This window comes from Varroa destructor, unplaced genomic scaffold, assembly GCF_002443255.2.
Source record: "Varroa destructor unplaced genomic scaffold, Vdes_3.0 BEIS01000618.1, whole genome shotgun sequence".
Classification (NCBI taxonomy): Eukaryota; Metazoa; Arthropoda; class Arachnida; order Mesostigmata; family Varroidae; genus Varroa; species Varroa destructor.
In genome coordinates this window covers 1-62141 of record NW_019212071.1, presented here as the reverse complement: position 1 = coordinate 62141, position 62141 = coordinate 1, and the positions used below count along the sequence as shown (strand labels likewise).

The 62141-nt window shown below is 42.2% G+C and overlaps 4 long non-coding RNA genes across 10 annotated transcripts; 1 reads left to right on the top strand and 3 right to left on the bottom strand.

Moving 5' to 3' along the window:
- Positions 1 to 12733: 12733 nt before the first annotated feature.
- Positions 12734 to 24605, bottom strand: LOC111255128 (uncharacterized). Of its 7 annotated transcripts, none has more exons than XR_015318198.1 (4): positions 24237 to 24602; positions 23644 to 23818; positions 19426 to 23115; positions 17999 to 18557 (listed from the first exon to the last, which is right to left on the bottom strand). It is a non-coding gene; the product is annotated as an uncharacterized LOC111255128 (long non-coding RNA). The 7 variants fall into 7 exon arrangements; XR_002675356.2 differs by having other exon boundaries at positions 17999 to 19560; positions 20040 to 23115; XR_015318195.1 differs by having other exon boundaries at positions 17999 to 20615; positions 21071 to 23115.
- Positions 21412 to 51257, top strand: LOC147754120 (uncharacterized). Its single transcript, XR_015318199.1, has 3 exons — positions 21412 to 21426; positions 25323 to 25841; positions 50768 to 51257. It is a non-coding gene; the product is annotated as an uncharacterized LOC147754120 (long non-coding RNA).
- Positions 29398 to 31967, bottom strand: LOC147754121 (uncharacterized). Its single transcript, XR_015318200.1, has 3 exons — positions 31698 to 31967; positions 31116 to 31351; positions 29398 to 30922 (listed from the first exon to the last, which is right to left on the bottom strand). It is a non-coding gene; the product is annotated as an uncharacterized LOC147754121 (long non-coding RNA).
- LOC147754119 (uncharacterized) lies at positions 49582 to 51981 on the bottom strand. The gene is made up of 2 exons (XR_015318201.1): positions 51648 to 51981; positions 49582 to 51279 (listed from the first exon to the last, which is right to left on the bottom strand). It is a non-coding gene; the product is annotated as an uncharacterized LOC147754119 (long non-coding RNA).
- Between the last annotated feature and the right edge of the window lie 10160 nt (positions 51982 to 62141).

The following is a 62141-nucleotide window of genomic DNA, read 5'->3' as shown; positions in this document are numbered from 1 at the left end:
AACCGCAATATAGCTTCCAATTAAAGTAAGTGCCGGCACGAAAGAAAGCTTTTCAACTGCAAAAGCGTGGGCATACTGGGTCTGGCTTTGGAGGTATATGAAGCCACTGATGAGTGTCCACGCGACGTGCGGGAGCGTCTATCGCTCAGTTATTCGCCGTCGGTTTTTTCCTTCACGGTAGACACAAGTGAGGCACCGGAGTCCTCACCGTAGATACAAGTTGACACGAGTGAGGTGCTATCAACGCCAGCTGACGAATGGCATATGCTTCGCGTGTTTGAGTTTCAGACGGGTGAGCGTTTCCGCGTGTGGAACCGTTGAGGCGGCAATAGATGGCCAGGGCATTCTGCTTAGCAAAACCAATTTGTTTTCTTCCTTACATGTGGACGATAGGAAAAGTGACGATGTGTGCACTATAGGATTGAAAGGCTATTCCGACAATAAAAGCAAGCATATCTCTGGTGGCTGTACATGAGTAGTACGAACCCGATGACGATGATTAATGGAAAGTAAATTAATGACAGTATACTGGTCAACCGCAACCAAGCGGATATCTATATACTGTGAAAAAAAAAAAAAGAAAACAGTTAAATTATTTAAGTAATTCTTACAGCGCGTTCGAACCCATGTTGGGATCATCGTAAGCATACTCAGGTCAACTAGCCTGTTTCAAAAATGACTGTATCTGGCGAAAAAATGATTGCAGGCCGGTGATTGATTGCAAAATGATTTTGAAGAGGTACAGAAGGCCGCGCTACGAAGGATTGGTACACAGACAGCCGGAAACGTTAACTGCTGAGTTAGGTACTCATTTCGAAGTGGCAATTGATTGTTTTGCACCTGATCAACTGTCCATTTTTGGCGGATATCCGGATAGGTCTAACAGGACGATGCCTCTTTGAGGGGTAGAAAACGTCAGGAGCTGCTTAAGCAACTAAGATAACATAACCACGTTTTGTCAGCGAGCAAAATCTGATTGTGGCACGTCTCCGTACCCACGTGTGGAGATCGATTTGTCTAATGCTTTGGTTTATGGAAACGGGCAATGTAGTGCAGACATCTTAAATCTTCTACCACTGCATCTTTACAAAGACGATTACGGAATAAAATTTCTGTTCGCCGATGTACATTCAGTTCCCTGTTATATCATATATTAAAGCAAATAGGTGCCTTTAGCAAATAGGACTATGCTTTATAGTTGTTAAATAAATTAATTTAATATATAGCAAAAGTCTGCTACCTGGAACCAGCTTGCGGTTTTCGTAGCTGGATTTGTTTAGATTCGGACAGTCACACAATCTACATAAAAAAATTGAGACTGACTTTAACAAATCACCTAATAAAAGTTTGCTAATAATAATGGAACGCCTCTTTGGTCTTTCCAATTGAATGCTGGTGAACGTGATCAGTGAAGCTGAACGAGCATGTATTACTTTCATCCGTCTTCTCCAACTAAATAACATAGCAATTATTAGCATTGCTAGATAATGCACAAGTTAATTAGCCTTTTACACGAGATTCTTTAGATTCATATATAAATCAGGGTGACGGATAAAGGTTCCCAGATAACCAAGCCTGAGTTATCGACTGTCGGTAAGGTTGAAATCCTAGGTCGCAGAAGCTGCTCAGCCACGCAATTTTCCGGCTTTGCCGACCCCTAGACTGCAATAGCTTTAGTGGGTACACAGCACCCCACGAGCAACAGGCTTAGAAAAAGCTTATTCAAAAGAAATACTGCATGTGCACATCGCCCTCTGAAATCGAGCGCAGTCGAAGCACTCAAAGACTGGCGATCCAGTGTTCCTACGCAGTGCGCGTGGACTCTGACTAGCGGGCTAATCTGAAGTCCGAAGCATAGAATGTCGTTTCAACACTAGTCGTCGAGCAGCTGGGAGAAGAGGGAACACTTAGTCTCCCAGCATCATTCCGCGTCGTTTTCCTTCCTGACCAGAGGCAATAAGCGATAGGTGACTCACACCATCCTCACACTGGCCTCCTACCCCCTATGCGCTAAGGGGTAGAGCTAGGGAAGGAGAGAGCGCAACGTCCTGAGTCACGCACCTGTTGACTATTATTGCTGCTGCTACTTTTTTGCCGATTCGCGGTGATGGTAGTTGCAGTAGTGGCTGTCGTGGTGATTTTGATGTTCGCTCAGGGTTGTGATCGTTCTATCTCGCCCTCTTCTTCGTGCTCCGTAAGTTGATTCGCAAGCGTGTTCAGCGGTGTTAAACTGCCCGGGGCATAAAACTCAGGAGCGGATGGTATGAGAACAGGTTGCAGCTGATGTCTGTAGGTAATGTATGACAAGGTGACGATGTCTTCTACATACTTCACTGATCGAACCGCCAGAACTATGGACAATCAACAAAAAAGGAATATATGCTGCACGGATAAAGAGAACTTTCGCCTTCCGTTGCTAACTGCGATGGCTCTCTAACAAGGAAAACTTCAGGATTCATCCTCCTAATTGTTCGTTAGTTGTTTATGATTCTTTGAGTACAGCACGGTTCATGTTGCCAGCCACTGTTCTAAGCACAAGAGAGCAGTAACCTCATATGAATATCGCTTGTAAAGGATTTGACAATAGTTTTGCCGACAACTTCATAAGTGTCGATACTGCACTGGAACATTTAGAATTATATTCCGTACTTTCCCCAGGTAGCATATCCTAACTGCTTGGCTGAATTGTATTGCACCAATATAACAAAACCGGTTAGAGTTAGGGAAACCATAGGCCAACAATGAATGATCTGTAAAACCCCGAAAATGTACACATAACTCTTTAGTTGCTAATCTCTTTTTCTATCTCATTTTTCTTCCGCTGAGCGTTTTTTTAGAAGCAGATTTCAACAACGATGTAACAACATAATAATGCACTAAGATGATCATCGGAGGTTATAATGACGCCGTTGTTAATGTTGCATATTCATTATACATTGATTGTTTCACATAGAAAAGCAGTTTCTCGTCCAAAAAAAAACGCAATATAAAATGTGTCAGCGACACAATGGGTGGTATTAAACATATCAAATTATTACTTAAGTTGATGTGTAGAAGCGTTTGTTTAGATACAGTTTACCGTAACATTTATAGTGGGCACTCTACAACGAATTCCCAATGAGCCTCTACGATTTTAATAGACAAATAGAAAGCTGCTGTTGTTGTTCCTTCTGCCGCCATTACTCTTTAACTGCCTTCCTCTTATTGCCCTCCATTTAATGCAGGCTCTACCTTGCATTCGTTAAGCCCCTCTGCTCGTTATTAACTAGCTAGAATCACGTCGAGTTACCCCTATACGAAACAGCTATGCATTAAATCACCCCACTAAGACACGTGTGCAATTCCTATGGGGAATCCGATGTCTTGATCGTCTCTCGATTTCGATAGCAAGGAACGCTGTATCTCACATTTATTGGTTTTTCATCGATGACAAAAAAGCGAGGGATCGCGTGTCCTAGACAGACACTTCTCTAATCTTAAAGGTTACTGTGACCTAAAACATAAAATATGCACATTTATTACATTTATTTCAAAATTTCTAATAAATTTACTTCGACTCCCTTTTGAGAGAAATCCACATGACTCCGAATCGAAAACATGTAGGCCTTAAGCTAGGCTAGGGTTTTTAGTTGTATTGGAGAGGCATTTGTCGCGCAATTCATTCACTTTAAGACGTCACTTCTATAGTTTACAGCCTGATGCAACATAGATGACGCGAAGAGCAAAGTCTATCTTATGACATTTGTCTAAGATTCTAGATAGTAAAGCATTGTGTAATAAACAATTGATATAGTTGCTATAGGAAATCCTCAGAGATCAACCTTGTTGTTTCACGGAAGGCGTCCGAATAACTGGATGCTGATGGCAAAAGTCACGAAAGCCACACCTCAGAATCTAGACGGACATAAGCTGTATTTACGTACTTGTCGAATTCACGTTCCTATTTATCGTCCGCCTTGGGAGCGAATGGCGAAATGAAGAGTCTTAAGCGGATCTTTTTGTATGCAGGCCGTAGAGGATCATGCTAATGTCATAAATAATAACCTGATAAGCCCTCTACAACACGATCGACTGCATTATCCAACATACTCAAACTTACAAATCTGGCATTTCTCGTACAAATTTATAGCACCGCAGGACATCATGCGAAATGTTTAGGTAGTCTATCGGTAGCGTCAGGCAAGCATCCGCTCCGGAGACGCTATTTCCTACATTCAGTGATTACTACTCTAGCATAATGATTTGCATGGCCTTATCCTAGAGAGACCTCCTCTTCCTAAAGTTAAATTTGTCTCTCTCTATTTTCCAAGCGAAAACCAAATACATGTACTAAACGGCAGAAGTTTCAACAATTGTATAGTTCACTGATTGGATGTAAAGATTTTGTGTGACTGTCATGCCCTATTAACATCGGGTACATTAATAACACTTTTTATGATTAACTATGCTGTTGAACAATGTAATGAATATTCAACTGGGACCTATATATCGCGCTGTGTTGTGCGGTGGATCTATAACCTGAACGTAAACTTTACTCGTGACTAGATAGAGTTTTTGTCCAGCTTGTTGTAGACTTTGATCTGCATACTCAGTCAATGATCAATCTTTACTTTCTTTTGGTTGTCCAGAAAAGGGTAATAATCATCGTATGCTTCGTGTGCTTCGTACACGTGGAAACGAGTTGCGCAAATAATTAACTATACCTCATCCGTTGCATGGTCGGGCAATCCGACACTGGGTATAGTTGGCGACCGACCGAATTATGTAGACGAAATCTCTTTGATGTTGCTAGGGGAACGTTATTTTCTAGTCAAAAGCCTATTTAAACAATCGCCGTGCGTGCGTGCGTGCGTGCGTGCGTCAGCTTACTTCTGCCCAGAATGTTCACCATTGGTCAATGACAACAAATAATCAGAAAATGATAAGAGCACATATTGGGCTTCTCGCGTTTATTCAGCAAAAATCTTGTCACAACGGTCAGTCCCTTCCAAACTGTCTGTCTGTCTGTCTGTCTGTCTGTCTGCTTAGAGCCAATTTAGAGCATCATAGCTTAGAACAAGAATGTAATGCAAGCAAAATGTTTTTTAAGTTTACAAATCATCCGATACAATGTACTCAAATTATAATTTTATTATTCGACCGGTCACTGCTTTGTATTGCGGTTAGCATGAGGTACCCGTGTTACATTTGTCGCCTAATAACACCGTAAAATGTCCTTTAAATTACTCAGGCCTAAATGAAAATGTCTATCATTCGTCCTTATGGGCAGCAGATAAGGCGCTGGGAGATTATTTCTGCTGTGCTAACAGTTTTTTTCATAGTTGCCCGTTCAAAACGGAAAACGCGTCGTTCCATTAATTCGTGTCAACAGCCGACAGTGGGTTCGCTCGGCTGGGAACGTGACTGTAATGCATGCAAATAAGATATGTCTACAAACCTTTATGGCCAGTCGGTCACTGAGGGCCACGTAACTTCAAAGTCCAAACAAATTCAACTGGCTTGCTGAACGCGATAGCAGACGACACGGACATGTTCCGAGCAAACGTGATCGAATAAATGGATCGTGAAGTCGAAGTAGATCCACAGGGTGTTTTCGATAATATAACATTCAAACGCGTCCTTGGTTTTGTTCAGCGTGGCCAACTCGTAGGCAGTGATACAACGTTCGGACGTGAAACCAGCGCGTTATACCCATCAATACATACTAAACTTTATGTTTCCGGTCAAATGCGCGTGTAATAAATGGCTGATCAACTTAAATAATGACTCGGTGTATAAAGTTGAACAAAATAACTTTCCTGGAAAGCCCAAGTATACTACAACTTACAGGTCATTTTAATACCACACTGTTGTTGTGTGTGGTATATATGAGCGAAGCTGTGATTCATTAAAAGGCACAATAATAACATTGAACACATCGGAACATCTATTTAGTTTCCAATGTGGCACGAATTTTGCCCAGCTCTATAGCACACAGTTGGCTCTACTCATACCCGCACGTCGATATATTTATATCCTACCACTTTACAATCCCAAATAACGACAACTACCCACCTATGTAACCAGCGTGAATTCGGTAACGTCCCTATAGAATCATCGTTATCCGCTGATAACGATGATTCTATAGGGACATTGCAATGTATCGCTTGTGTAGATTGACGAACGCTGACTGGGGACCGGGGCCACACCTTTTATCGTTTCATTGTAGAGCAGATACAGTATTTGTACAAAAAAAAAAAAACCAAGCTTCATCTCGATATCTGATTTCTATTAACGCCGCAAGTGATAATAGATTGTATCAGCTCTATGATGCCATTCACAAATGCTGATAAACGATTGCATTTTTCAGCCAAATTCGATTCAGAGCTATAGCCGCCTTCCCATGGTGCATTTGCGTTATGTGCATAATGGTAATTATATATATATAATAAAAAAAAATGTTGTTGATTTATGATAAAAGCAAAAATATAGACAAGAAATGGTTGAAACTATTTTCTTTGGTGAAAAAGACCATTTTCTGGGGGATTCGCGGTGTTCAGTTCAGGCTAGCGGATTTCAATGTTTACATCGGTGTCATTTTAAAGTCTCGGAGAAAGATTTAGAATTAGAGAGCCATGGGGAACGAAGGCACATCTAAATGACGGTGATTACTTTGGTCGGATAAAAACTAACGGCAACGAGAGTTGCACGGCACTTCCTTCTACAGTGATCCGTTTTGTACTTCATTCCCCGTTTCGACATTGTGTTTTTCCGGTGAGTCACCGCAGAGCACAATATATTAACATGATAATGCCAACGACGTCTGTGTTATACGAGGGCGGTAGTATTTCGTAGTATCGATATAATCGAAAGAGCACAGAGAAAGAAGAAAAAACACAATTGGAAAAAACAGATCGGAGACAACTTCCTTTTCCATCTAGGAACCAGACGGATTTTGTAGCACGTTCTACGTTGATACTTGAACGCTCCGACAACAGTATTACAAACATAGTAATTCCTTTTGTGCAATTATCGTAAGCGGAAGTACCTTAACGTCTTCGTCTGTTGATGACCTACAATTACCTTGGAATGAGCCTAAACCTCCTACCTAACATGCTAACAGATGCATTGCACCACCGCAGTTCGAAAAGCACAATTAAGAAATTGTATATAATTAGGTAGTGTGGTATTATTTACGCGCGAGTGCTCTCAAATAGTGTGATATTTTATAAACATAAAGCTATTAAGACTTTTCTTTTTTATTAAGATGACTCACATCTGTCAAAAATATGATCTGTCATTGTATGCGTGCGGTCTGTCGCCCGGTGTGTGAACACAGCGTGATAATGGTGTAAACGTTTTGGAACAAAGCTTTTGGGGTTTGTACATAGTAGTTAGGAGTGAATTTTATTATAAATGACTGTAAATATTCGAAATTGTAAAGTCAACTTATTTCAACATAAAAATTTACATGACAGTCCCTTTTGTAATTTCGAAAATCAGACCGTCACTAATGATGCGTGGTGTACATTATGATGGTATGAATTTCACTGTTAGTTCAAGCCACTATTATTACCACGATGACTATTTGTGATCTTTGGCCGCAGAAGCGTTGTCTATCATGTCACGTATAGTAACTAGTCTAGTCTTTTTACCATCAGCGTAACTAGTTGGACGATGAAAGGAAACAAGATCTTTTAACTTTCTCAATTCTTCCTTCCCATTGTTGTTATTCTCGTGCTCCTCTAAAATGATCGAGGATGCCTCTCGCAATGGCAGAGCTCAAAAAACAGCTAAGATCACTATCGAAATCATCAAGGCTGCATGGGGCTATTGGCAAGCATCATCTGTTACCCGCTTTGTTACCATTGGTCAGGTATTACTATAGTCGCCCGCTACGAATAGTTGATTTCTTGCCTCACCATCGCCCAGCCAGTCAACAGCGGCATCCGTCTTGTAATACATCCCTAAAAATTTCCGGAAAAGACCGAGCGACGTCACGTTCACCAATCAAATTGGAACATTTTACATTGTACTGCGGTTAGGATAGCGGCTTTTAAAGAAAGTGAAAGATAAGGCAAGGGATAGAACGAGAGAGAGAGAGACACAAAAGAATTATTTTTGTTTTTCTTTTTGCAGACGCTTTTACATTCGCTGCGGCCACTGCTGTTACCTACAGTACCGTCTATGACGTTATTTACGTCGATGACCACACTACACCTCTAGGCTTCGCTTGTTGACCGTTAAAGAAAAACTATCCGTTTTGGGCTATTTTCGTCTTCCGGGTGTCAAACGATTGACACGATAGACGAATCCGATCCACGGATTCGAAGTCGACTGCTTATACGGATCTGCTCAAGTGAAAAAAAAAAAAAAGAAGTGATAATAGTTTGCCAAACGTGAAGTCGCTTGTGATGTTGAAGTTATTTCATCCGGCTGAAGGTATAGACGTGGGCTTAGAGACGCAGTTTTTTTTTTTGTGAGTTTTATATGAAAATTCGTATACGGTAGCATTATGATACTAAGCCAGCAGCCACCAGCGCGTGCGCATGATATGGAATAGAATATTAAATAAATAAGGATATGTCAAAAAAAAAACGTCATAATAAAGATGTCTACAGGGGAAAAAGTCAATTTTGCATACGGAAACGGCCCAATTTCTCACATATGTACGTGTTATTGTTAAAAAAAAAAAAAAGAACATTCATCGTAACGAGATACAATGCGTTCGGTCATTTGGAGGACCGTGATACGAAATTATTTCCGAATGTATGCCATAGGTTTTCCGTGCATACCTTATCAGCAATTTTGCTAGCCGATTAGGGCTCGACTTTGCTTGCCCACTACTGGGATTTTATATCGGCAGTAGAGGAACTGTCGGGCTAGCATTGCTTACATTTTTCTTCTTATAGATTCTAGAGCCAACTTTGAGAGTGAACTACAATGAAGTACATATATTATACATGCAAGATGCTAGGAAACTGATGCAATACATATGGGTGCCCAGGCCACTTCCAAACTAGTCTCAGCTTTTTTTTTTTGCTGCCCATAAGCCCCATGTGGGCTTATTACCCGTGACAAGTGATGACGTGACGATTATCAATACGTTACTGATAGTTAGCATAATAACATGCCGACTACTTATACTTTTTGTGCGAGTTTTAAAAATAAAAAAGAGTGGCTAAGTTTCAGCTAAAGACCCAATTTTTCTATGTCCTGTTAGAACGAGTGAACAGCCCTGATGAAATCGTATAAGTGTTCGCTGAAAGTTATAGAGACACCGAATATGGAGGTAAATTAAAACTTTCTAGGTATAAGTGATTTAAGTCTCCGCTGCTATTGGGCGGGTGCAGACGTTAAGCAGCAACTGCCTTTTCCCATCGGTGGGTTCAACGCGTCATGCGGATTAAATATGTGTAGAAGCAAAGGGTTCTAAGGTGCTTATTTTCAGTTAAGACGTAGGTACTGTGAAACATGGTCTGCCTAAACGAACCTTCCAAACCGAAGAATATAATAGGCGAAAGCCGAATTCGAAGTATTTGGGGTCAATATAGATTTACCAAGAAATGGGGTTGCGGAATAGGGTGTTGTTCATAGCGTAGTGCCCAAAGCGTTATTATTTTTTGTCAGTTATGTGGAAATGGCCCATCTCAATAAATCTTTGAGAAAAGATATGGCGAAATAAAGCTGTGAGTCGTATTAAACTTCGAAGTAATTCTTGTTTTTGGCGTATCTATATAAATACTAGAGATAAAGTGATCGTGAATTACCCAGATTCGTCACCAAGTATGACGGCCCATTCATTGCAGTAACGTAAAAATAGCACTGCTAAGAAACTAGCTAGCTTTGATCTGATATAAAGCAATAAGTTTATTAGTATAATGACACAATAGCACTTTGCATGGAAACTTACACGGAAGGTATAAGCAACGATTGAGCGTAGTTACCGCCTTAAGGAATCAGGAGGGAGGATGGAAACAAATACTCATAGCTGTATAATACACAAGTATATAAATGTATGTGCATGGATTGCTCGGGCGAAGGTGTTTCTTTATCATGTTTACTGAGTAACGGGATGCTGTAAATGTTATAAACACAAATGCGATAGACGCGAGAAATAACATAAATAATGAAACACATTATTCGCGGCTTGCGGGACTTTCTATGTCATTAAAGAATATCTATTTAATCAATAGACGCGGCACCATTGTTACAAGGAATATATTGCAGAATTACCTGCGCTTAAATACAGACATCTTGGTTCATTTTGTGGCGGTCGTTGACCTGCAGATCCGAAATGGCCCATAAGCGAGTCCCGTTTTCCCATGACTCTTGCAGTATCAATGCGGAATATACACAAGATCCACACAAATATATTACAGAATTTGTAGGGCATCGATTGTTTCAACTAGGCAAACATGTGAGTAAATGTATGTATTCATTGCTTTGTAGCTCCTTCAAAGCCTTCTGTCTGTCTGTCAACTTGTATTTAGTAAGTTGAACTTCGTTTCCCAAAGTTTGGAGCCCGACAAATAACTTAACAGTTTATATTCTTGGTGCGTAATAGGTGTGAATACGTGTCAAATGTAATAATTCATTTTATTGCTAAATGGAAATTTCTCCTGAAATACATATTGATACCGACTACATGGGAACTTTATATGATTGAAACTTTTTGGGGCTATCCAGCTCAGTCTACAGATTGCGCAGTGTCTTTCATCCAAAAGATCAGCGCGACTTCTCTGCGCAACATTACCACGCACGCACAGTATATGGATGTAGAAGCACGTGCGCTTTATACATATAGCGCTAGTGGTATCATTCATGAATGGGGCAACGGTCGACAGTGGGTGACGGCAAGTGGGCATCTGCACATCCTATGTACACATAGCCCAACATCTTCTGGCTGGCTAGAAGATAACCTGGGCGCACAGATACGTCTAGCTAACGAGGTGAAGGCGAGTGCTGGTTAACGTTAACACAAAAAGAAGACACGCTTTGCAAAACTCGATCCGGTGTGTATAACTGACCTACATAAAGATACGATGGTACAATTCGTGCTGACATTATAAAGTATGATTTCGACCGTTTCAAAAAAGAGCGCACTTTAAAGTGAAATTGATTTTTCTAGTTTCAAGCCAAGAGACCAAGATTAACTATGGCCGTCCGACCATGTAATAGCAGAATTTTTTTTGATTCCCATTATATAGTCTGCACACAACATACATTATTTATCTGTTAAAAAAGTCCACCTTCTACTTGAAAATTTCATATTATAAGACTCCCGTAGTTTTCGGATTGGAGGACGTTGGGATGCCCTATACTATTCGAAGTATATCACAATGAAGCACACAAGCAAAGTCCATGGAATATTATGTTCGCCTGATGTATTTATTATATTATCTTTGTGAATTTCTCTGCGACGCAATGGCGCTCTGATGGTCAAATGGTAGTCTTGGTTTGTTCTATAGAAGGAAAATAGGTACGTTACAATAGGCGTATCGCAATTTATTACGATATTGAACGTATTCTTTATTCCCGGCGCGCCTGTCGCAAACACACTTGGGTGCAACAGCTGTCTCGCTGCAATATGACTTTTCTGTTTTTTATATTTTACACGACTGCGAGTAACTTAATTAAATGTCGGATTTTGGCGAAATCTACAATAATGATCACTCTTGCCCACTGAGCAAGGTCAACCCGATACGAGAGCGCGCTGTCACTTATAGGACTCGTAGTGTGAAAACCGTGACAGGAACAAGCAGTCAATGGACGGCCGTCGAAGTTCATGAACGAAACACTTTTAGCGAATAGCAATGTCATAGTTTTATATCCGTTAAATTTCCAGTCATACGATTTTTTTGCATCGATATATTCTACTACAGCTACGAAACTCGGAACCGCCGTTGCGGCTTTAATGCACGATACATTCATATAGGCCTGACATATTGCCACAGATAACGTATAGGAAAGATACAGAATGATGAATATCTATTAGGACGACTTACTGATCTTTGGAGATGTGTAGAAGTCGCATGAAAGGAGCTATTCTTATTTGATCATCTCATGTGGCCCTAGCCTGCCGGGCCGTTAAACCTACGCACACTTCAAAGTTCTAGCATGTTCATATTAGCAAATATTGAGAATGGCGTCCTTAAATTAGGTTTATTGAATTCGTTTAGAAAATAGATATTCAATCGCCCAAGGACCGGGTGAAAGTGAAGGCGTATCCCTTATACCCATCTGACTTCAATTTCTTAGGTCGGTTCTCTTAAAAAATGGAAACGTACTTGCTACGATTAGCTGTTCTGAAACAGGATGGGGCTCGTCTTCATCATCCCGGGGTCGTGTTTGAATTACTTAGTTTTAAGGCAGAATAACAAGTCAGCACAGCAGACCCCGGCCATTCATTCATAGTCAGCAAACTAGATTGCCTAAAGTAAGTTGAACGTATTATATTGTAGAAAGATATAAAGTGAAGTAGGCATAGTGCATCGTTACCTGCCAGTCTAACAGCAGCAGCCCGAGTTGCCGAGAGCCCGTCTGCGGTGACGGATAGCCAAAAATCATCGAGGGTAAGCCCTCCATGGCTTAGGTGATCGACGTATCTAAATATGACGGCAGATCGCAATGCAAGCCCATGCGCAGCAAGAGTAATAGGTAATTAAACAAACATGTAATTGCCATTTTTCCAGTCCGTTTCTATGTTCTCGTGGCGGTTGGCAGAACGTACATCGCTTTCCTGTGGAGTTGTCCAGCAGAGAATCTTATATTGACGTCCGTGATATGTCTATAGAGAAAAACAATTTCATACGTTTTTTATACGTTTTTATCTCATGCTCAACGGTCGGTTCGTGTCCGTTTATGGTTCAGGATAAGCAGCTGCGCTCGCCAGGGCCGATATTTAACTGTATTCGACATGCACTAATTGTTGTGTAAATATTTAACTCATCCTCTGGGACGCTATTCGTTTTTAATCGTTCTGGGCATAGCTAATCTTTAGCGCTGGTGTTTTTCTCCTCTAAATTTGTCGGTTTCGTTGCAAATGATTGCAGACGACGCACAATATAATTTCTGAAGACTAATCTTTTATCAAAGTAGCCTTTAAACTGAGCGTCCCTATGAGTGCATTGATTGCCGACCGATAGGCGCGTTCAAGACGCCCTGGTATCTCTACATTTGCGGCTTGACATGAAAAGGAAGATCAGCTTTTGAATCGTTGTTTACGTCTTTCTAGTGAGTGAACTGTATACTAAATAAAGTTAACTAAATAACCTACTACGGTTACATGTAGACTTCAGCAGACCGTCTGCTATATCCTCCGGTCCAGTTAGTTTAATCGCATACTAACATATGTACGTACATGTACGCTCCTTCAGTTTCTTCACTCCACCCATTATTCTATAATTCTGTATAGTTCGTTTTTGCGTTCGATTGGCCGCTAGACCCTGGTCTATTTACTGGCCATTTGCGCTGCGTTTCTTCTTCTTTTACTAGTTAAACCATTCGTCGGTCATAACAGTCGTCGTAGACAAGCAACCCCCAACAAATGACACAGCTTTGGCAGGCACCAGCAGCATGCCCATCGCCAATACCGCCGCCACCATTGTCATGACCGCGCTATTCTTTGCCTTTACTACTAGTCGTCTTCCTCCGTATTCGTAGTTTGTGGTTGTCTACAATTGGTTTATCTAGGAGTTTATTGATCCATTCGACGGCGTTACCCTATTCGACTTGACGATGTTTAGATACGCTTGCCTCTATTTAGAAGCTGTCCGACGCAGTTTCCGACCACAAAAGTCACCATGAGCAATCACGTTCCGAACAGCGCCAGCAACAAAAGGTGACGACGACAACAATCTCAATAAAGGTTAATTTAATAGCAATATGGCCAATGACAATCAACAATGACCAGCCGCAGCAGCAACTGTGTCTAAGCAGCAAAATCCTATCTGAAATTTACTGTAGCTGCTTATTTCTTGTCACTTGCATCTGCTGCTGTACGTTCCGGAATCACCACCGCTTCTGTGAGAAGGGTCCCCTATTAAAAAGGGCTCGTCTGTTGAAAAAGGGTCGCAATTTTTCCTTTCATATTTCCACCTTCCTTCCGACCAGATTCAATCGTACAGCAACAGATGGATGATCGGTACAACTGTTGCCGCTACTCGTTTTCTCACTGCTTTTCTTCCTTCCATTCTTTCTTCGACGACAATCCCTTGTTATTTCCCCTCGCAGGCGTACACCGCGCGTCGGCATGCGTTTCAATGCATCAATGACACCAATAATAACAACGCTGACGCTTTTCTACTACCAATAATATACTTCCTTCTTTAACGACGTTCGACGTCGTGATGGCAGCGACTGGTGACGGTGGTTGTAACGGCCCCCGTCGAGTCAAAGTACTGCGCCAACAAGCAATATTCTATCACTGCCTTCACTCAGCCGCAGCTATAGCAGCAGTACTATCGTGAGGAAAACGTTCTACCAGTTACCACCAATCGCAGACAGACAGACAGCGAAACTTCCCTGTTTTTGTCACTCTGTCTTCCTTTGCTCATTCGCTTTGTTATGCGTGAGCTGGCTATCTTCGATAATTTCGTCTGCTAGCTATACCTATCCATGCGTTCACTCAGCTTCGTCGTCCTTTTTCGTCTACTTCATCATTGACTAAATGTCGTCTTCAGGAATCTATATTCTCTAATGAGTGAATGCTTGAATACTAGTTGAATAGTTGCTATCAGGCTGATTAGATCGTTCTCAGAACCGATGAGAAAGCTCTCAGGCCCGTTACTACCTGAACGGCAGCAGGATGAGCCGCTAGTGATGTTACTGCTATCTCGACAAAGCTACTATAGTAATCCTAGTAGAAGTAACCGTAGACTCGAAGTATTTATTCGGTAGAAGCGGTACGATAAATTGCAACAACAACGGCATTAGTTCCAAAAGAGGTGCTGGTCTAGATATCCACCTTCCTACGGTGGGCATCCACGAAGCCACCAAGCTTTGAACAAACGGCTTCTTATGTACCACAACACACAGTGTCGCTTCAAGTAGCCAGATCTAGACCATACTTCATCATCTGAGTATCACAGACAACGATGCTGATGGTGAGAAGCACGAGCCTCAGATCGACAGAGCTGCCAAACAACTTGAACGGGACTCGAGTTAAATGGCTATTAGCGCGTTTCGTTATTGGTCGTTCAGTTACAGCCACTGCGCATCAGTGTACGACATTTTCTCTTGCCGCCTTTCCCCGTAACCCCTTGCCTCCTCACCCCATGTCATCTCTCGTCGTGACAGGCGGACGAAGAACAAGAATATAACGGACAGTTTAATTTATGGAGATATTGACACGGTGATGCATTCGCATATAAAGTACCGCTCACCATTATGTGTATAAGTGGTTGAAGAACGTCCATGTTTTCTAATTACTGAAACGTACTCACATCAGCCGAAAAAGTATACCAACGATCAACGATCGGCTATCGGGACGCGGAAAATCAATGCGCAGTTGACTGTCTATGATCGCTGCGGCATACTCATGCCCAAGATCATTTACCGTTACAACATGTTGGGCAACTGTCTAAGTCTAATGAATTCTACGCGATCGACTCTACTGAATTTCTAAGTGAAGAAGGCAATAAAAGCAATCCTGCCCCGTCTAACACCCGCAAGCGATGGATAAATGTCTGGAACAAATCTGACTTAATTGTGTACACGCCTATTTGCTATGAGAAACAGATTTTTTTAATAGCTCGCATTGTAGAAAAAAGGAGCCACTTGAGGAGTCGCCAGATTTCGATATTAACGTAGCTGAAAGCGACTAGGAGGGCCTATTACAGCAGAGTGATTCAGAAACAAAAAGAACAAAGACCGTACCTAAAGACGCTTGGTGCACTCAGAATATCTGCCCTTCGACTAGTGCTATTGTCATTAGCGGCAAAATTGCCGAGCCATCGAGAAGAAGCACTTAATACAGGTGGAGAACCTTGAGGCTGAGCGGAGAAAATTTGTACCGACGAAGAGAATGAAAGCAATAGGCGTAGATTGAGGCTCGTTTCTGGGCCCTCTGCTCATCTAATATGTCACTGAATCGGCCTACCACAATCTCACGCCAAATTATAGGTAGCACATACTTAAAGCAATTTAAAAAGTGAACGCGTCGCAATGATTTATTACCAGAAGTAGCTAAGGCATAGACCGATGGAATTGGGTGGAGGAAACGTCCAAAAAACAGAGCTTTTAAATATGGTACAATCTGTTACTAAGTAACACGTACCATATCTAACAGTCAGGTGATTTTTAGGACTAAAACTGACTAAATTAAAATCACCTCACATATCACTTGCGTAAAACGCGCTCTGTCGTTTGCAAAGTGCATATAGAGCTTACACTTGGTACCATCAAGATTACGGCTCCTTCTAAGCGTTCACTAAATTCTAAGAGAGCTGCGAGCCGAAACACGGAAATTCGTAACGACCCGTGTTGACCAATAGACGGCCACTCAGCGATACGAGTAAATATTTCCTTTTTTTTTTTTTTTTATTCGACATATATTTCGTTTTCAGCGGTACTCTTCAACTAAACGTAATAAACAAAAACCAGAAATCCGTGATAGTCCGTCGTAAAACGCTAGACCGCTCTCACAGATTACTTACGTTTAGATTTGAGCACCAAAATGCGTGCGCTCGAGTCATCGTATAAGGACGAGCATCGTCCAGTGAAGCATAGACTTGATTGACTTCGTTTTACGGTACGATGAGCCCCATTGATGTTGTTGCTAGGTGGTGCGTTTGAACACGAAGCACTTGATTACTGTCGGCTGGCGAATTTACTCTCCTTAGGTATCAGTGGCAGTTCGGTTGCCCTTTCGGAATAAAAAAAACAGGTTCAAGAATAATTGCTATTACGATTGGCATTTTGAGTTAATGTACATGTGTAACTATAGGGGTGTCGTCTGCTGTTCTGCTCATAAATACTGATATATAGGCAGACACCAATATTGGTCGAAGTCGATGCTTTCTCAAGCTGGGCTAAATTCGCTGCTCTAACGGTAAAGATGGTTTGAAACTTTGGGCTGGCTATTGTGTTACCGATGAATTATATAGACGACCGGCAGAACTGTGCCTACGTCCTGACTCTTCAACATTATCAAGTTGGTCGCCCCTTTTATTTAAACGCCAATGCGTTATCACGACCAGATTATACGTGTGATGCATATCTGACAACAATTTGCTTTATGCATTTCTCTATGGGACTATTCTGTTATATGTTATTCGTGCGTGCAACAAAGGGCTATGGCGGGACAAAAACCACTTTCGAAGCAACACAGGTTACGTGTGCGTTTACCTGAGTGTACAGTAAGTGTCCTTGCCGCAAAAGCTTACCAATCCTGCTTTCTTTCATTGGTGCCTTTCGCCTACGTTACCTAGTGATGTCGTCCTAATTAAGCGTGGTCCCTTTACTGTTTTAAAGATTACGAACCTATATTTTGAGTGCAACGCACTTCCGTGTATGTTGCCACCGGTCGGCAGCGCAAGAATCTTAAGAAAGCTATTTTATAGTAGGCAATAGCAGTAGTAGCACTAATTCGACAGAAAACGCAGTCCTATCCTTAATTCTGTTGTTTATAATGTAGCTACGAATAGAAACGTCCCGTTGTACTACTGTAGGTAAAAGGCCGAATATACATATCAGGATTACTACAGGATCGTTAATTTATGCCCATCTATTCTACGTCCATCCCAGATAGCCAAATACACTTACAAAATCTTCGTGGACTAATCATTACCGCAAGAGACGATCAACATGTTCGAGTTTAATAGCTTCATACTGTTCATAAGCAATAATTTTATTTTTCTATATATATATGAAATCGGTGAGACATGTTCCCATCGTACTTTTCGTGTCAGAGGATTGAATTAGCATTTTTTCCCTGTTAATATCAATTTTCTCAAATTATTGTGGGAAAATTCGAAGAAACAAACAGGCCAGTTGAATGAATGAGGAAACCATTAAACACTGTTTTTACGGCGACGCGTGTCCCATTTATTCAAATCGTTGTTTTCAAGTACGATCACAGATAACTTTACTACCTGCCGTTGCTAAATATTCGGAAATGTCTTGTGTGTGATATCTGAAGTTGAAGTTACTTGACTGTTCAAAGAGATGAGTTAAACATAAAAAATAGCCGCACTATATTAAACTATATGGGAACAATTAGAGCGTATGTAGACACAACAAGAGAGCAGCACCTGCGTAGTGGAGGGTTTGACAATCTGCCCCAAGCATATGGCGTCAATTGAGCTATCTAATTTTCCGCGGCGCCTTAATGGGGTATGTGTTTAGCTCGAGAAATATGGGTCAGGTATAGAGGGGCTGCTGGCTAGATCTTAGTATTTCTGGTAGTGGAAGTATCGGATATGAGCATATGAGAAAGCTACGAATAAGAATAAATAATTACCATTACATCGATACTCTAATAATAACGGTCATAATGAACTGAGGCGTAACTGTACGTCGCAAACCTCTCTCGCGGATTGGGTGCCTTCCTCGACACACCTAGCTGGTCGTCGGTCCTACAAGGCCGATATATAATGTTAGGTGATTTCGGTTTGTTTATCAGGTGCACATCATGCTATAGATAGCGATGCTGATAAGTTGAAAGAATGGGGAGGTTTTTATGCGCGGGTACGTGTGTCTGTCTGTGTCTATTGACAAAAAGACTTCGATGACTTCAATGAATGTAAACGACGGCTATCGAGCTTCGCTTCCGCCTGAATAGCAACAATAATTAATACAACTAGAAGCATCGACTCTTTCTCAAAGGAAACGGCGAAAGCTTTTAGGTACAATACTAGCCGATAGTCAGCTCTTGTAGCCTTTAACCTAGTTCGACTACTGGAAAAAGTTGCATAGAGGAGGAAGTTCATAAACTCAATGCTTTTGACATGGAATTGATTAAAGAAATGTAGATTTTTTATGTTGATTTATTAAGTGTGTCGTAACTATGATCTGATCCAATGAATCGTGTATGACTCGTGCTACTTTGCAAGACAGATATTTGGAACTATTCATTAGGGTCAATCATTCATTAGATCAATGGAGGGTCAGTCACACTCTCTGAGACCAGAATAGCTTTGCTAAGCCACGTACCTTACGCCTAGATCGGAGAATCAAAAGGCGACACACCTAGAATATAGGACGTAACACTGTTTGTTGGACGCAGCGTAACTGGCTGGCCGTTTCCTCACCGTTTGAAAAAAACGTATATTCCTAGTCTATACACCCCTGCGTCAGATAAATGTGCAAACACAGTTCAACGAGCGTTCAACGATAACGTTCCCTAATTAATAGCGAACGGCGTGAGCTGTCACTGGCCGTACCAAATTGCGCAATGCCAACGAAGTAGTACATGACAAACGTGATGAAAAAAATGATACAAACGATCGCCGCACGAAATGCACGAGCAGGTGTCGACATGTTTATCGTGTCCAAGCGTCCCGCAGTGAAAGAGGTGACCACCACGAGCCGATTGCTTCCGTAGACTTGTTTCTGTGCTTTGAGGCCCATGATATAAATCTGCAATTTAAAGGTGGCCAGCATTTTTGCTTCATTTCGTACAGGTACGGCTACGCTTAAACGGTGACAGTTACAAACATCGGCGAATCTGGATTTTTTTTTTTTAAATTAAATCAGAGTCCTTTATAGTATCTAATGATATCGTAGAAATGCACCTTACTCATAATTTTGCACTTGCTTACAGACTGACTGGGATTAATTAAGCTATCATCAACTGACCATCTCTGTAAATCTGGACTGCACAAAGTAACTAGCTGGTATAAAAATGGAATTGGTTTAGCGCCATTATGGTAGTCATGATTACCGGGATAGCAGTGACCCAGAATTATAGGACTATGCAGATCTATTAAGTAGTCTGCTACGCTTCTACTACGATAATAATAAAAAAAAAAAAAAAAAAAAAAAAAAAGATTGCAGTTTGTTGGTTTTCGTCTTGCTGGGTATCATCGGGCCGAAGTGGCGTCATCCGAGAATCTTACCCTTTTTGCTGAACGTTTTTCATTTCCGCAAAATGTATTGTTGTTATTGTTCTAGCCATGTATGATTTCGAAGTCGTGGATGAAGGGTGTTGTGCTGTGATTTGGGTTGCCGGCGTAGTGGACAAAATTGGCTAGAGACTTCTTTCCGTAGGATTGACTCGATGCCCTGCTTACGAGGTGACCAACTTCAGGCGAGGTAGACATTGACTGTTATGTGTCACGCTGCTGCTGGTTCTGCTGCTGTCACTATTTCACAGAAGGTGGAACTGAACCAGCGATTGGATGGTCTCTTTCAGTTTTGAAATGCCAATTCCAATAAATCGCTCCCCGCTGGAAAAAGTATACCATGTTTTCCAGGGACAGCAAAAATGGGAAGCATTGTTACAACACGTACAATGCGCGTCCTATACGGATTTTTACCGCTTTGGAGGCGCAGCAGACTTCGATACAATGAGCTGTTGTCTAATGGTTAGACGAGTCCAACTTGTAGCACATCATTTTAGAGTCAAGTCAGAGAGAAATGTCCACGAGTTAGTAGTTGGAACGCTTCGTTCAGTAGAATTTTGTGTTTCTTATCTTCACAGAGGGATTAAATACAAAGCGTTCACAATAAAATCAATTAACAGATTCTCTTTAAATCGTAAGTGCATGCGGAAACAAAGTCGTGGATAGTTAAAACAGTGTATTATTTACATCTACTGGCATTTTACACTAAGGAGATGCGTGTTTTTCCTTTTTTGTCCTTAATTATCTATGCCAATTCTAATTGTGTTTTATTTCGCTGTTCGATGTTATTCGGGTGATGTTGCGTTCGTTAACGTACTACCGCCACCCGTTACGTACAGCAGGTGGCTGCTTATATGTTCTTCGATTCAACGACAGAGTCCAAATAAACTCTTACTCACTAATAGACCCTGTTTCTGATCTAATGCAGTTTCTTAATGTGCAGCCTGTTTACGTACGATCAGGCTGTTGGCAAAACGGACATTTAACGCCGAGTGGAAAGGAGGGAATAGGCATATAATACCTACCTGATCTCCTCCCTGCCTTCACAGAATCGATTTCTTTTCCATAATGGCTATCTGCTTCCTTCCGAATGACGACTCTGAGATGACGGTAGCACCGTACCGGCGCTTAGCCAGAACGCTGCCGGGCCCGGATCTCTCTGTGAGTGGTGCTCGTAGCAGTCTGATAGTTTGCTGCTATTTCGTGAATCTAGATATCAACGTGACTGATATCCGACTGACTTCTACATCCCACACTTCTTCTGAAACAGATTTCTTGCCGGTTACTGCCTTCAAGGAGGACCACCGTTTTAGATAGGCATATACCGGTCTGGTCTGGACTATGGCGCAGTAGATGATGAAGTCTGCTTGCTGTTTTCGAGGTAAGTGCTTCTTAGTACGCTTACATCATATCATATGAGTGCTGAGAGATTTCAACTCTCGTATTTAGGCCACCTGAGAATCCTTTATCAAACAGTAACTACGTATGTCTGGTTAGTTCAATGTCTGTAGTGCATTACGCCTTTGGATACTTTTCGACTTAGTTTGGACGCTCTGTTGGGTGATAACCAGCCCAGGTTTTTGTTTTTATTTCAAATGGAATGAAATACGTTTCGATTTTTATTCCGTTGCGTTATACGTAAATCATTGCAGGCCAACATTAGGGCAAGTATGCAGCGTCAGGCATTACAAAACAACGAGCTACGGCTCCTAATAGGCAGCAGAATATTCTGCAAGAGCTACTGCAGTTGCTAGAAGCGTATGACCACAATTTTAAAATGTCATTCATTCCTTTTGCAATACTAGCAGATTTCCAGGCAAAACACAATTAGTTCACATATATAGCGACTTCTTCGCAACTGAACTTACGCTCGCAAAATAACTCAGAAGTTAACTTAACAGCACTTACCCAAATGCATATAAATTTTATATAATATACAAAAATTGCTGGTCAGACAACTTGATTTTTGTCACAAACGGCTTCCAGATGTGACTTCTAAGCAAGTTGCTATTATACTTATTAGAACAAAGGCAATCTTTCTTATTCATGCTGTATATATTTGTCCACGTTGCATTTCATTTGTTACCTTTTACGCCCCATGCGCTTGCCAAATTTAGCCCTTTTTTTTCTTACAAGGTCCAGCCAAAAGCAACCAGTCTAGCCCTCTCACGGTGTTATGCGTTGACCGTTCAGCGATAGCGTTTACCCATTGAGATGTGTCCCCTATTCTTATTTACGATTGCCTTTCTTCAAAACCCGTCGAGATTAGGATGACCGCTTTTCTACATGTCGTTGACGGTTTTAACGCAGGCCGTTTAGGGATGGAAGCAACAGGCTGAACAAGTCAACTTCACTTCGACATTCGGCGATCACATGCCTACAGCTACTGCGATCTATTCTACTGTTTTCATGATGGCGTCGTACAATTGCTACTGGTTATCGTGGCGTGTATTCATCTGTACGTACGCTGACTGCCAATAAGTCCATTGGTCTCGTACTGAAGTCTTCGAATTCCCCTTTCTTCTCTGATCAGCCGCACGCGAGATCAGGTATAGGCTTAGCCTATTCACACGATGTACTGAATCATAATAGGACACGAAAACATACAAAATGACGATAGGGAACCGCAGGATTCAGGCAAGTGCTATGATGAAACAGTTGAATATTCGTGGCGGGACTATTTAGCCCTTAATACTTCTATAGGACGCGGGCATACGGTAACAACAGCAGTAATACGTAACTGCGGGAAATGACTTCACTAGTAATTGAAGAACTAATCTGCTGCAATTATCTTACTTATATTGATCGAAATTGCATTATCGTGATTTCGTGTTTTACACGATAATACCACTTTGCTCCCAGAGCGTACAAGCGAAACCATTTACACTCATCAGTGACGGATCAGGACTCAACAATGGTAAATAGCGGGGCCAATGTCTGTTTATCGTTTTCTAGCCTTCCTGGGTAACTATTCGGTGTTGCAGCGTTGATTTCCGTGCCGGTGGGAATCTGGGCTCCAGCTAATAAATGTGTTCGTGTTCGCTGAAGCCTGTCAACGTAATCAGTCTACCTGAAAGCAATATTACCCGTAGCGCAGCGCAAGTCACCTCGAACACACAGGATATTTCAAAACTTAACGATAATTCTTGGAAGGTGATATAAGCCTATAAACAAGGCAAGTTCACAAGAGTGACGAGTAGATACCACTTCGAAAGTATTTAACTGTTTTGTCTAAAACTAGAGGACACGCACTTCTACGGTAGAATTTTCTTACGCACCAATTTGACGCAAGTCAGTCGATTAAAAAAAATTACCTATAGTACTAAGTGAAATCATAAAGGTTTTCTTAACCTTAAAATCAAGTTGCCTAATATCGTCCTATTACGGTTGGGTTTCTATAGGCATTCGCGTAGAGCTATTACTCTGACATATCGTTTCATGCCGAATGCAATATCCTGTGGGTATACCTTGGTAGAATTTGAAAAGTAGTCGACCTTTCGTTAAATTATCTGCGAACAATTAGCCAAACTCAAGTAATAAAGTATGTTTTATCCCAAACTGATGGCGTTTTTTATTGCGGGGCGAACAAAAGTCTTACCTGGAAATTTCGTTTTGGCTTTCCTGTACGCTATCCATTCCAGTGAAGAAACCGTCGTCTGCTAGAAGTATCCAATGTGTTCAAAAACGCCAGTATCAAGCGCGTATTACGGTCAACTGTCGCTAATTTGACAGTTTGTTGTGGTGTCAGAGGGGCACTGTTATTTATTTTCAAGCTGAAAAATAAACAGTGAAGACGCACGTGTTCCCATTTTCCCAGTCGAGGTAACATTTCTCACAGGATCACAGATTTCCGTAGTTTATCTTACGGGTTTTTTTCGTAAATTTCCATTTTTATCATTAAAAGAAGTATCGGCGCCTCATGGCCTTATCGGGAAAACGCGTTGTTCTTTTAGCTCTCTTACCCCCCCCCCTCCTCCTCAGGGATTGACCTCGAGTTTTTAAATATCTCTTCCCTGTTTTATAGGGGTCAAAAGTGGATGATAATCAGGGTAGTCAACGTAACGGTGCAGTGAGCCGATATTAATTGCTTAAATTGTTCAAAAGTCAATAAGTCTCACTTGAGAAGCGCACCAAATCCCCAATGAAGTAGGCACATATTGCTTTGTCTAGTGTCTGTGTCATCTAATTTACCTTGTAATTATCAATACGTTGAACGCGGAGATTTCGAGCATTCTGGGTTAGAACTGAAATTTTGAAAACAACGTCGTTAATGCTTGAAGTAAGCTGAACGCCGCACGTATGTAGATTTATGTACACCGGCAGCATCTAACTGAGCGATGAAAGCTCCACAGACAACAGCGAATAGAGACCACACCCCATACAGTCCGGGAGAGGGTAGTTTGTGTGACGGCACAGCGAAGGGTGGGTGTCCACTAGGGGGTAGTTACAACACAGGGAACAACTGGGGGCGTCGAAGAGTGAAAGACGACGCGACGTGACCGACCAAACGAACGAACGAGCTAACCTTATCGGCTCGCAGCACAGGGTTGAAAAGAAATAACTATACAGTATTAAAACTTGCACAAATTTGGAAAAGGTTTAAGAATTTCTGTCAAAATGCCGCTAATAGCCGTAGAAGGAAGGAGGTGTCGACTCAACTTCAGTTTACGGTTTCTGCTCGTCATCCATACCTTCTGGAATGGATTTAAAAACCCACCTCTGTTGCTCATAGCATCACTGCTGCATATATAATTTGCAAAAAGGTTTGTAGACTCTGACACGTTGGAGACCAATGTTATAATGGAAGCGTGTCATAATATTTAAGCTGGGATAACGTGGTTATATGATGGTATCGATGCACGTAGACCGCAAGTGGCAGAATGTCAGCTGGAACCGAAATCGAAAAAATCCATGACATCTTTCTAAGCCGTAGTTAGTCAAAGGATAATTTATCTTTTGGCTTACATTTATATTGTACAACTGAAGTCAGATACACCGATATATATCCAGATGCGAGCGAAGCAATGGCCGGAACCATGCAGTACGCTCACAGTAAATGGAAATAGGTGGCATTCGCATAAGTATCGCCGAGAAAGCCTACGAACGTGGTCTATAGGTGCTTTGAAGTGTGCAGTACAGCACCTACATCTTTTGTAGGCGCCGTAGTGAAGCATTCCCTTGTCTCTTCCCTTTCCTTTCCTAACTTTGAGTTAGCAGTTCTTCGGTAAAGACCGCTTTACTGCTATACCGCTCTGTTGTCCTATTCCGCTGCTGTAGTTGCTGTTCTGCGTGCGACCGGTTCGTCCAGATACGACCAGTACTACTATCGCTGCTACTGCTGCAGGCCTTTGCTACTGCTTTTACGAACGACTACGACGAGACACGAGAAGTGGAAAGGAGGCCAATAAAGGGAGCCCCGAACTGGGAGAGGGCAGTTGCGGCGGTAGCAGTGGCGTGTGAAGCCGGCCGGTTCCCTGTTACCGCCCGGTGCTCCTTGTGGATCTGCGAGTGCGTGTCCGAATGTGTGACTCGCTCTAGCCAAAGTCGTGCTGCCTTGGCCGCTGCTGTCAGATCCACCATTCGCAGTCAGTTCAGTTCCGATCGGGATAGCGACAAGAGAGCCGCTGTTCTAGTGCCACTGAGAAACCACACCGGCAGACGCGTGGTCAGGTAGCGACGACAAAGGACACAAGGGACAAGCTAAGTTCAACTTCTTGGAGTGCTTGAAATTTGTGCAAGTTCTACAAGACCAACGAAGATGAGCATCTGCAACGGAGAGGATCTGACCTTCCGCAGGTAGGCGACGGAAACCAATTAAAGTAGAGTGAAAAAGAAGAGAGCAGTTTAGTTTAGGTGTAAAAAACGTCGGTCTCAGAATGAGTGCGTCAACGCCATTGGATTACATATAGGCTTATTCAAAGGATGAATGTATTATAAATCGTCAACGCTCACTGATCGATCTGTTGGTCCAACGTCAGCGAATTATAAATTGCGGCACTGCGTGTGGATATACAACACTTCTCGTTGTCAGGTTATTCCCTTTGCTTCTATAGTACACGCGTTTGAATAAGACCGGTCTATAAAATTGGAAAGTTTTTGGTGCTATATACGCTCCTTAAGATGAAAATACATTTGAAATAGTGGCCAAACGGCGTCACTGATGCCGATATACAAACTTTTAGCACAAAATGCTTCTCGGAAGTGATTATAGATGCTGAATCTTAAGAGTAACCTTACGAGCACAACAGATCCAGGAAAGCCAATTCAATAATTATTGATTTTCGTCTAGTCCAAAAGGAGCCTTTGAAAATATTTGCCCGCTTTGGATTTGCTTGGCCATTCGAAGTGAGCGCCTCAAACTTTGAATTTCTCTCGTGTATTTTAATGCAGAAGTTATAGATAACGGTTCCTTTTTTAACCGAAACCCGAGAACACCGTGAGCTTCTGATTCGCTTTTTTACTATTGTATCCTGATTTTCTGAAGTCGGCCTGTGAATCGGTCGGTGATGTCCGTAGGTCCGTAAGGCCGCACCTGTCGTAGGATTCTCACGCTCTCATTGCTAGTTCGAAGCTACTTTCCCTATGCTACAACATCGATTGTATAACAGCGATTGCCCACGGACAACAACAACCCTTAGCCTAAGGCCTTTGTGCACCCTATCATGTTTTTTATAGGTGATTTTCTGTTAAAATACCTGCATAAGCTAGTCATACGAACAAATACAAAAGGGTCGTTTTTCTTTTTTCTGAACGGCCTAGCATGCACCTGAATGCACCTGCTTTCTGTTTATCAGCGACTCGATGCGTAACGTGCTATATTTACGGCTTAGTTGGAGGCGCAGGCACGGCCTTAGACACCGTTCGATCTGAGCAAAGCCAGCGAACTATTGAATTGTTAGCCTAGCTTATATTTGCATACTTGAAATCTGAAGTGTTGCTGATGCTGGGACGTCAGCAAGCGATTATTTGAAGGCTCCAATGGCGTCCAAGTGGAACAACAAAACTCACATGAGATATCCCGATGGCGTCAGCCAAAGATCACATAGTAGTCTATTTTTTTGCTGATAGTACTCCATACTTGAGAATAAGTAGCGGCAGCCTATGCAGCTGCGCCGGCGCATCCGTTAGTGATAGCGATGGTGGCGGAACACAAACGAGGACATTTCCCAGCAGAATGAGATTTTTAAGCAAGTTTGTCATGCTTTCTGGTCAAGTAATTCATAAGGGTGAATACGAGCTCTTAAATTTCAGGAGTAACGGTCGATTAGCTCAGCTTCATTGATTGTCTGCTTTGCAGCGTTTAGTTTGTAATACAGTTCCTTACAAGGCTTGTATATAAAGTTAAGTTTTATGTCGCCGGAGCTACTTAGTCATTAGTCGAAAGCGTAGTAGTTAGAAAATGCGGCTCAATAAGAAAGAGTAAGATCATCTCTTTTCGATTATCTCTCTAGGTGGCCGCTACGCGGCGCATTGAATTATATTTTTTTTTAGGTATGTACCGAGCACTTACCTGCGTTGTCAGGTGCTTATAACGTTTCTTGCTAATTAATAGATTATTATATCTTAGTCGTAGTAGTAGTACTACTGAACTTTACAGAAATACATGTCTAAGAAGTGGTTCCTCTAGTTTTTCTTCTCTATGATAGATCGACACAGCTGGCTGCTGTATAGAACGGTACCCTTTATATCTGATTCGTTGATCTATACCCCATGCAAGCGAACTATTGTAAACTATATAAGGCGCAAGTTTCATTGAGAAATTCAAGACTCTGCACAACGAAACGCGAGGCATCCCATCGTCACTTACAAGCGCAACAAATCCGAGCTTCTTGTAAGTTCAGCCAAGCGATTTACTTCTTCGTTATCAGAAGCCGCATTATCCCATTGCCACCGCCGCCATCACCTTCAGCACCGCTGACAACAACAGCATCTCTCTTCCTGTCCCTCCCTCTTATCGGGCTCTTCTCTTTTACAGTAATCATGAAAATTACGGCTGCATTAGATCTTCACGCCTCTCCGCTCAAGTTGATTGTCCCACAAATAATACGCACGGGCACTGGCAAACACACGTGCAGACTCGTGTTCACCTACACGTAAGAAGAGGACAGGATGGCTTAAAATGCCTGTCATCAATCCCAGCTCCAGTCGTATCGAGCTCCTGTTCGCATTACTGTTAGGGATTGGTTAAACCGCAACGGGCAGGATCCATTGGCTTTTCAGGCTCTAGCGAAACAACAAAGCGGGAAGAGCGTAGCCGTAAAAAAATATATCCAGATTTTGATCAAGTCAAACGAACCTTGTATTGTCGTTACCCTGATATGATATGGGGTATGCACGACTGATATGCGCCGACGAGCTCGTGTATTTGTCTTCGTTTCCCTATGCGTGTATTTTAGCATTCAAAGCTCTCCATTGTTCGCGATTAGCAATAGCTAGCAACTAAAAAGCGCCCTATTTACGACCAGGTATGACCTGTTTGACATACTCAACGTGGTCGTTAGTATCGATAGCTCGTGATGGGTAACTTCGTGCATTTTTAGAGTACGCTCGTGAAGTTCACATCTAACTGCGTTCAGTCATATTTTGCCAGATGAAAATCTGCAACCTCTGAGTCAATCAGCCGAAACATGTTGTGGCTTGTTTGACTGATCATTTCCATATTAGCTTTAGCAGCGTGATTTTTTCTTTTCTAAATTGCATTAATTTATTTTACCAATTGTTCGGCTAATCAATCAGCATATACGTTCGCTCCGTCTGTTTATTACCTATTGTAGCTTGCACGTATCTGCTGATGCTTTACCCCCATCAAACCATGTTAGTTCGATGTACGAGTGGAAAATCTACAAAAATACGTGGTCTTTCCATTTCCATTCCACCGATGCAAATGTCGTACTTTGACAATCATTCTGTGCAGAGATACGCGATTGATGAAAAATGGTGGGTGTGAGGAGGGGCGCCAACTGGACGATTACCACTCTTTAGAAAATAAGTATCAGCTACACGGTTTGACGTTTCAGACATATCGTGCAATACAAGTAGCATGGGGTCACATCGGAGAATAGATGTTGAATACCGAGGGGGTGATCCATCTGCTAGAATCAGCATTGTGTTTCGTAATGCACCGGCTGTCCAAGAAGTTGTGCACGTCAGCAAAACGCTTGAATAACAATTAGACGGTAATGCTTACCTGGCTACGTCTGTCTATTGAAAACTATCCCCTCGAGTACTGGGGATTTTCGGCCCTTGTGCCGGGCTTCTCATTACCTGAGATAAAATTTCTGTTCGGCCATGCAACATGCCATTCCTCCATGGTAATTTTATACTTTGTGAGAGCTAAAGCAGAAACATCAAATGTCAAAATCCTCTCATAAGCTGCATAATTAACTGCTATGACGAAATTTCATTTATTTAACTGTTGGTAAATTTGCCTTTGGCCTTTATAATAGGTTTTGCGGTCACCTCTACGACAAATAGCTTTAGATGATAGGTTTCTTTAAAACAATCCAATGTACAGAGCACTGATACTGTCGTTTTCTTTTTGAGCTGTATCGTGTAGCTCTTTTTACGTATCGCTTTAACGGTTATTTAAAAGAGCCAGTTTAATTAGTGCACCGATTCAAATAACCAATTCGCTAACAATAGACATGGCCATGTTGGCTATTCACTGGCGCAGATCTTTTGGGTGCAACACCGTCAGTGTACCTCGAAAGGTCTCTCGGTGCTGTGCTAAATCGTCTTATATCTGCGGATGATATCGTCCAAGGATCAACGGGCCTCTACCCAGTCGACAAGCAACTACACTTGTACGTCCGATTGATATGACTTTAGGCATGCGACCCGAGCCTCCGCTACCTGCTGCTATCAAGTAACTTGCTAGGCATCGCCGGTTCCCTTCGATGCCTTAGCCCCTTCTGATTATGGCGTTGCCTTGCCTTCCGGTGAGCGCAAACGAAATAACGATGGCGCTGGTCGAATGCTGCTCCATGCGAGTCCAACATCGACCACACCGATGGCTCGTGCGTTTTATGGGCCCCCTAAGCCTCGACTCCTTTCTTTAATATCACCGTCAGTCGGTCCTTCCTTCATCAACAGATCCTTCTTTTGCCAAAGCGCGCCTCTTAGTCGACCGAGCATTTTGGTCCAGTTTACTTCGTTGCTCTTTGCAGCACGACCATTCGTTGATCTTCTTGTTTCTCCTAGTCGACTGATACGTTTTCGACGGTGTTCTGTCCTCAGCTGTTCTCTTCGGGAAGGCCAGGTTGCATAGACAATTTCGCCCTGTAAGTGTCGTCTATGCGTTTCCTAGACACACTGACTTACTCCGTTTACTATAGAAATAACGCACAGATTTACCATCTAAGTATGATGTGCACAAGATAAAGAAGCTGCCTTATATCTATGCATACAAATCTATGCAGATAAATAACAGAAGAAAATATTTTTCGTTTACGCATCAATAACAACATTAAAAATGCTCCGTACTTACTCGCTTTGTGTAAATCAATAATGAATTTCAAGTGCGCCACGCCACAGCTGACAGGTGACCAATATTTGCGCCTGCACAAATACGTATCGTCGTCATATTTCTTTCCCACTCCTCGTAGCACTTTAAATTCTGCTTTTTTTTTTGTGCGGAGTCGTGGTTAGATTGTTACGATATTAGGCCGTAAAAAATAATGATACTTACCATCGGTATCATCTGTACAATGGCAATAAAGATTTTCTATGTGGTGAGCGCGTGCGGCATAAAGTTACGATGGCAGTAGCATTGGCACCGGCAAGCGGCGATAGTACAAAAGCAACAACGTTAAGAACAATGAAGATGAAGCACACAACTGTGTGCGGCAACGACACCAGCAGCGGATGTACGCCGTTTCCTAAAAGAAAAGACGATCGATTGACTGATACAGCTGCTAATCAGTTCTCGTTCATTGATTCAATCGCCTCGAAGCGCACCGTTTTGTATTCAAAAGCTTTTTGATTTTGAAATTAGGCGCGTCTTCACGCCAGCGGCATCGCGACAAACAAAGCTGATGTTTCTATAGAGGCAGGTGTGGGTAGATGTCTTACCATGGCCCGTAGTCGTTGGTCCTTTTCGGTAACCCCAGGTAGTGTTGACACGTGACTTTCCCGCAGGATGGGACGGCACTCACTGCTTGAGCACGTCCCCATAAGCAGACGTACCCGGATAAACATATTGAGCTGTCTCTTAGATAGCGAGGTGGAGAGCTTGCAAGCCTCCGGCCTGGAAGGCACGGACGCGAACTTTGCCGTTATCACCACCATTATACTGACCAACACGAGCGCTACGAAAACAAAACAACAACAACGTCAATAACGGCGTTGGTAACATTAGCGCTAACGTGAAACGGATGCAAACAGTAGCGGTCGCTGAATAATGATCGTGCTGAACGATAAAAACGAGCGAAAACTTTGCCAGACCACTCCACCTACCCTGGTGCCAAACGGCGTTATACTAAAGCTACGCGACGAGACATTACAACTTCCCAGCGTACCGTCATACGCATTTATAATATTGTCGTCAAGCGTATTGCTTTCACTTACAAACAACTGTAACTTCCTTAGTGGTCACAGCCGTAGTAGTTGTATTATCATAGTCGCGGTAGAAGCGGCGGCATGATGACTAATTACGTTTTATCGTAGTCGTCGAACGTTGCGTAACAACGGTGGAGGCTACGTTTTTTCTGGCGTTCAAGCGGGATGGAGAATTTTTGCCTCCGGCGACTAAAACGCTCCAGACAATGCAATCATGACGGCGACGCTAGTTGGGCAAACGGCTAGCAGGCAGGGAGGCGGATCTCGGGAAAATTCGGGGGGCAGCGCTCGTATTCCTTGCACTGTTTTTACTACGAGTTCTGTTGCTAACGTTGCTACACCGTCTAAGCTTAGGCAAAAAATCAGCTCCTCCTAACGACATTGAACAATAGGCGTTCGTTGTTATTATTATATTGTTATTGTAAGTGTGCGTTTGCATATTCGATTTGTGCATTGAAATCTATGAAATGTCCACTTTTAGTTTATCGAATGGCCTAATACAGGCCTTTATAATCATTCTACTTCTATGACACATAGTTTATATTTAATATAATATAATTATTATACAAATTGTTCATACGATTAAAAAAAATCAGTTATACCCAAGACACTGGACTGTCTGTGGTATACTGGGCGGCAGTATAAGAAGCCAGTGACCATGGGTAGTATTTACACTGTCTTATTTCGTCCGTACTCAGATACATACCTAGTTAATCATAGTAACTTGTTTCTGCCCAGAAACAGACATCGATGGACACACACCGAAGACGTCTCCAGTTGATGTTTTATATTATGCGCCTTCAGTTTTATAAATAGATCGCTATCTTATACAATGTTCGCCAGGAAGCGAATTACCGTGCTGATACCGCCACAATTATAGTTACGGGCCGTCGATAGACCTATCAAACCGTCCGTAGCTTCCCGCAAGAGGAAAACTTATCGATGTGTGAGAATCTGTAGGCAGATGATGCAGTGAGCTTTCTGTCTTGTACGTCAATTATTTGATATTTTTACATCTCAGTAAAAAAAAAAAGTAGTTGTTGTTGTAACCGCATCTTGTGAGTCATATCTACTGGCCTAACTCATGCATACATTGTGCTGTTATTACCTGTTGCTGTTATTACCTACATATATAGTACTTCTGTGAAAGAATCTGCTACAGCAGTTGACGAGATCTGTATCATCTTTGAGTTGGGAGAAAGCCGCGATTAGCACTTCCCTCTATTTCCCTCTATACATCAATTCGTGGTATTTGTTAATAGTGACCCCTGCGATGGTCCAATAAGCGGACGAACCGTCGGGGAGATGCTACGGGTAGCTTTTGTTGCTGTCTAAGCGAAATTTTACCCGTGGAGCCCTGCTTCACCCTAAATCGAGTTCTCTCGAAGCAGCTGTTGAGGCATCATCCGCCGACATTGTGGATCGTTGGTGGGCACTGGCGTGTGTTTCGGTCATGAAAAACTGCGCGCCCAGAGGGTGACACACGAGCGGTTGTATTGCGGGACTGCTGCTGTTCGTAGCCGCTGCTATTGCTCTCATCTCTCTCTCATCCCGCCGTCCCCCGACTTAGTTGGCTGTGTTTAGCACTAGCTGTGTTTACCGCCCGCCACTCTTTGTCAGCCCTCCATTCAACCCCCTCTTGCTTTTCCATACACATAACCTCCGTACCGCCGGCCTAGGATGGCAAACTGGGACAGACACCTCACTTTGAGGAGTAAGGCGCTCAGGCGGAATTGAGTGCTGCTTACTGGTAGACTGCGTTCGACAATGCTGTTAGCTGGGGCTACTGACGCTGTCTATAAGCTTATACGTCTTGTACTCACACATCCATACTTACAAAAAGTTCTTGTGCAGCGCGTAATGTTAATGCAGTTCCAAACGTAATAGGGATGCTTAATACGTTCGGATAAAACGTTCGAGCGATGAACTACACTTTACAAGAAGTTACGTATTTAAAGTTCCAGGCATTTATGTAACTGATATACGAAGTCACTGAACCGCAGGGTCGCTAGAAACAAGGTCTATGACACATTGAAAAAGCTCACAGCTTGAAACCCCGTCAACCGAATTCGATTAATATCAAGGAGCCCAGTCTGTAATTTCGTAATATACCAACGAAATGTTCCCGCCGTTTCCTCTTACCTATTCATGTTAAAGTTAATAAAGATACTCGTTTTACTGGCGGCGCACGTAACGAATCGGGTATATTGCCACTTTCGGGGGTGAAACAGGGGAAAGGGTCAATCTTGCTTTCTGTATGCCTCTATATGCTCCGATATTGCGTTATAATAGTAGTTTTATAGTATTATACGATTATGGAAACGGTCAGATATAGGATGGCTATTGTACCGTGCCCATTTTTTTTTTTTTCTATGAATCAGGTTATTGGACGGTGTAGGCGCTTACCCCTCCATCAGTATGAATTTGGTGCGCTGAAGCGATTACTGCCGGCGCGGTGCAAAATACGAGCTGGCAACTGATCTCTTTTTTTTTTCTTCTTAGCTACCGCGTAATATATATATATATATATATATATATATATATATATAGATATATATATATAGCACCCATTTCTTGCGAAAACATGAAGAATATAACAATGTGCTGCCAACTATTGTATAATGATACGTGTAGGAATGCCGTATCATAGACGTGAGCTCGGTTCTGGTAACAAAAGCTTGCCAAAGTTGGTTTACGGCGTTGCGTCAACAACTAAGACGACCAAGGAAGATCATCAAATGTATGCTAAGAGGATGGTATGTATCATTGTATGATAATTTTTCGACATTTGAAATCAATCTAACTATGGTAGGGGGCATAAGTAATGGTCGCTGATCACTGACAAAACGATGGCAAGTTAACTGCAATCTACTAAATGCAACTTTTTGCGGTTAGCCACGGTGTCATTATTAGCTTCGACTTTGCTAAATGAAAAAGGAAAGAGCAGACGAAAGAAAAAAGAAAAATTGGTGGAAGGGGGCAGGTACACAGCAAGCGCCGCCACCGTTGCTAGCTAGCGATAGAGGTAAGGAACGTCGTTCAAGCTTAGCTCACGACGGCCATAGCGTTCTGCTTTATTTTCACACAAGTGGCTAGATCGTGAGTAGAGCACCCATCGTTACTAAGGCAGCATCGGCTCCTGTTCCCTCTGCCGCTGATCTTGTGCGACCATGAACGTTTCTGTTATCGTTGGCGTCGCTGTTGTTGCTCACATAAGCCGCCGGGTAATAACCTGCCGCCGACACGCCATCGCATACGCTTCTTTAACGAGCAACCGTTAACTCTATAGCGTAGACCTTAGGTTAAATGCAGGTAGAAATGGCGCACAACTTTAGCCGGGCGACAGCTTGACGTTTGGAAGCAAGTAAGCGATTGAGGACTTCTGGCGCTGCGTTTCATGAAGGCCTAATCGATGCGCACGAAGTCGAGAGAAGGGTTAACTCTGTGCGACCTGTGTGCACTTACGCTTAACAACTGACGCGCATAAATTATACCAATCTTCGAATAAAGATATATCATCGTCTACGACATCAACCGTTACCCACGAAAAATCTACGAGTTGTTATTTTCGAATAGTTTTTTTTGGCTTAATACTGCATACAGTCAAACTAGAATCTGTTTCAGTTGTCCAAACGGATAGCTCATTAATGTGTACTTCCAGTTGAAATTGCGCAGACCTGAAAAAGAATAACATTTAGTAGAAGTTTCGTTGTTTGTAAAGGGAGCTCTGTTTTTGTGTGTGTATGTATAGAAGTGCCAATGAGGAGTGGTTAAATAAAGTCGGACAGCCAATTTTTGGTTTCTTGTTTTCGAAATGTCACCTGTTGTCTGCACACGTCTTCCTTTATTTGCGCGCTACCGGACGGCAATAATGGCGGTGGCGCTTGTGCGGCTGTGTCTGGCCAGCGAATAGAGTGTTTCAGCTGCGTCCGTTAGATGATTGCCAACTGTTTAGGCATTCAAAGGAGGGGGTAAGGCCAACGCTTCTAAGGGCAATCGGGTTGTATTCAATAGCGATAATCGAGACGGGGCTCTTCCGTGACACAACAATTAAGTCTGGAAAGCTTTTTTTTCTATTTAGCTTTCAAATGCCAACGAAGCAGCGGGATGGTTTACAATTAAAGCTGCTTCGAAATGACGCCAACGGACGATACGTTTACAGACTACGAAGGAGAGAAACTAGTTACTGGCTACTAGAAACTGGCTTTCTTTAGGGTTCTCATTTGACGTGCGGCTGTAGTTTGACAACTACCATGCATAGTCGTTACCGGATTTGTTACGCCCTGGTCAAAACTTGTTTATACGTGAGCCAATCTATACATGGTGGCCGATTGAGCAAGTAAATACGATTTGATAAATTGGATACTTACTCTCCTGATCAGCAGCAAGTGCGGGCCAAAACTTTTTTGCCTCACTTACCAGACCGCATGAATCATGCGGCTCAGGTCTTGCGTTATGGTGCTCTGTAGAGGTAAAGTTTGAAGCTCACCGATGAGTCGTTTGGCATTTAGCCGCGAGCTTTACCTACGTCAATAACACAAAAACTACATCGGTCGTAGTTGCAGTTCTCGCTTCTGCCACTTGAAGTCAGTTACCGGTCGGTATCAGCTAAGAGACGGCAAGCTGCGACGCATCATCGATGCGCGGCCGCCTGTGGTCCATCGAACGTCATCAAATGTCGCCTGGCTCGAGCGACTGGCCGGTTAGAGGACTGAGCTAACGTTGCTATTGCTGCCGCTCCATCAGTAGCGCTAGACGTCTGTATATTTGTCTCTCGTCTATTTTTCTTTCTTTGCTACTTCTCTCTGACGCCTTTGGCTGAGAAAGCTCCGTTCGTCGTTGATGAGTAGGTTCTCGGAAGGCTTCAGCGCTAAGCTGCGCCGCATCGTTCACGTCGAGTGGTAACTTTCTGTTTGCTCTGTCTTCGGCGTCACCTCTTTTCAGCCAGAACGGTCGCTATGGCTGTAAATATTGTATTTGTCGTCGGAGCGTCATCTGCTGCCGATCTCTCAGTTGATTGGTCGGTTCGTTACGCGAGCGCTATGTGCGCCGCGCTCCCTGTAAGAGTCGGTGGCTTATATAGCAAGTATCATCCATCGGTGCCCTACAGATTGTCACATATATACGTGCGTTTAAATGTGTTTGTGTGTGTATAGGCAAGTAGAACCAGTAGCTAGCTGCGTAATGTCTAGCTGCGCGCGTCTGGTCTTTTGAACGCCACGCGCGGCTACCCTGTTGCTCATTGGCTGGTTTGTGTGGCAGATCTGCGTGACCACGCGTAGAATAGCTCACAGGACCCCAGAATAGAGAAGAGACGAAACACGAAAAACGTAAAGCTCGTCGCATTTGTGAGTTGACTGTTTCTAAAAGAAGTCCAAGATGCAATGCGCACACGCGGATATATGCCTGCACAGATAAATAGACAGACAAACACGTGGTCATATTTGGATTTGGTAGCTAAGGGTCGGATGCAGGTGGCTGGTAGTAACAACAAGCCAGAAAAAAGCAATAGTAACAGCAACCATATTGTCCGCGGAAGGATAAAAATGTTACTATAGGACGATAAAAATCACGATGGAGGATTGTAACATAACATACAAAGGTTAAATGTTTTGGCTGCTTACTTATTCAACCGATCCCGAACAGGTGAACGGCCAAGCGGATTCTGATAAAACCGCTCGAGACGAAATAGGGCTCGGAAAGCAAAAAGGACCCGGATACACAAGAGGAAAACATTTTTCTGTCTCTTCTGTTTGTGGTATAGCGAAGAAGGCCAAATGGCCTGCACTGGCCTAGGATGAAGGGGAAATAATCGAGTGCTGATAAAAGGAAAACGAAGAACGAAAACAATGAACAGAAATAGATATCGACTGACTGAGCAGGGCAAGCGAAAGGGATTTACAGGGATGTGCAGGGAAAGCTGCACCGTACGAGTTTCAAACATATATTTGTTTACCCGAAGCAAACTTTGATTGTTATAATATTTAACGGGTCCTGATTGAGCTATTATAAGCATTTTGGGTGGGGCAGTTATTCCGATGAATGGCTTATTAGATATAGATTTCTGCAAATGATAAGTAGTTTGTAGAGGTCGTTCTTATCACCCTTTGCTATCTTTACCTCGTTGGTGATATTTTAAACTAATTAAGTAATTACATCATCGTCTTTATTAGTATCACATTTTATCTGATTAGTTTGCTTCTTTAAGCATTGATAAAAAAAAGCGTATCAATGTCAACTAAATAAAAGCTAAATAACGCGAGATAACTAAACTGCAGCTTTTGCTACCAGCTCTGTAGAAGAATCGACGTTAGGCGAACTATAGCTATACAAGCATCATTTAAATGCGTCAGAAAAAAACAAGAAGAAAAATATATATTATCAGAATAAGGATTTGTGTCTTTGTCTTAGAAACACATCGCTATGAATTCCCTGCATGATGACTTATCTGTGTGTAAAGCTGTTCCTGTTCCTTACACGTTTGACGTAAACGTTTCGTGTGCCACGCAGGGAAAATGTCGCTCATCAACTATTTGACGTTACGCATGCTTCACTGTAGTGTAGATATGGCTGTACACAAACGTATAGTCTAGCTGCAGTGCGCCTATTCGCAGTCTATTGTCGATCGGGTGGCCGAGTTATCAATCCCCTACCAGCAGCAGCGAAAGCTGACCTCTACTCATTGTACGAATGAATCAAAATAACTAGCCAATGCGTCGGTTTGTCTGACGTTGGTCGACAGTTATTAACGAGTGAAATGTGTCCCGCCCGGACAACAACCCCACCTATCCAGCCTTATCCTTGTGCCCACTTCTATACGGCGCTTACCAGAGTGGGAGTGTTAGTGCTGTTCGATCGGATCGGAAAATACCGAATGACCAACTAGTAGCTGAGTAAGTTTTGTGGCAGCAGTAATGGCCGTGGCAGAACAGTGTAGTCTTCTTATTGGTCGGATTCCCGTTGTTGTAGTCTTCAACTGGATCTTTTCATAAGCTAAACCCCTCCACCGCCTCCCTGTCTGTACTTACTAGGCATGTCTGGCCCCCAAACGCGTCTAGCCCCATCGTTCTTTTACTGCTTTCTTTCGTTGGCATAGTGTCGTTCTATAGCAGTGCTATAATGCCGCAATACAAGAGCAGGCAGCGTCCGTCGAGCGAAATTTTTGGTCGTCAGAAGCGCGAAGCGGAATGTAAGTCTCTGATGGCGAGCGACAGCCACAGCCACGACAGACGGGACTAAGGAAACGAAGGGAATGACGAAAGACGAGTTGATCCCCACCACCACCACTATGGTGATGTTGGTGCGGGTACCGCCTGTGCTGCCCTCGCACTGATGGTGATGACGAATTTCGGGTGACAAGTTCGATCTGTAAAGCAACCATAGATCTGGGATCGAGATCGTAACGGATGATAAAACAGGATAGATTAAACCTATGATCTTGTCGTGGTATTCTGTCTTGGCTACGGAGTAGTTCCTCGTGTGAGTCAATCGGCGACATTGAATGAGGTTTTTGTTGAGGAGGTTGAAAAATGTTTGTCTCTAACGACGATTCCAGGCACGATGGCAGGCGGTGACTATTGTTGTTGCATAGAAACGCCGTCAATGACTATGGGGTTTAGCTCGGCTACATTGTACGAGCTTGCCAATGTGGGAGACAGAAACTGGACAGCCTTCGATAGTAACCAACTGCTTTCTTATCCCTTGTACGTTTTTTATATGGCGGAACATGCCTCTTTTACGTTTGTTCTACCACCATCTCTGTTTAAATAAGTGGAAGGAGTAAGGGTGGCGCTCTGAAAACCAACCGAATTAACCATCTGCGTTCTTTCCCTATATACATATGTGTGTGCGTGTGTGTATTCAAATAGCAACAATTTTACAATTGATGCCTTCTTATGAGAAACAATTGTCATACACCTACATATGTCTAAGTACCTTCACCCCTGTGAGTAAGTCCATTGTAGTTGCCACTGTGGCATCTGAGCGAGTTAAGAGATCAGCTTAATTGTACTGTAAGGACTCCCTTTGACATAATTTACGTACAAACATATGGTGCATGAGGCTAACCGGTTTAAGCTCAGCGCGCGTGTCTATATAGAAGTTTTAGATAAGCTAGTACGAGAATTTTGTGTAACTTTTATATAAGCAATACATAGATCCTCTGTCCGCGTCTCCCAGAGGTCAGCCTCGATTCGCCCGTACGTTTCATGCTGAAAGATCCAAGCCTAGTATTCTGGCAAAGCTTCCAACTCCTAGCACCCTGCGACAGGAGCAGACGAAATCGGAAACGGAGCAAATTGTCCATGGTGTGCCAATACTGCACAGAGAATTTATCTCAGCCGCTCTCGATTTGTATAGATGGAGCAATAATGAACGCAGCCACATGTGTTTAGCGTAAATTTAACGCGGCCGAATGAACCCGAATCGGCGACATATGGTGAATGAGAGGTCCGCTCAAATCGCGTGTCAGACAAAAATTCTGTCGATGACGATGGCATTTTTCCTCTGTTATGAGTATTCAGACTGATATTTCTTAAATGGTTGCCCAATTCCACCTCTCAAAGCTAAGCTGAAATCACCAATACTATGAAAAATTGTTGAAAAATAAGCAAACGCAACAGACCTTCTTTCTTTTGGCACTTCATCATAACTATAGCGAGTAATCTATAGCTTTTCGTTGGGTTAGTCTATCTTTGTACCGCCACGTTGCCTGCCAATTGGTGCGGGTGAAAACGTTTAGTCTCAATTGAGAAAAAGGTCACGCACTTCCGCAGGCGTACATATATTTAGAAAAATATTTTCTTGGAAGTCAGACACAAACATGTAACAGATAAAGATGATTTAATATTACTCTGTAGTAATATTAAATTTAAAACATAATATTATTATAAAGAAGCACGAATTTGTTTCTCATGGTCGACATACATGCATGCACTGCGTACCTCAACATTGATTTGCTGGAAACAATGTCGTTGCAACAATAGAGTAGACTTCTCTCGCAAGTGCCTGAAACCTATAGGAGAATTACCCTGACCACATGACGATCATGTAGAAATAGCAGTAGCGGCAGTAATTTAGTTTGGTAGAAAATTGATGATTATCAATGGAAAGCGGTAGTCATTGGCATCGTTCTAAGCACGCGCCAAGCAGTCGCCTCCCGTTGGCTTTAAGAAACGCTTTACATTAACAGCGGCGTGGGGCTGCGCTTCACTCTGTCCAGTGGTAGGAATCGATGTCTTGGTGGCCTATTCGTAGGAGGTTCAGATTGTTGCCTGTGTATTTGTCAACGATTTTCCCCTGCACCTCAGATATTTAAATGTGACACCAGGTTCATTTGTGGTGGAGTAGAAAAGTACAGACTCAGAAGAGAGGAAATAAACGTAATGGAATAAAAGTGTGGGATCTAATATGCTTGAAAAGATAAATAGCTTGTAGCTAATGCAACAAGATGAAGAAACATGGACGACAGTTTCAAATCGGTTTAAAAAGATCCCAATTGAAAAAGGTTATTGAAGAAATGATCCTATTTGAAGCATATCAATTGAATTCGTTTGAAAGCTGTTAGAAGGCCGGTCGCGCTTTTCGCGGTTATAGCCCTTTTTTGCCGTTTCTAGAAACATTACAGATTATAGCATAAGAGCTTGGACGGAAATTATACCCGCGATTTGCTGGGTCAACATTGATCATTTTAGCTAGAAGCATTCAGCCAACACTTGAACGATGTGGAATATAGTCGCGGTGTCACAATTGAGCTAGATATGAAAAAAGAAGCTGCCGGTCACAACCCCAACGGGGTGCTAGCTGCAAGATAATAATGGGGGGCAATCAATGCATTTGTGGCGACTCGTAATGGACCCAAGCCTTCGATGAACGGCAATCGTATAGATTGATTAACGGACCTAATGATTTACTTGATTTGTTGCACGACTCTGCTCACTGTATACACTGATATTGATTGAACTTTAGGTGGGCACCTAGGTGATTTTTATTCAGCCAATCGACGGATACCTAACACGTGCATAACGCTTACAGCATACGCTAATGGTTCGTCTGGGTAGTATGCATGCTTTGAACATACGACTGAAAATCGGCCACTGCCAAAGCAGCAGAACGCTTTGCAGGGCCGTCACTCACGCCGTAATTTGAAATAAGCTCGGCCCGTGGTTGGGAAGACGTTCATTATGCATCCCAATGTACGTGTGTGTACGTTATAAAAAAAAGTGACAGACTTTTATAATATATGTGATACGAGATAAGACTCTGAGGCCTGGCCTATACTATACACACATACCATCATATAGAAGTACCTAAAAAAGCTTACATATATGTTGGTTGCTGTAACTGGCAGCGGCAGGATTATAGTTGGAAATACGTTCGAAACTTGCTTATCATACTGTCATAATGCCACGTTTGAAGCTGAAGATGCCGATAGCGTGCACTGATGCCAGCGTCGTCACTGTTCTGTCCGCTGTGAGTACGTCTATAATTAGTATTTGAAATTTTTCTAATTTATAGCAATATCCAATCCGTTTAAAGTAGATCATATTCATAAAAACAGTAAGCACGCAATAAGCAGTGGAATATTAGTATGTCCTGTTTATACATCGGTGATTCATACTGTGAAAAGTACAGCTCAGACAAAGGGAGTAGCAAAAGGAAGCAGAATATTGATGTTGCGTAAACTCTTCATTGTGATTTTAATGTCGGTCCTCCGCTTTAAAGCGACATCGTCCAAAGCAACTTCGCAAAAGCTAGCACACTACGAGGCGACAACTTACACGCAAAAAGTGTAGGAAGCTCAATAGTCGCAGCCGCCCGTGGGGTATAGAAGCAGTTATCTTTGACGGTCGTACCATTGGCAGCAATGACTTTCGTAATGATGAAACATGCAAATGGTTCTTTTCAACGAAACCTGTGTTTGCGTGCATTGCATGTGCTATTCGTATATGCTGAAAGTAACGGCATGGATTGAAATTAGGCTGGTCATGGTAAAAGGTAATCTGGACCAATGCACAGACCGGGTAGCTTACACGCCGGACGCACAGGGCGGCGTCTTCGAAATTGCAGCTGCCCATGGTAGCAGCAGTCGTACCACTTCAGAGATTTCTCACAAAACATTATCGGTAAACCGATGAACACTTGCTTAAGCGGGTTTTCAACGGCACATATGGAGCCATCCTCGTAGGGAGCCATGCTCGTAGGGCTTCTTGGAGTAGCGATTAAGGAATTATCATTATTATTATTAGGGTGGAGTCTCAGACTTTGTCACAGCAGGGACCCACGTGAAGATGCATCGCGGATCACTAGGTCCCGAATTTGCCTGCCTTTTTTGGACTGCCTGCTATTACGGCCCGCTCCGCGTTGGCCGAATGCATTGACGCAGTGAACCAATGAGATAAGCCTTGTGGCGTGCAAGTCCAAGCTATGCTAGAACCCGGCAAAATGACCCACAGAGAAAATTCCGCAGTTCAGAGGGCTATTGTGTCATACATCAATCTCATCCACGCGCTTAAATCTTTGCTTTGTGGAAATACATTGTCAGTTGCTGCTCTCCCCACCCATGCCAATCTATCAGGCGAGCTAACAACAGCGGCGATAAAAATTGTGGCTGTTGCAAGCGTTGCCGCCACCGTATCATCACTCTGCTGAGCCGGGTTCAGCGCACGTGAGTCTACGTGAAGCAAAAAGAGGGACCCACCTGGGCAGGCCCAAAGAAGACAACCATCGCTGAACAAAGTCAGGACCTTGTCCTACACGCAGGACTCAAGATCTTTTCCTGTAGCAAAAAAATTCCTCATATGCTTTTTTTGAATTATTTATTTAATTTATGACATGCATGCGCCTGTGTACCTGCACTGCCGCTCATGAAGACATTTCGCATAGATCTCAGGATGTATAGCGAGCATGTTTTATCTTAAAAAGATCTGTCAAAGTGGTAAAAACATATTAAATAGTAGCGCGCTTACTGTATCTCCGTAAGAATGACTTCATGTATCCGTCATATATTAGAAATAAAATCAAGTGAGCTTTGGTCGAAACCTAAAGGTAGAATTAATTAGCATTTTAGGATTCAAGTTGCTTTATTGCCCATTTCGTGTTTTCGATAGGTTCATTGTTCAGAGCGCTGGTCGTTGGCGGCTTACGTAAATTAAAATTAATCTAAATAACCGTTACAAGACAGATCTTTCTCTTATGCAGTTTATATACCTATATTTTCAATCGAGGCGTGCGCATGTGTCAGGCGAGCAGAATGTAAACGTGATATCCAGGATTAGGGTGAAGAGTAAGCGTTTGTTTTGGAAAAAAAATTGACAGGCAGAGCGAAAGGCGGATTTTTCTTGACAGCAGATAGCTTGGTTAGTTCTAAACCAATTTTATCGCTCAGAGGAACGATAAATGGCTATTTACAACTTCATTGTGGGGTATACTATCTACTAAGGCCAATACGCATCGAGGTCAATTGGCAGCTAAGGAAAGCGTCAGTCCAGCTAGTGGACGATATTTTCCTATTAGTTACTTTATTATTTTGTTGTTTGATTCATTAGTACCTCGTACAAGTTAATTTTGGCATCACCTTAAACGAAGTTCCTAGCCAGGGAGCGGGTGTTTTAGGCGACTGTGAACAACTCTTTCCTTGATACCGAACAGTCTTTGTGCCAATTTTAAAAAAGACTTGTTTAATAAATATAGAAGTGCGTCAAATCGAATAAAAATTATTTAAATTTTCATTCTTCATGATTACTAAACGCTGTTGCACTTCGTTGAAGCCTCTCTGATCCATCTCTCTATATATAGATGTATAATCATATATTGCTGGCTTTAGTATTTGCTTAAACTAGTTATGATATAATACATATTTAATTTCTATATGTATAATGATTTCGGCGAAAAACCCTCGGAAAGCTGCATGATTTGACCAGGTCATACGTTCTTTTTTTTATACGAATTACTAGAGCACTTTCTTTAATGGTCAACTTCAGGGCTAATCTGACAGGACAAAACAAGCTGCCTTTAATGGACTTCGAATGATGAGTGGGTGATGAACGCATAAGACGGTGTAGTCCCTTACATCCCTTCCCCCGTTTTCTATATGTAGCACCCATATACTCTACTTATTATGAATTCTCACTGCGGCGCCAGACGAGTCGATTTCGCACGTTCATTCGTTCGTCTTTACGGTGTTAGACAAGGATAGCTGAACCCATACAGCTCCTAAAAGGATCATCAGATATCGGCGAAAAGAAAATGACGCCAAACATATGTACGATGAGCCGACGACGCATATAGTCTAACGAGTATAGCTTTTACGGATCGTGCTGATGGCAGAGCGAACTTCACAGTGTTGCTCTGACGCGTGGTCTTGAGGCTCGTGCGAGCAGAGCTACAAGTATGGTCGTTGAAAGACACCGAGGGGCAGTATCGTGAGAAGTTTGCTGTGTACTGGATTGGTCGTCACGAGAGTCGGCCACAATAACGTCAACGATTAAATAACAATTATGCCAAAAATAGTAGCATGGCAAGAAAGGTGTTGAACAGTTAGAAGAATCAACGTTAAAAGACAACTAAGTCCTGCTTTCGATGGTAAATCGATTCGAGAATGGTTTAGAAAAATAAAACGTAACTACACACATAGTGACTGATACTTGCAGAAGGGGGTGGCTGAAGCGTAGTGATGCTTATGGGTTTTTGCGCTACCTATATCCAACTCCTTAAAAGTTGGTAAACCAGTTCCGAAAAACACGATTATCGGTCCTGTTTTGAGTACCCTGCCACTTGAATAAAAAGCGCGGAAACCTTGTTGATAGTTAGCGGTTACCCTTCCCACTGCTGGCCGCTTGTGAGCCGTTACTTTGAGTTTTCCCAACGAAACGAGCTACTAAACCTGTATGAATAAGAAAACATACATAGGTTTCACACAGGCTCAAACAAGCTTCGTCAAATCGCCTGTACTATCGGTTTTCAATTTTATCGAGTTGGCCCTTTCTTCCAAATTTATAGAAGACGAGCAGAATCATCGAAAGTTAGAAAGAAAATTCGCAGAACTCTTAAAATTAAAAAAAAAAGAATTTTTAAAATGACGAAATGTATGTATTAACATTGGACAACATTGTATAACAATGGACATTAAAAGATTATACCATACATTGACTTATTATTATTATTATTTTATATGAGAAATTAGCTAAAGTAGTTGATGAAATTTAGATCCCGGTTGTGCGTTTGTAACAAGGTGCGCTCTGATCAACCAGCGATTGTAACAGGGTCTAGTTATCTCTGTTTCGAGCCATGTTATGCTCTCCTATTTTAGCGTAGTAGTGGTCTAGGGTAGGACCGAGTGAGCCAGTGTTAAGGCCACTGGATACTATTATACCTGTCTATTCGGCTTTTTATTTTCTCAGCTGCGGTAAGCCAAAACGAATTGAGCGGTGTACCTACCTACCTACCTACCTACCTATCTATCTATTTATTCATCTAGTGGTCTGTTTCTCTGCCAGCGTGTACTAAATGTACATGTGTGCACGACATCCACGACAATGCACGATACTGTAGTCGTCGGACGACTATCGCCATTGCTGTTTTAGCAATTGAAATCAGCGAGGCCCTTAGTCCCACTTCGATTTCCGTTATCGTGATCAGGTATCGGCATTGTTCTACTGACATCGCCATCAGTAACTTCGCTGCTTCAGGCACCATTAGTGTAGGCTTCATCGAAAAAACACGACGATCAAGAGCGTACGGTCTGCCTGAGTATGCAATAGACAATGCAAATTTTGTGACGCGGCAATTGTCTGCTATACTGGTACAATTCATATACATGCACCTAACAAGTAGGGGTGTAAAAATATTCATTTCCATGGAAAATATACTGATCGAGCTTATTTGACTTCGCTCCTTTTTAGGTAGGTATGAAGGATAGGTATAAATCAACAACGACTCTATATGTGTAGTTCCGTAATATCACGCTGTCTAGTCAGCTGATCCTTCGTCCCCTCGTCTCGGCTGCTGTAGCCTGACTCTGCTATGGCATGAAAGCTTCATTGTTACCACGACAATCTTGGCGGTGTTGTGCGATCTGTTTATGAAACTGGCTTAGGTGCTTGGCTATATAATAGCCACAGAACGTTGTTTTCATAGACTATAGCATATAAAAATAGCTTGCAATAGCTTTACATAGTCTTTGCTGTGAATATACCATTTGATTATTCATTCACTTAGATATTACGGTAGGTTTTTGTCCTCTTAAATCTGTTGTTAGATTCCTTTGATCGCGTACGAGTGTAGCCTATATGATAGAGTCGCCGGCTGCACTATTCGCCATAGACAGTAGCTCCTTTTATTTAAGTATCAGCTACGTAATATTTTCGTTCTGATGCTGCTCGTGGCTGGTCGTAGCTATATTCACAAATATTGAACTATAAAGAACATCACTATTTAGCCCGCTCAGGCAAAGAGTGTTCAGGGACGCCTCGTTTGGTTGAATCTAGTTACAGGATGGCTATTTTGACTGCGTCGCTTGGGTGGATCAATTGAGCCACTAGCCCAACTGGGCCGCAAAGAGCCGAATATGGCCAAAACGCTTCAACGATACCAACAAAATGGCAGGCTCGAAGGAGCACTGTCCTAAATGAATGAGCTGCAACGCACAGCTGAAGAATAAACGCATGCCGTCTTACATCAGACAAAAGTAAATCACCGTATAAGACACTTAGGTTCGAATGCTGGCCATGAGGTTTTTAGGCAAAACAGAAATTGTGTCGGTGTGTAAAAATGAACGGACAAAATCAACAGCTACGGCAGCTGCCCACTAACAAAAGACGGCTAGACACGGGCGCGGCAGCTAGCCGGGCTAATGAAGCAGTAGTGCGCACGATTTTCGGGCTAAGGACTATGTTTTCGCAGTATAACAATGCTATGAATATGGATTATTTTATGGAGTATATGTATGTAGCTTGCATGCACATGCATGTATTCATGATGCACGAATGGATGATTATTATCCTGTAAAGATACTGACCCATGACGAAGATTTAGGCTCGATCATTTGCCTGTAATACAGTTGGTCTAAGTACATTTTGCATGTTGTTCTATCGATATGTTTTTATTAGATACTTCAAGCTTGAGTAATATAATGGGTAAGCTTTTTTTGCAGTATTTATGCTAAGGTAATTTTTATTGATAAACAGCATTAGTACGGATATATGTATTATGCGTGTTGGAAGAGTTTTATTCTAAAGTGTCAAAAAAAAAAACAAATTTAAAAAACATTGAACGACACGATAATTATTGGAGTGGTTACGAAATTGCAATAAAATGCATGATTGCGCTTTATTGTTATTGTTTACTATGACGAAAAATTAACTTCATAACTCATCTTGGCGAACTGGATATACGAGTTTCCATTTAGGATCTATGGCGGTAACCTGAATCAATAATAGGACGGAATCGTTGGCTACCATTACCCAGGTTGCCGGGCGGCCATGATTGTCCTGTTTTCTTTAATTCTGTATTCTCGTGTAGTGTACATCAGTCTCAAGGCCAATAGATTGATACTCTTTCGTTGTTATACATCCTTTAACGATATCTTTCTAATATAAATCAGTTCGGATCAAGTGCAATTTTTGGGCTATACGATTTGAGCTAACGAATTGTTCAAGGCTATACATAAACCATGTGCAGTAAAATCCAAAAAAAAAATTAATCACGAACGATGTTCTGTGTTTCTCCATTTTATCGAATTTCTAACTTAAAGATGCGTCCTTCAAGCCGCGAGTATATGGTCTAGTCCTCCTATCTGCACAGTTTTCTAAACGAGCCACATACATTTATTCATACCGCAAAAAGACACGTCTTTTTTTCTCTCTTGACACGCAGTCTTGTTTTTATCTTGCGGCCATCAAAGAATTATTTACGTGTGTGTCTGTCTTATTGAAACAGCGACGTTCCTCGTAATGTCCCTTGAGTGAGGCGGAGAATGACCATTGATAAGTATTCTCAAACGCTCAGCAAAACAAAAAACGCTTATCTGGTGATTACGTACTCTTTTGCCTAAGTGTCATACACGCAGACCGATGCAGCGCTCGAAGCAAGCGAAGTGCGCTGCTTGGGTGCGTCCGATGAAAGCTCTAAGCCTGCGACTGATGCCAGCACGCCCGTATACCTTTCTGAATCGTTTTTACTTGCTGGAACAAGCAATAGCAAACTCACCTGATAATTTCTAAGCTCAATAAAATGAACGGCATGTCCTTTTTTTTTTTAGAATTGTCCAAGATTTTGGCCTTCATTAAAATTCCGGTTGAAATAAGGCTCGCAAATTGTATTCGTTTCCATTAAGTTCAGCACAGATTATAGTGACTCGTGTTCTATTTATTAGTACTTAGCTTAGTTTAGCTTAGCTAACATAGCGGTCAGAGGTCGCGAGTCAAGCTCACCGCTTTTGCTTACTTCGTTGATTAGATGGGTGTGACTGCTTAGCACTACGTTATAGAACTGGAAGGATTTTCGCGCAAATACACATCCGGAGGGAGCTGGCTGCGTATGTAAACATATTTCATTATTTACTTTTTGGCTTTATCGTGAGACTCTCATGCAAACATAAACGCATCCGTAGAACAGCGTTCTCGCCTAATATACTGATAATACGGAAGACAAAAACGATATTTCAAAAAAGAGAAAAGGTCGGCGATAACTGACCCCACCTTCTCCGTGATAAAGACAGGTCATAGCACGTCCTACTAGTGCTCTAAGCCGCTGTTGTCTTGAACGCTGCACTGCATAGTAGCAGCAGCAGCAGCAGCAACAGCAGCAGCAGCAGCATTTACGGCTTCCCGGAGAAAAACAAGGAAAAGCTGGAATAATAGTATACGATGACGAACTGGAAACGGCAGCGTTAGTCCGCAAAACGAGACAGTAAAATCCAACCGTAGACTAATAGTTGTCAGAAATTCGACAACTTTGAGGCTGTATTAGTAACAGTGGCCACTTCAATTTGTTCTTTTTTTATTTTTCTACGAAAAAGTAGTTTCCGGAAGGATATACCGATCATAAAAGTGTAGTAGTCTGGGCGAAGGTAATAAGAGCTCACAGCAAAATATGTAGCACCTATCTGTTATACATAGCTCGTATATTTTATGACAGTCGTGTATTCTCAACTACGCACATTGATTAGATAAGAAACCATTGAAATTTTCTTCCAATAGAACTGGCCTGACACCTAGCGTCCGAGAAACTGAAAACGGCTTCTGCTGTTGTTAAATAGTTTTGCTGAGGAATCTAGGCCAAGCAAAACGATGATTCTAGCATAGGGCCTTAAACAGTATCAAACAGACCGAGTTCGCCATTGCACAAAAACAGATTGTATCGGTCACCGGCTAGGCGGGGTTACCACCTTTCGGCATCACTTCAACTTACACTGCCTGTGTTGTTAGCAAATAGAAAAAGCCTTATGGCCCCTGCATGTTATTATGCAATAGTTTTCACGCTCTTCTTTATCATAGCCGAATAGCGTTGTCAAACCTGTGCTCGTACGTTTAGACGTGTTGTTTATTTGTGATTGTCACAAATGTACAGTCTACACTATGCCTATAACAAACGTAATTTGTACCGGAACCGATTCGTATTAACAATTCTGTTCAGCAGCGTTGCCAGACCTGTCGTGAGGTCTCACAATTAGATAACTGGGGTGGCGTCAGATCCGCGACTACGATGGTCGCAGAAGTTGAGAATGTGACCGTCGTTTTCGTTGTCGTTATTCCGTTGAGTCTGTTGTCCTTCTATATCTGCTGTCGTTATAGCATCTTGCGCTGGTGGTGCCCTTCATCTCCTAAACGATTCACGAGTGTTCGCAGTAGGAAGCAACGACCGACGTTGTATTACCACGCCAAAGCGGCTGCTGTGGTGAAGGTCATCCATATAGCAACGTTGGGGAATCTAGGTTGATATCAGAGCCTGCTTGCCAGGTCGTAGTCGTAGTTAAAAAAGCATCTAACAAGACATTATTGTTGCACCGAAACGCCTAAAGGAAAGTTGCTGCCTACATTATTTTATAAAAGGATTTATAGGCACATCTATAAATTGGAATTTTTGTATCGTACATGTTTTTGTTTAAAATAGTAACATTTATACCGTCTATATATTAGTAACGATCATTTTCTTTTTTCTTGTTACAGGTGAGTGCAACGCAGACTTTAAATGATCAATATTCTCTATTTTTGCCACAAGTACATTTCAAGGTGTGTTAATGCCCTTAACCTAATGAAGCAGAAGGTTCTACAACGGATACGAGCACTTTCTTGCTCGCTTTGATTGAACGCTACTCTAGAACATCACATCCGAATGAGGTTACTTGCAAGTACTATTGATCAAGAAGCAAGTAAGGTAAGTACGCTCGACCTATAAAAAACGCCTAGGGATATCATCATCGCCATATTGCATTCGGTGACTCAGTTCAACCTACTCTTGACTCAAGCGATATCGCTAGAAAATAAGATTGCCACGTTTGGAAACCAGTTAACAAAATCTATAGTTCTTTGAACCTTCGCCGCTAAGCGTTAATCATTGTTAAGGTCGTCTTGGCCCACATTGTCGTTGGCATTTATTACTTGTTCCTCGAGTACTTGGGCGTGTTTCTCCGTTTGACGATCTGAATCGCTTATAAATTCTCGTCTGCTGCTCTAGCCAGCTGAAAGAGACGACGAAAACAGATCATAGTTAACCGTTATAAATCATTAGTTCCGTTCGTTCAGAAAAAGCTGATCCTAGATTAAAGATGGAGGCGATTATGACACGGCTACTATTTTGAGCAACAGAAACCCGTTTTAGCGTATTCTTTTCTAAGCATATTCTTTATATAAAAAATAAACATTTGTTTTTTTTATTGCCATCGGCGTTTGCTGACAAAGCAGTGAAATCCAAATTGCACCTATTGTTAAGTTCAGCAAAATTAGCCTTAAAGCAAATGATAGCAATAAAGCTGTGCTGTTTTTTTTTTTTCATGTCACATACGTTTCAGATAGAAAACAATTTAGCAAAAGGCCCTAAAAAGCTTACGTATTAATTAATGCTGTAAATAACGAAAACTGGGATAGTCGACGGCAATCCTGCACGAAGTCGAAGACTTCAAAGTAATTTCTGCTCCGTTGAGCAAATTTTTCTGGTCGGAGCCTTAAAGGTATAGATTAAAAAACAACAAGGTAGATACATGAATGCACAAAAATGAAATTCATATTATCGCTGGATTAGGCCAAAGATAAGGTTCTGAAACAAGGTGTTTGTTTGCTTTTATATTCATATATATACGTATGATGAAAACAAAGAGCACTTGTAACGAAATGTTAGAGTTTAGGATGTTGTTGTTAGCTAATGATGATACTCAACCGTTAACAAAAACCTGAAAGGATGTTGTGAAACCTTGCCTACTCACACAGAGTTTTTTTATGTACTTTACTTGAAGAATCGTTGGATAAAAATCATGCTATTCTTTCAATGCCCCTCATAACCACATCAATGAACAAACAACAAGGAGTCAAATACAGCAGCGGTAGCAATAGTATTTGTTGGCAATTGTGCTCTCAGTTGCCTGCCATAGAAAATTTGCCATTCGATTTCTCCTTTAATTTCCTGATATGTTTGTTTTTTTTTATACGGCAATTAACTCGCATCATAGTTTGTGGCCGCACTTCACAGGTTCACCCACCGGTACAGGCTAACTAAATCTACATTGGTAGACAATATGGCCTTGGTGTATCTCTAGAAGATAGACGCTTGCGTTGACAATGCCAGAAACAAAAGATAGCGATGTTTTATTCTGTCGTAACAACAATAACGACTACAGCCATTAAGACGTCACCCCTCGGTCATCTTCAATCTCCACATAGCATTTTAATACCACTAATAAATAATAATAACAATCAAAGCAGTTCTCTCAAATACCGTCGGAGTAACATCTGGTATTTATTACCACTAGCCGACGATCGATATTTTGCGTCCCGCGGATAACGCTAGATGAGCGCTGACAAAAAAATAGAAAAGTTATAAATGAGGTGAACGTGAAGTAAATAAGGCAAGCTGACAAAGAATCAGCAATATTAAAAAAACCATTGTGAGCTAAGCGTAGTTTGAACTGCGGTGGCAAATGGTGATTGAGTAGAATGTCCATTTAACATCCATATGTAGCTCTATATAAGAAGAAAGTCACAATCTCGAAATAGTAACGAGAATAATTTAGAACGATGGAAAGTGACACAACGTATTGGCTACTTTTCGTAGCTGATCATGTCACTTTTTTAAAAAAGTTGTTTGAGGCAGGGGGTGGCGCTTTAGTAGCCGGGTCGCCGGTTACAAGCAGGAAGGACACCAGAAACGCGTAGTGTCCAGGCCAGAAATAACTCATACAGATGTATGTATTAATTTACTGTTAAAAACAATTGACCCAACACATGATTCCAATAGACGAATTCAACTACCTGAGCAGTGGGGCACATAACCAGTGCATATATGTCAATTCACTCAGTGGTTCTTCGGGTATTGCCTTTAGGTGCTATAGCCATATTGGCAAACTTTCAGTTGAAAAGCATCACAATAAACAACTAAGTCGGTGCAAAGATCTTTCAAAGGAGATCGGCTTGCCGAAGCCTGTTATTCGACTACGACCGAATTTCCTGAGCAGTAGCTGGATTTCGCTAATTCGGAGTCAGATATTAAATTAAAATAAGGTCACTACACGATATTTACCATTCAGCATCAGCTGCAGACGAAACACCAAACTGAACTTACAAACACGACCATTATGGCTGAACTAATAATGGCCACATACGAGATATATGCAGATACTTGCACAAGACCAGCGTTACTAGCTCGCACATCAGGGCGGCATTTCCGTTATTTAATATATGGTATTACTATCATCGTTATCAGCTAGACGCATATAAAGCTAAGTTTGTGAGAGACTTTGATGTGGCGGGTATCAATTAAACGACTCACGCAGAATACAATATAGAGACTGTATAGATCATGTCGCGATATGTATTACATGGGATCACATAACTATAGTGAATTGTACGTAAAATTGTATCCTTAAAGAAATATGTTTCTACAATAGAGGGTTCCACTATAAAATTCGTAGACCAAACGTCGTGTGCTGTTCAATGTGTCGCTCCACCCCACTTAAATTAGCAAATAAAAATTCCGTGCCAAGGTGAACATCCTTTGCTGGGGGGTCACGTGCATATTCTATAAAAAATTGCTCTATATAGCACACATGTACATACGTATACCTTTTTAGGTGTCTCTCTGCGCCTCAGTTGCGGTGAATGTCGCTCAAACGCCAACTGAGCAATATAAGCGCCACCATTATTTTATATAGGCGATCGTTTTAAACTCTGCGATCAGATCATTATCCGAAACTTGTTCCGATCCTTATTACTACAGTTATTATTATTTTGTTCGATTATGGCATTGGAAGAGAGCTTCTGATGACGTTTTGACAGAATTCAATTAAATGAGCTCGGCCGTTGTCCATCAGCAGCACGAAAGCAGCCATCAACGAAGAAAGGCAGGGGGCACATAAGTGAAGACCCGGGCAAATAGAGCAAGCTAAAATCGGGATGATAGGTAACAGCACTGTTGCGCCACTGAGCGCCCCAGTAAATTGGGTCAGATCAGGCAGGGTAAGATGGCCTGATAAGTTAGGAGTGGTCCTAACATATAAAAACAGTTTGCCAACGATGTACTAACTCTAATGTTGTCAATCGTTGTCTAGACATAACTACTATGTTTTATCCTGCATGTCTTAAAAAATCTTACTGACACCCGAGATAAACTGGAAGCCATTTAACGTGAAATAATTTTACCTGTGGATGTTTCAAAGCGAAGCCTTAATTGTAACAACTGTATCTCTATAGAGCGGCTTTTGCTATTCGAGAGGACGTGGGCCTTACCCGTGTTCGCCCCAGCTATAGTCTCTTAAATGCGTGTGAACCCGTTAGCTTTACTTGTGCTGCCTCCCGCCTACGTGTATAGCTCCTACTAGACGTAGAAGCGAAGGAGGGTTAACTAATGAACCTCTGTTCTTTGGGTGCCAAGTGGAGCTTCTTCTCCCAGTCACTGCCCCGCTCCGGACTCCCACTGCTTCCATCCCGCCTTTTCGTTGTCATTTCGATTCCTGTCTACTGACCCTTTTAGGTTGAGCGTGATGACGTATTTGACGAGCGTGTTCGCGCGTGTTGAATGCGCGGCTTGGACCTAATGCATATAATATTTGATTGTCCTTAATGTTGGCCGCCTTATTTGACATTTCTTAGACCGGTTGTCTTTATTAAGCCTTACAAGAAATACCTATTTTTTTTTTCGCTCTCCGGTATTTCTCAGTCAAAATGATGCTCGTCTGGCTGGAATACAAATTCTATGTAAGAAATAGATTATGAACATACTGCCCATGAATGTATTGCGTATACAGACTAACTAGGCGTAACACTATAAATCGTCATTTCGGTCGCAGCGATTACGTTCCGTCATAGGCTTTATGACAGAATACACGTCAGTCATCATCAACGTGGACATTGAACTAGACAACTTAAGACGCGTATTCATAAGAGAGGTAAATGCGCATTCCCGTCCCCCCCCCCGTCCCCCCACTAGCTTACAGTTGCCAAAAAGCACTAGCGAAGTGAAGCGACAGGAGTCTTTCAAAGTAGCAGTGGCTTTGACAGGGGCCAATCTTCTTTTAAGCTTTCTCCATTTCTTTTGAGCTGTGAAGCTGACCTAATATGACCTCTATAGAGTTTTGTTGTGTCTGTGATTGACGGCAGCTTACATTGACAGGGTGCTGTTATTACCGATGTTTTCCCGGATCGTATCTAAGAGACAGGGGTTGTTACATACCATTCCCTTCCCTTTTTTCGTGGCATTGACTTCTGAGCTGATCCTCAGTTAAGCTGTCTCCGGGAAAAATCCGTCGAGAATCGATCGTATCGTTGCAGACTGTATCTGTACGTGCGTGCTTGTACGTAGGCATGTGTTACAGCTGTTGTTGTCGCCGTCTCGTAGAACTACTAGTAACAATCAGCTGGCATTGACAGCAACTGCCACTAATTCAAGTCATGTGATTGGCAGAGGCAAGACACCAGTAATAACGATTGATGAAAAATATGACAGAGTAGAAAAATGAACACGAGGAAGGAGAAAAGAATAGAAAAGTAAGCAAAATAGAATAACAAACAAGCAAACAGAATGATCGCAGCAACAGCGATGGTAGTGATAATACTAGCTATGATCGAAAAGCGTCTGTAAAAAGCTCAGAGGCTGAGTGTGAGGTGCTGATGGAATATTGCGGGTCAACGGGGGTTAGCCCATAGATAACTTGCTGACAAGAACGACATAGCAAGCAAGGCAGCCGTCCACATCGAGGACACATTATGTTGTGGGGAAGCTTGAGGGGGTTCTGTGATCCAGACAGTAAGAGCAGTGAATTCGACAACACGGTGGCGTAATATTTAAACCAAACGGGCGCTGGCGTTTGACCGGAACAGCTGTTGCAGCTGTTGGTTGCTAGAGGATCCCATCCTCAGACGATGCTAAACAGGTACTGGACGTTGTTGCTGCTGCTACTGCTGCGTTCCCCCGGCGACCCGGGGCAACAGCGTCAGCTAACTAAATAACGGCGAAGCTAGTTTGGGCCGCTCAGTGTCAAATGTTTCTTGGCAAAATGAACTTTGATGGTTAGCGGTTTTCCCCTTCGCGGTTTCTGCAAACACAGGAACATCGGGTCGCGCGAGTCCGAACGACGATAAGAGCTTAGAAGAGAGAAAGGACAGCAGCGGATGATAGGATGAGTGTGTAGGGAAGTCTTTGTGTAGCTTCGCGGCTGCGACAGGAGACGCGGATGGGAATGGTAGCAATGGCAGACAGAAAGACAACTTTAATATCAACGGTTTCGTTGTAAAGTCACTGAAGTTTTCCTTTTTCGTCTTCGTCAGTTGATTTGCTCGTTTACGGCAATGATGTTTTGGTGGACCGGCGTTTGATGTAAGCGAGTGCATATGTTTGTACAGCGTTTGGCCTCCACCGGGTGGCTGTCTGAGCAATGAGAGTGCGTTCAGATGATGACCCCGGTGACAGCCAAAAACTGGACTGATGACGAGACAAAATCCTACGATATCGAAAATGACGTTGTTGATGACGCAGAGAGATTGGTCTTTGACATTACTGTTATCGCTGAAACGTCTGCCGCTGCAGCTGTTGTTCATACTGGCTGATCTGTTTGTTGTATAGCGAAAACAAAAGTGACGAGCAGATAAGGCTCCTTCCCCTACTATTACTTGTTCTATTGCTACTCAACATAGAGCTGAAGGAACCCGAATACGGTGGTTGTCGACCAGGCAGAGCAACTGGGTGCCAATTGTATAAGATAGCTTCCGAAAGGATAAGCGAACATTTGAGCGATTTTCTCATTCCATCGCCGTCGAGGTGTGACAGGTGGTAAAAAAAAAAGATGCCAATATCAACGTCAAACACACAGCCGACATTTGCATGCGCAAATGGCTTGGGCTGAATCTGACCTGCTTGTTATGTATGTACCTTAAAGACGAACAGTTGTAATTTTCATTTAGATTGTTGGTATCATCTTCGCGTAATTCTTTTTCTATTACTCCGTTATTTTGTACCTCTAAGGCACTTAGAATTTTCTCCGATTTTATGGTTGAGCCGGTGACACACGTATTTCCTTGTCTGGATATACACCTTGTATAGGCATGTGCGCGAGAAATGACGACATAAGTCATAGTATTTATGTTATATATTATACATAGACAGTTGAGATGAGATACTTCCCAGCCGGTTAGAAAATTATAATTATCTAGGGTAGGCCTAGGAACAGCTGTTTGATATCTTTGATTTATTTTATATTGTCGCTATTATTGCTGTTATTCTTGCTAAATTTTCGCTTTTTCGTGTCTCTGACTTTGCCGGAGGCGATTCCTGCTGAATGGCCGTCAACCGGTTCATTTGCAGGCCACACCCGGTGTTCCGAGTGACATAGAAGCCATGACCATGAAAAGCATAGCTAGAAATTATCACAGCTGGCGTAGTCGGCTATGCCTATGCGGCTATATAGCTCCAAATACAGATTCGTCACCTCGCTATATAGGGAAGGGATCATTTATTAGAAAGTGTGATGAATCTTAGACCCGGCATTTATAATTTCTCAGAGTTAAAAAGCATCGACACTGAACCATCGCTAATCTTCATTATACCCCCTTTAAATTAGATTGACAAGTAGGGAACTTTAGAACGTTCACGGTCGGCAGGGCCAGCTAATGCTCGTCTTTGGCCGTATGCAACAAGCGGCAATGGCTGCAAAGACTCATCCGATTGTTGCTGGCGTCATTCAATTGTTCACAGCGAGCCAAACAACAACACGCTTAAGAACAGCAATAATCTCTAAAAAGAGGAACCGATACGCTGTAGTAAAAGCGTCCAAACATAGGGATTACTCTTACTCAAACACTTTAAATGAAAAGGCGCACACCTAAGCACATAAACAGTCCACTTGAACGGGAGAAAGACTGGCGCCAATAGGCTGATTTACCGACCGTTTGATGCTGTATACATTAGTGCAGCTATTACTATAGTGTGCGTCGACTGAAGTGTGTCTTTTTTCGTCTATTTATTTATTCGTATCGTTAGGTTGGTGTTTAGCAAAGCATCTCTTTTTCAACATTGACTAAAGCCAATTTCAACTGAGCCGGCGAAATTTAAAAACACCGGTAATCAGCGCAGTAGTAATGCGCTATGCTGAAAAATGGCGCCTTTTTTCAAACGTGAGCTTGCCTACAGCGCTGCCGCTCTGTCTATAGAAGATGCTTCCCCTATTTCCACTCATCCTTTAGAATACCTTGAGTAAGACGTCTAAAGCTACGTAGATAGTATTTCAGCGAGGCTAGCTAGAAACAAACTCTTTTAAAGTAAACCTACATGTTACGCATATTTTGACTTTTTATTTTTTACACAGGTCTAGATATACCTGCCTATTTCAGTCTACCTATGCTGAACGGAATGTGCAATTGCGGTAAGAAACGCGCCCTTTGTTACATAGTGACTTTTGATAAGAGCAGAAGTTCTCTACAGGGTCCTGTTTACACTCGTGTATATATATATATATGAATACAGCTACTGGTGAACAGACAGATTTGGCAAGTGGGGTCTGCCATTCTGTCCCATTCGGTTTAGATAGATAAACAAGTCGAAACATATGCAGATATAGATGCTTTTTGATGCATCCGATCCTGGCACGCTACTGCTAGCAGTTTTAGCTGCAGGTCACATGCATATATATATATATATATATGGTACATAAAAAGAAGCCCTGATTAAACACAAGCGTAAAGGAACATGTGGAAACAAGGAACTCTACTTAGAAAATATCCGAGTTTCCATGTTTCATTAGCCAAAAAGTGTGATGAGTTCTCGCTTAGTTGACTTCAAATTGATGGCGTTAACTAGTAGAAGTCTATTTTTCGCGCTGGATTCTATTATACAAACAGGGCATGTTTGCAGCGATGCCCTATGTAACACAAACACATTTAACTTTCTTTCTATATTGACATCAATCAAACTACTGTGTAATTCAAGATGTCTCTCAATAAACAGAACTACCACTATAGCTAAGAATGTTCAAGCACAGCATTAGTACCTTTGGTGAGGGATGACAGAACTGTGTACGAGATGTTACGGTTTTTTGGATTAGGCATAGATTTGGTTACATCTTCGCGGATACAGAGCGTGATAATTTCTAAAGCAATAATCATATTGGCGTCTGCCTCTTAACACTGTCAATTCTACCATGAAGTGCTGAATAATTAGAGGTAAATGATATTCCGCTTCTTGAATTTTATATCTAACTAATTGTAATGCATAAATGAACAGACGTATAAAGTAGAAAAAAAATCAAAATTCGAACCGCAGGACCTCTGATTTTTGGGTACACGTTAGAAACAGATCTATGAAATGCGGTGACAATCCATTTAAAGTTCAAAATTCATTAAACTCACTAGTCGTTGATTCAATTAAAAGTTAAAAAAGAAAACTAGATTTTAAGTGATATATGTAAACAATTAGGTTGATGAAAGTGAATCATGTCTAGCAAGACTCGTTATCTAGGCCAATACACGAGTTGGTCGATGGTTTGAAATTTTCTTTTTGTGGTCAGCAAAAGAGGTCGATAGTTAAACTATCGCTGCTATAGGAAACATCGTGGATCTCTTGCTAATGTATGCCGTTGGCTTCTGCTGACTGCTGAGTGTTCGAGCTCGTTCGTGTGCGAGACTACAGTGGCGGAAACAGGAGCTGAGACAAACCCCGCCGCCGCCCCCTCATGCTTCCGGGTGCTTCGCGTTCTTCTTGTCAGTCCTTCATTAAGGCGAGCGAATTGCCAGCGAAGGCAGAAGCATCACTAAACATTTTATGCGCTTACCTTTTTTTTACCCACGTGTCATCTACATGCGTGTGGCTTTATTTCTTTCTCTTTGTTTTTATCAACAGAACCCACTTTATCCTGGTGGATGGGTCAGTCTTGCGCAGGGCTTCGAAAGGCCAAACGGAATCTCACTCTTGTCTTCGGCTGGCCTGTCGACAAAGGATTATAGTTTTGACTAGACTCGAGTCTGACCTGATATTGTTGCATCTTCCGTTCACGGGCTACCCAGAACGTGTGGCCTATGTTTAAGACTGCTGCGGCACATTGCTGGTATTAAGGGCTTGGGGTTATCGTAACGACACATTATAGCGATTTACTGAGCAGTAGGAGGCTACTGCTTTGGCGAGCATGCGCGCTGACAGAATGCTCAGCGATGATTTTAGCTTTGTCTGTGGTGGAGCACACAGAGTTCCGGGATTACCCCGCTGTCCACGCAGGTATTATTCCGCTTACTAATCACCTCGATGGTAGCTCAGCACGACATTAAAACGAAAAAGAAACCCCGAACTGGAGCTCACGCTACGTTGGGTCGCATTAGCTTCTACGGTTTTACTTTTATAGGCATTGTTCATGAAGTACTGTTGCTGGCGAACAATCATAAGCTGCATTTACGACCCATCAAAATGTACGTTTTACCACGCCAGAAGAGGATGTTAATATATATTGGCATCATTTTACCTAAACCTTTACGTAGGTTCTAATATTTATTGTTAGAAGCGTCATGGCAACATAATCGGTTCAACCCTACGCAGCTGCATGTTCTTAAAAAAATAGCTATTGAATGGTATTATAGGTCTGCGGCACAAAGCAATAATATATTTAATCAAGGAAAATTATTTGGAAAATATATTTATTAAATCCTCAGTGTCGTAGAGTAATGCGTGTGTGATATATAGTATCCTAGCTATATTGTTACAATCTCACAAAGCATCGCTGTCATTTAATCAGAAAACATATTAAGAAAGAGCTAAGAGAGTTCTACGAATATAGGCTGCTTACCTATACATTCTCTAGATATTTTGTAAATACAGTTACTACTGATTGATCGCAATCTAGCTGGCCGCTTTTGTAAAAGTAGGTATCGGTTTTCCATAGGGCATAATTTTTAGTCACTTTGTTAGGATCTGAAAACTTATGCGCAAGCCTGCCATCTAGTATTGTCAGCCGTTATAACGACGGAACAACGGTAGAAGGATGAAATTTGACTTTTTTATGCTCAAAATAACATTTCGTAGATGGCTGGCCGCCTGAAGTATCACGCCAGCAAGATATGGCCGAAAACATCAACTGTATTATAATGTTAGATGAATGCAAAAATAACACGTAAAGCCGGTTCCCTTGGGGGGTGAAGCTACTGTTATCATATACGTGTCTATGGCTTTAGCCTATTGCTTCATAGCCTTCCGTCCTGGGGTTCGTGCATGCGTTTTTTTTTGCAACCGATCATCACATGCGTGCGTGGGTGTTCGTTCGGCCTGCGTGTCCGTACCGTAAAGAATTGACTGGCGCGCCTTTCTGCTGTCCTTTTTCTGACAATGAATACTTGCCAGGTTGCTACCGTACTACCCAGGTTTGTTTTCTTTTAACTTTAACTCATTAATTATTTTTAATTGTTACTATCGCTTAGCACACTCATGCTATGTTGGCCGCGGTAAGCCATGTATGATTTCAAATATGGACAAGATACTTGTCATTTAACATTGAGGTTTTAAAAGACTATCGGAGATTGTGAACGCGCGCAGAATCAACCATATTTATTCATTTTACGTTAGCCTCCATTTCATTTGGTGACACCATTAGGTGCGTAAATTTGTCCAACGAAAGGATTAGATTTTGGTAGCTGGGCATCTCGGAAGATTTCTATTCACAATAACAAAACTAGTTATATAGCTACATGGTCCATTATGAAGCTTTACATAACGGAAGAGAAAGAGCGGGATGTTACATAGTTCGATAGAGCAGCCTATCGGTGGTCACTAAAAGTAATTGGCTAGCGAAGGATAAACTTCAATCATTCCTTGAGTGTTTATTGATTGTTCAGGTGTTGCCCTTGTTCCTCCTCATGTATATAT